This window comes from Pyrus communis, chromosome 16 (assembly GCF_963583255.1).
Source record: "Pyrus communis chromosome 16, drPyrComm1.1, whole genome shotgun sequence".
NCBI lineage: Eukaryota > Viridiplantae > Streptophyta > Magnoliopsida > Rosales > Rosaceae > Pyrus > Pyrus communis.
This window is the reverse complement of record NC_084818.1, coordinates 11,717,401-11,783,415: the sequence shown is the minus strand read 5'-3', so window position 1 is coordinate 11,783,415 and position 66,015 is coordinate 11,717,401. Positions and strand designations below refer to the sequence as shown.

The 66,015-nt window shown below is 37.1% G+C and overlaps 5 protein-coding genes across 5 annotated transcripts; all 5 read left to right on the top strand.

The window, feature by feature from the left end:
* The first annotated feature begins 10,256 nt into the window (after positions 1-10,256).
* On the top strand, positions 10,257-13,328 carry LOC137719808 (uncharacterized). The gene is made up of 5 exons (XM_068458823.1): positions 10,257-12,411; positions 12,515-12,612; positions 12,693-12,889; positions 12,998-13,083; positions 13,260-13,328. The coding sequence occupies exons 1-5, from the start codon at positions 12,409-12,411 to the stop codon at positions 13,326-13,328; spliced, it is 453 nt and encodes a 150-aa protein (XP_068314924.1). The 5' UTR covers positions 10,257-12,408.
* Positions 13,329-13,445: 117 nt separating this feature from the next.
* LOC137719528 (uncharacterized) lies at positions 13,446-14,009 on the top strand. Its single transcript, XM_068458571.1, has 2 exons — positions 13,446-13,754; positions 13,840-14,009. Exons 1-2 carry the CDS (start codon positions 13,578-13,580, stop codon positions 13,981-13,983), a joined length of 321 nt encoding a protein of 106 aa, XP_068314672.1. The 5' UTR covers positions 13,446-13,577; the 3' UTR covers positions 13,984-14,009.
* Positions 14,010-22,434: 8,425 nt separating this feature from the next.
* Positions 22,435-29,258, top strand: LOC137720174 (U-box domain-containing protein 33-like). Its single transcript, XM_068459190.1, has 9 exons — positions 22,435-23,367; positions 23,694-23,815; positions 24,101-24,222; positions 24,692-24,796; positions 25,042-25,492; positions 25,636-25,773; positions 26,161-26,688; positions 28,004-28,768; positions 28,951-29,258. The coding sequence occupies exons 1-9, from the start codon at positions 23,085-23,087 to the stop codon at positions 29,131-29,133; spliced, it is 2,697 nt and encodes an 898-aa protein (XP_068315291.1). The 5' UTR covers positions 22,435-23,084; the 3' UTR covers positions 29,134-29,258.
* A 4,001-nt stretch (positions 29,259-33,259) lies between these two features.
* Positions 33,260-40,483, top strand: LOC137720270 (signal peptide peptidase-like 4). Its single transcript, XM_068459318.1, has 14 exons — positions 33,260-33,569; positions 35,600-35,758; positions 35,904-36,015; positions 36,244-36,363; positions 36,531-36,682; positions 36,805-36,987; positions 37,122-37,156; positions 37,440-37,602; positions 38,630-38,683; positions 39,030-39,122; positions 39,244-39,386; positions 39,688-39,758; positions 39,983-40,066; positions 40,208-40,483. Exons 1-14 carry the CDS (start codon positions 33,435-33,437, stop codon positions 40,321-40,323), a joined length of 1,620 nt encoding a protein of 539 aa, XP_068315419.1. The 5' UTR covers positions 33,260-33,434; the 3' UTR covers positions 40,324-40,483.
* Positions 40,484-60,715: 20,232 nt separating this feature from the next.
* On the top strand, positions 60,716-63,873 carry LOC137721333 (receptor-like protein EIX2). The gene is made up of 2 exons (XM_068460433.1): positions 60,716-63,538; positions 63,738-63,873. Exon 1 carries the CDS (start codon positions 60,746-60,748, stop codon positions 63,533-63,535), a length of 2,790 nt encoding a protein of 929 aa, XP_068316534.1. The 5' UTR covers positions 60,716-60,745; the 3' UTR covers positions 63,536-63,538; positions 63,738-63,873.
* Positions 63,874-66,015: the final 2,142 nt, after the last annotated feature.

The following is a 66,015-nucleotide window of genomic DNA, read 5'->3' as shown; positions in this document are numbered from 1 at the left end:
TGCATCTGTTGGTGTCTTGAAATTGTGTTTTTGTTTCATGAATATCAAAAATACTCGATGCTCTGTTTAGGAAATAATGATAGTAGCCATGTTTAGTTCTAGAAATAGTCAGTGTTCAGTTTAAGAAATAGTGATAGTATCAATGTTTAGTTTAATAAATAGTGATCGTACTCGTGTTGAGCTTAGGAAATAGTTAGTATTCAATTTAAGAAATAGATATACCAATGTTCATTTTAAGAAATAATGATAGTACTTGTATTTAGTTTAGAAATAATTAGTGTTCAATTTAACAAATAGTTAAAGTAGTAGTGTTCATTTTAAGAAATAATAAAAGTACTAGTGTTCATTTTAATGTATATAAATATTTTTGAGTTTAACGGCTTAATTAATGTTATCCTATTTTATGTTCATATTTGTGCTTGTTCTTATTTTGTATTATCTGAATTTTATTATAAAACTAATAAATATAAAAGAGAGATTTTCCTAGCTTATCAAGCTAAGATGGCCGCCTCCTCCTTTACATTTGTTTTTTTTTTTTTTTTTTTTTTGGGTTTGGTAGATAATATCGTTTGTTCAAATAAAAATTAAGATGAAAAACAGGAAGTGGCCATTTAGTGGCCGACTCTACCCCATTATATATGGCACTCTTCCCAGGTTATGAAAAAAAAAGGAAAGAGGGAGAGTGAAGCATGGAAGGATAGAGGGATGACAAAATTAATAAGAAGATAAAAAGAACAAAAATGAAGACAAGGACTCGCGGGTATTTGAGAGAGATGGAAGCAAGTGCAGAAGGAAGGGATTGACAAACTAGATACTTTGTTTCTGTCAACCAATAGTAGTGTTATAAAAGATGCGCTACTGGAAAAGAAGAAACAAGACCGGATATAATTTGATCATTATGAGCAGATCCAAAATCTTTATAGACATAGCCAATTATTAATTTCCAACCGTGGGGCGAATGGAATCCTATACATAAATAAATCAGTTAATAAAAGAATAGAAAAAACTTTTATTGTGTCGCTTAAGTTGTATAGGAATTCTTGAAACCAAGTGTTAAGAATAACAAGTTGTTCAATCAATGACTTCTTCGATGGGTATAATAAAATAATTTTTTTGTTAACATTCCGACGAAGAAGTCATTGATTCTTTCAATCGGGATTCATATTGAAAATAATCAGAAATCTAGGAATTCTAATCATAAAAATTGCTTTCGATTATTTCAAATTAATTTAATTGAAAATAACACAAATTAAATCAAAATAGATAAAGCAAAGAAATAGAATTGGGATACTATATAATATACATTATCAATATATATATATATATACATACATATATATATATTATATACATAATTAAATCTATTTATATATGACACACCCTGACCGGAGTCGAGACGTGCTGGTCGTCACGTGAGAGTGACGTAACCAAGTGCGCAGCAGAAATGATACTAATAAGAGAAATGTGAATAAATAAAAAGCAAACTAAACTTATTTAACTAAAGATAATATGTAAGTGTGTGAAAGTGATCAAGTATAAGATACACGCATATCAGAGTATAGGTAAAACGAAAGTATAGTCAAACTAACTGAGTACTAATTATACAAACAGAGAAAAGATCCCTACTTTTATTTATGGAAATGTCAGAACCGCCGCGTAGTCCTCGTAAGCCACCAAAGATGAACAGCTACCTAGAACCTGGAGGGGCGCAAAACAGAAGGGTGAGTGGGCAAAAACAAACCGTTTGAAAATGTATTTATCTTTATGAACATAATAACCTCTATCTGTAAAACCCGTATAGTTTCCAGAAAATACTACTACGTAGGTATGAAAACCAATGCCCAAAAGCAGCGAAAACTGAAGTATGTCATGTCATAATATCTCAGCAATATTAAGTGTAAGCCAGGTGTGAAACCAATATAAAATAGTATGCCAGTCAGAGTCACCTAATGTGACATGTGCGACTGGACCTGTAGCTCATCAATCTAGGCTAGCACACGAGTTAGAGTCACCTAGTCTGACTTGTGCGACATGCTGGGTACAAATATGTATGCTCAAGTGCTACGGTTACGTGAAGGCTGTGCGATAAATCATGGATCACCTACGAATCGAAACTACTTATTGTGGTATGTACGACAGGCTGGCACTAGACTTGGATCCAAGGTGAACGTGCGGTGTGGGAGGTGAACAATCATGTGAAGGCTGGCCTAGCCTCGGGCGGGAGCACTAATACCGGGGTGTAGCCATGATGAGCTCTAAATAAATGTATGCATAACAATGCAATACAACTCATTCAATCACATAATACTCACCTGAAGCTTACCCGAGTCTCCGCAGCATCACACAATACAATTCACAAGTGTAACAATGCCATATTTAAAATGTAACTTATTTACGACATGGCGAGCAAGGCATAATTCCATATAAAAACATTTCTGAAAACTGTATATATATAACAAATGCCCACTCATTGATAAGTAGTAGGATCGTAGCCCCCTAGCCTCACTTGTCCACGCTCGTCCTTGAGGTACGTCTCACCTATATGCAATACAACTATTTTTATGTTAATTAATTAGCACATATACAAAACCTGGGAATAACTCCTTATAGTTTGCTCAAAAGTAAGGTTTGAATATACAAATGTGATCTACTCGATGATACGAACCCACACAAATTTTTGAAAAAAATTTTGGACACCGGACGTGCCCTCACGCGTCAGCCACGCGCAGGCACGTGTATAACACACTGACGGAAACCCTAACGGCGTTAGGAATATTTCGTCAAAATAGGCGGAATATTTCGTCAAAATAGGCGGAATATTCCGTTAAATGGTAACGGTGTTACCTAACGCTGTTAGAATATTCCATTAAAGTTAACGGAATACACCTTTTTCTTCTCCAGTCACCCGCGGGTCTCCGCGCCGCCCCCCTCCGTCGTCGTCTGCACTCGCCGGTTTTTGCAAAATTTTCAAAGCTTTATATTTACTTCATTTCTTAACCAAAATCCATGAAATTTATATGGATTTGAAGGTCTCGAAGAGTAAAACACGTTTGTACCTATTAGAAGTCCAAATCAAATGAAAAACGATTGGAAAATTCCTTGGAAAATCCAGTCAACTCTGCAACTCTTTGAACTCACCTATTCCGACATCCACTCCACTCCAAATCTACTCTAAAGTGCTAGGGAAGTTGCATAGAGACCATCCTGAGCTAAATCTACTCTTCAAACTCACCTATTCTCGTCGGAGCTTCTGGTTTCTGAGCTAAAACTCACCAAAACGGAAAACTAAAGGTATGGTGGTGATTGTGTGGTCAAGAGGAGGATGGTGGTAGTTTCCAAAAGTTCGATCCATGTAAGTTTGATGATGGTTGTGTATGTGGGGTGTCTCGGGTGTACAGAGGGAGAATAGTTGAGAATGAGAGAGAGAAGGAAGAGTGAGTGTGTGTGTGCGTGTGCGTGTGCGTGTGCGTTCGCTGATTGGCTAAGAGAGAGAGAAAGAGCTAATTTTAATTGGCCTAAAAAGACGAAAAACAAATTATCTGATTCTGCTAAAAGAAATAGGAGCCCATATAATTGGTCCACAATTTACCCATTTACGCACCTAAATAATCGAAACTTTTTCGTTACGGCTCCAATTTGGTTTTAACCCGCCTCAACGCACTCGTGATGTTGAGTACGATTTAATTACGACAGCGAAAATAATGAATTAAAACTACATATACACATCCACGTCACTTAGCCAACGAGGGCATATTCGTCACTTTACACTCTCGGGAGAAAATTATACAATAAATTGGAACGGGTAGTCACAAAAAAAAAAAAAAAAAAAAAAAAAAAAAATATATATATATATATATATATATATATAGAAAAGAATTATGATGATACTATTGTAGATTGATCTATATTAATCTATATTAAATTAACCCGCATTATAATACAAAAGGTGGCCTTCGAGGCGAGACTTCAGCAGTTTCGTCTTTTTTTTTTTGCGAGTAGGCAGAAACTCGCCTAGGCTCTTTCGAGGTGCAAGCCAAGGTGCACCTAAGGCGTTGACTGGGCATTCCTGTTATCCAAAATCTTGCTTGAAATCTAATATTTTATGGAAACTTCTGTGCTTTGTAAATGTGTTGCAGTGGCATCTTCATGTAGAAGACGACCGCGCGAGGAAGAAGGGTTTTTTTATTTTTCATAAAGACTTGGCCTAAAACGACGTTTGTTTTGGCCAAGTCTAATTTTTTATTTTTATAATCACCGCACTCCATTCTTCTTCCCTACCAATATTCTCTGCTATATTCATCACCCAATACCCCATTTTCTCTATATACTTCACCACCCAATACCCGGTTCTCTTGAAAATTCTATGTGTTGCATCTGTCGGTTTCTTGAAATTGTGTTTTTGTTTCATGACTATCAAAAATACTCGATGCTCTGTTCAGGAAATAGTGATAGTAGCCATGTTTACTTCTAGAAATAGTTAGTGCTCAGTTTAAGAAATAGTTATAGTACCAATGTTTAGTTTAATAAATAATGATCATACTTGTGTTGAGCTTAAGAAATAGTTAGTATTCAATTTAAGAAATAGTGATACCAATGTTCGCTTTCAGAAATAGTAATAGTACTCGTATTTAGTTTAGAAATAATTAGTGTTCAATTTAACAAATAGTTAAAGCAGTAGTGTTTATTTTAAGAAATAATAAAAGTACTAGTGTTCAGTTTAATGTATATAAATATTTTTGAGTTTAACGGCTTAATTAATGTTATCCTATTTTATGTTCATATTTGTACTTGTTCTTATTTTGTATTATCTGAATTTTATTATAAAACTAATAAATATAAAAGAGAGATTTTCCTAGCTTATCAAGCTAAGATGGTCACCTCCTCCCTTACTTTTTTTTTTCTTTTAGGTTTGGTGGATAATAGCGTTTGTTCAAATAAAAATCAAGATGGAAAACAAGAGGTGGCCATTTAGTGGCCGACTCTACCCCATTATGTGACATCCCACATCGCCCAGGGGAGTGATCCTTAAATGTATATTCCCATCCCTACCTAACACGAGGCCTTTTGGGAGCTCACTGGCTTCGGGTTCCGTTGGAACTCCGAAGTTAAGCGAGAAGGGGGCTAGAGCAATCCTATGATGGGTGACCCACTGGGAAGTTGCTCGTGAGTTCCCAAAAACAAAACCGTGAGGGAATGGTAAGCCCAAAGCGGACAATATCATGCTACGGTGGTGGAGCGAGCCCGGGAAGTGGTCCCACCCGGGCCGGGATGTGACAATTTGGTATCAGAGCCTAACCCTGGTCGTGGTGTGCCGACGAGGACGTCGGGCCCCTAAGGGGGGTGGATTGTGACATCCCACATCGCCCAGGGGAGTGATCCTTAAATGTATATTCCCATCCCTACCTAGCACGAGGCCTTTTGGGAACTCACGAGCAACTTCCCAGTGGGTCACCCATCATGGGATTGCTCTAGCCCCCTTCTCGCTTAACTTCGGAGTTCCAACAGAACCTGAAGCCAGTGAGCTCCCAAAAGGCCTCGTGCTAGGTAGGGATGGGAATATACATTTAAGGATCACTCCCCTGGGCGATGTGGGATGTCACAATCCACCCTCCTTAGGGGCCCGACGTCCTCGTCGGCACACCACGACCAGGGTTAGGCTCTGATACCAAATTGTCACATCCCGGCCCGGGGCAGACCACTTTCCGGGCCCGCTCCACCACCGTAGCACGATATTGTCCGTTTTGGGCTTACCATTCCCTCACGGTTTTGTTTTTGGGAACTCACGAGCAACTTCCCAGTGGGTCACCCATCATGGGATTGCTCTAGCCCCCTTCTCGCTTAACTTCGGAGTTCCAACGGAACCCGAAGCCAGTGAGCTCCCAAAAGGCCTCATGCTAGGTAGGGATGGGAATATACATTTAAGGATCACTCCCCTGGGCGATGTGGGATGTCACACATTACATATGGCACTCTTCCCAAGTTATGAAAGAAAAAAAAAAGGAAAGAGGGAGCGTGAAGCATGTAAGGATAGAGGGATGACAAAATTAATAAGAAGATAAAAAGAATAAAAATGAAGACAAGAACTCACAGGTATTTGAGAGAGATGGAAGCAAGTGCACAAGGATGGGATTGACAAACATGATACTTTGTTTCTGTCAACCAATAGTAGTGTTATAAAAGACGTGCTACTGGAAAAGAAGAAACAAGATAGGATATAATTTGATCATTATGAGCAGATCCAAAATCTTTATAGACAGAGCCAATTATTAATTTCCAACTGTGGGGCGAATGGAATCCTATACATAAATTAGTTAATAAAAGAATAAAAAAAACTTTTATTGTGTCGCTTAAGTTGTATAGGAATTCTTGAAAGCAAGTGTTAAGAATAACAAGTTCCTTCAATCAATGACTTCTTCGATGGGTATAATAAAATAATTTTTTTATTAACATTCCGAAGAAGAAGTCATTGATTCTTTTGATCGGGATTCATATTGAAAATAATCAGAAATCTAGGAATTCTAATCGTAAAAAACGCTTTCGATTATTTCAAATTAATTTAATTGAAATCAACACAAATTAAATAAAAATAGATAAAGCAAATAAATAAAATTAGGATACTATATAGAGTTAATTACAAAAAACTACCTCAAGTATGGGTCAAATGACACTTTCATACCTCATCTTTTAAAATTGACAATGTCATACCTTATCTTACGAATTTGTGTCAATGTTATACCTTCCGTTAGCTTGGCCGTTTATTTCTCAGTTAAATGCTGACGTGGCTTGATCCGGGACCCATTTTTATTAAAAAATTAATAAAAACAAAAAAAATCATTTAATATTATTTAAATATTAAAATAATAAAGAAAAATTATTTAAAAAAAAAAAAACCAACGTCAATTTGTCCCTTCCCCCCCTCTCTCCCTTCTCCCCATCTTATCTTCTTCCCCTTTCTGCAACTACAACCCAGAAAAACAGAAGAGAAAAAAAAAAAAAAAAAAACCAATTTGTTTTCCTTGCTCCTTACCCCCTCTTCTCCCCACACCCATGCACCCAACCTCCCCACCTTCGCACCCCACCCTCTGCACCCAACCTCGCACCCACTACCTACAACCCCAAAAAAAAAAAAAAAAAAAAAACCCATTCTCTTGGGCGAGGAGAAAATGGGCGGCGGGGCCGGCCGGGGGGGGGGGGGGGGGGGTGGGGGAATGGGTGTGGAGGGGAGAGGGTGGGTGTGAGGGGGGCGAACTGGGTTGCTGCTGTTTGTTTTGTTTTTTTTTTTCCTTCTCTCTTCTTCTTCTTCCCTCTTCTTCTTCTTCTTCTTCTTCTTCTTCTTCTTCTTCTTCTTCTTCTTCTTCTTCTTCTTCTTCTTCTTCTTCTTCTTCTTCTGCAGGGGGACGAACTGGGTTTCCAATTGGTTTTTTTTTTTTTTTTTTTCCTTCTCTCTTTTTCTGCTTCCCTCTTCTTCTTCTTCTTCTTCGGGTTAGGTTGGGGGGGGGGGGGTGGGGTTAGGTGGGAGGGGACGGGTTTGCTGCTGTTTTATTTTTATTTTTATTTTTTTTCCTTCTCTCTTCTTCTTCTTCCCTCTTCTTCTTCTTCTTCTTCTTCTTCTTCTTCTTCTTCTGCAGGTTAGGTTGGGGGGGGGGGGGGTGGGGTTGGGTGGGAGGGGACGGGTTTGCTGCTGTTTTTTTTTTTTTTCCTTCTCTCTTCTTCTTCTTCCCTCTTCTTCTTCTTCTTCTTCTTCTTCTTCTTCTTCTTCAGGGGACGAACTGGGTTTCCCATTGTTTTTTTTATTTTATTTTTTTATTTTTTTTGTGTTTCCTTCTTCTTCCTCCTCCTTTCTAGGTTGCAGGGGGTTGAGTTTGTGGTGGGGGGGGGGGGGAAGGGGGATGAACTGGATTTGGTTTGATTTGGGTTTTTTTTTTTTCCCTCTTCTTCTTCTTCTTCTTCTTTCTCCTTCTTCTTTTATGGGTTGCTGGGTTACAGGAAGATGATGGGGAAGAGAGAGGGGGGAGATGCACGAAAGGAGAGGGAAGATGATGGCTAATGTTTTTTATTTTTTTATGTACTTTTTTATTATTATTTTAATATTTAAATAATATTAAATGATTTTTTTTGTTTTTAATAATTTTTTTAATAATTTTTTAATAAAAATGGGTCCCGGATCAAGCCACGTTAACTGAGAAATAAACGGCCAAGCTAACGGAAGGTATAACATTGACACAAATTCGTAAGATGAGGTATGACATTGTCAATTTTAAAAGATGAGGTATGAAAGTGTCATTTGACCCATACTTGAGGTAGTTTTTTGTAATTAACTCTACTATATAATATACATTATCTGTAAGATCCCACATCGCCCAGGGGAGTGATCCTTATATGTATATTCCCATCTCTACCTAGCACGAGGCCTTTTGGGAGCTCACTGGCTTCAGGTTTCATGGGAACTCCGAAGTTAAGCGAGTAGAGCGCGAGAGCACTCCCATGATGGGTGACCCACTGGGAAGTTCTCGTATAAGTTCCCAGAAACAAAACCGTGAGGGTGTGGTCGGGGCCCAAAGCGGACAATATCGTGCTACGGTGGTGAACCTCGGGCCGAGATGTGACATTATCACTATATATATTATATATACATAATTCAATCTATATATATATATATATATATATATATATATATATATATATAGAAAAGAAATACGATGATACTATTGTAGATTGATCTATATTAATCTATATTAAATTAACCCGCATTACAATACAAAAGGCGGCCTTCGAGGCAAGGCTTCAGCAGTTTTGTCTTTTGGGAGTAGGCAGATGCTCGCCTATCTTTCGGGTTGCAGGCAAGGTGCATCTAAGGCATTGACTGGGAGTTCCCGTGATAAAAAATCTTGCTTGAAATCTAATATTTTATGGAAACCTTTGTGCTCTGTAACTGTGTTGCAACGGCGTCTTGAAGAAGACGACCGTGCAGGGAAGAAGGGTTTTTTTTTTTTTTCAAAAAGACTTGGCCGAAAACGACGTCCGTTTTGGCCAAGTCTAATTTTGTATTTTTATAATCACCACACTTCATTCTTCTTCCCTACCGATATTCTCTGCTATATTCACCACCCAATACCCCATTTTCTCTATATTCTTCACCCCCCAATACCCGGTTCTCTTTGGTATATTTCATCACCCAATACCCGATTCTCTCTGCTATATTCCACCCCATCTCCAGTTCCACAATTCTCCAGTTCCTTAAACCCTAAATTCTCAATCCCAATCCTATATTTCAATTTTCCTCCAATCGCATACCTCAATTTGTGTCAAAATTCTCTAGACCACCACAATTTGTTTCAAAATTCAAGTTTTTTAGTATTCTAGTCTCAATTTGATCTTAATTGCTTGTTTGATTGTTGATTAATTGTTTTGCAAAGTATTATACTATATATAATTATATATACAATATATATTAAATTATTTAGGTTCCATGAGGTGAAGGCGGGATTATCCATGGAACACCTCGCCTATACCTCCGCCTTTAATACATTGACCAATACGCAAAACCTAGGTAAAGATTTTGATATCTTGTATAGCTTTATATTCTATATTTAACTTTCAAAATACTTTTATAGGCAAACTAATAAAAATGACTTCAAATCTTGCATTTTAATAAAAAAAAAAAAAAACCATCTACTAACTTTTATTTAATGATAAAGACAAAATAATTATTAAAAAAACATAAAAAACCACATGAGCTGGCGCGCACCCCATCCCACCCCACCCCACACCCCTTTAAGTTTCGTAAACAGTGTAGTAAGTTTTATATACAGTGTTGTACATTTTCATAAATAGTGTAGTAAGTTTCATAAACAATATCGTAAAGTTTCATAACAGTATCGTAAGTTTCATAAATAGTGTAGTACCGTTAAGTTTTATAAACAATGTAAAAAGTTTCATATACAGTTTGTGTGTGGACATGAGGGTCCGCGCATTAGATTTTTTTTTTTTAAATTTTTTTAATATTAAAATTATGTTTTTTTTTCATTAAAATTTAACTTCTTTTGTCATTTTTATTAAAATTTAAGAATTTTTCATTAAAATTTAAGTTTTTTTTCATTAAATAAAATTATACCATGATGTTTTATTAAAATAAACTTAGCCAAAACTCTTTTCGCGAATTAGCGCTGCAGTTGCTAATATGCAAATTAGTTGGCTGTGCAAAAATTTTGTATGTATGTGGATACAAAGGGGTAGGAAAAAGAGTACAAAGACCGTGGATTTAATGTGAATTTATCAAGCTTTGTAGCCAATTTTATAGCAATATTGATTCACACGTTTAATTTCCTATGAACTTGTACGAATTTCCTTTTTTGATTATTAATTTGCTGATCCTGTGAATAATTTTGGCTTTTAGATTTGTCTGAACATTTTTCTGATTCAACATGCAGGTCTAGTATCATTTTACAGCCTTCTACAACTCTTTGTTCTGTCTTTCTCTCTTCCTCTATGTAGTTTTAGTCAAATTAAACTGCTCTTTTTAATTTAACTAAAGTGTTTAGAACTCAATTAAGTGGAAATTTACTATCGTTTAATGACATTTAGGTGTTGGGTGTTTAGCGCTTGACTATTAGGTGTACAATCATTGTGCACATGATCTTTTATATGTTTTATGTTGGGTTTTTTCAGCCCATGATTAGTTGTCCCAAGTCTATTAGGAATTATAGACTTGGAAGATTTAGTAGTTTTCCCAATTGGAGTGGTTTTCCCAATTGGAGTTGTTTCTTAATTGGAGAATGATTCATAACTAGATCTCAATTAGGATTAGTAATCCTTATTGAAGAAGACCTTTATTATGTCTACATAAGGGGGCTATTGTACTAGTTTTGAATTGGAGCAAAACAATAAATTGTATACCACTCAAGGAGTCAGAGTGAGAGAATATTGTAAGGGCAAAGTGCGCGCGAGAGAAAAGAAAAGAGATAAAAAGTGTATTTCTTGTTCTTGTTCTTTTAGGTTTATCGTCAAGTTCTTAATTCTAGAGACTTGGCAAGATTATTGGTTGTGCTCATTATTGATATAATGAAAGACTGTTGTTGCTGTCCCGTGGATGTGGGCACATATAGCCGAACCGCGTTAATTCTTGGTGTTGATTTGTCTTGGTTATTTGTTTTCAATTTCCGGAGCTTGTCCTGTTTTTACCATTCTTAAACGCGATATTCTCAACAAGTGGTACCAGAGCCTGGTTTGGCTGATATCCATTTAGAATGGAGGGTGTGACACGCTTTAACTGGGTTACGTGGAAATCAAGAATGGAGGACATGCTTTACTGAAGGTGTTAAGAGCAAGCCAGCAAGTATGTTTGATGCTGATTGGACCAAGATGAAGATGAGCGGTGTTTTTTGGCAAAGAAGTCTATAATTGCCTTTGCCAATGACGATGGTAATTCTGATCTGGGGGAGCCTAATCAAGAGAAGTCTGATCAAGAGGAGTTTGATCATGAGATGTTCGATTAGACAAAGTCTGGTCATGGATACTGCGATCAGGGAGATTTTGGTCATGGATAGTTCAATCAGGAGGAGCCTGGTTATGAGTAGTTCAATAAGGGGGAATCTCGTCATGAGTAGTTCAATCAGGGGGAGCTTGGTTATGAGAAGTTCAATCAATAGGAGTTTGATTGTCCTAAATCTATTAAGAATTATAGACTTGGAAGATTTAGTGGTTTTCCCAATTGGAATGGTTTTCCCATTGGAGTCGTTTCTCAATTGGAGAATGATTCATAACTAGATCCCAATCAGGATCAGTAATCCTTATTGAAGAAGACCTTTATTATATTGATTCAAAGGGGCTATTGTACTAGTATTGAATTGGAGCAAAACAATAAATTGCATACCACTCAAGGAGTCAGAGTGAAAGAATATCGTAAGGGCGAAGTGTGTGCGAAAGAAAAGAAAAGAGACAAAGAGTATATTTCTTATTCTTATTCTTTCAGGTTTATCGTCAAGTTCTTAATTTTAGAGACTTGGCAAGATTATTGGTTGTCCTCATTATTGATATAGTGAAAGACGGTTGTTGCTGTCCTGTGGATGTAGGCACATATAGCCGAACCATGTTAATTCTTGGTGTTGATTTGTCTTGGTTATTTGTTTTCGATTTCCAGAGCTTGTTCTGTTTTTGGATTCTTAAATGCAGTATTCTCAACATTTTAAACATAATATGTCGTAAAATTTTCAATCCTGCAGCAATGCGTGGTTCGCGATTTCTAGTAAAATACTATAGTGGAAGTCGAGCACCCATGGTCTACACACACATTTGACAAAACTTTTCTAGAGACTTGAGCAAAGGAATTATAATATTAAAAGTGTAAGGATGTAAGAATCAAGCTTCAGTCGATGATCAAGATGGTGCCTAGTTGCTGCGCAATTGAGGATGGTATGCTTAATCATTTGCTTTGTTGGCCACTTTTGGTTTTCATTTTTTTAGTAAGGTTGTGCTGAAAAGAATAATATATATATATGTATATGTTTCACAATAGAATTCTGCTGAGCCGCATCAAAGGCAGAGAATTGATGATGCTATAAAGATACTCCCGCAACTTGCAGCACAGATTGATGCCAAACTAAACTACAGAAGGTTGTATTTGTCCTTTAACTTCAGTCTTGACCAACTGTACTCTTTGATTTTCAATTGTCATAATAAAAATATGGCTGCAGAATACAAGACTTGGGAGATTTCAAGGGACAAGATGTATTCAAGCTCTTAGGGGTCCCTCTATACCATACAGATGGGTCAAATTCAAGCTTCTCTAAGACGGGAAAGGAAAAAAAAGGGGACCTTGAGGAACTTTCTGAGTTAGAGAAGGCTATACAACTGTCTTTGGCAGAGGTCACTAGTGTTTCTGCAGAAAAAGGTGAGTATTAATACCATATGATAGTGGGTGAATGATAACTTATGGTTTCTTTGTCTTGTAAACTGGTTATGTTCTAATTTGCTAACTGGTTATCTTCTAATTTGCTAGCTGGTTATGTTCTTGAAGCTCTTTCTAAAGAGGAGAATGGGTTGTGTGTCTTTTATTGGAACGGTTCTTTGGACACCATTTACAAGGTTAGTAAAGAAATTTTTCAGTTTTGACTACCGTTAAGCAGTGTCACTAATTTATGTGCTAGTTGCTGGCATAGTTGATATGCTAAGAATACAAATATATGATACGCCGCTAATAAATGGATTCCAGAAAATTTTAGGCAACACTTGCATATCTCATTATATTTGTCCCATTGCAGATAAAAAATGAGCTGTTTTTTCTGGCAGCAAGTGAGGATGTCGTTGAGTGGAGACATTTGGATCGGTAGTCTTTGTTGATTTGTCAAGAATACATCAATAATTGTTTGAGGGATGCTAGAACACCCACTGATACATTTGCTCCTTGAGTATTTAATGAGTGGCTGTCCCTTTGCCATCCACTAATTTCTGAGCCTAAACTTTTTTGTGCCTTCATCTTTTCATTTTACTTTCAGAGACGGGAATCAAAGTTTAACCCTATTATTGGAGAGTTTAGTGTTAAAATTCCAGAGGTTAGTGTCAAAATTGCAGTTGTTGCTATGGAAGCGGAGTCAGAGGTTTGCTTTTGTGAAGCTATGAACTGCTACAAGGGGATATGGGAGAAGGTGGTTGAAGCGAATCTAAGTAATGTCATTGACTCACTCAGGAAGGGGTTACGTTATGATCTATTGGTCATGAATTATAGCTTCATCAAGGACGAAATGGCTAGAGACAAGGTAAGGAAATGATGAAGGGATTTGGTGAAAGTTTAATTGTTATATGAATTCGATGTATAATTGTATCTATTATGGTATATGACAGGCATGCATAGAGAAGTTGAGGAAAGAAGGATTCACTGGAGAGATTGCAGCATTGGGCTATGGGCACGATCTGCCGGAAGATGACTTACAGTTCTTGATTGACATGGAAATTATGTTGCAGTTGAAGAAGATCTTGAAGGAGTGACATTGATCAGAGAGTGTTTGAATGGTCCACACTGTTGGATAGTGGCCAAATTAGGCTAGGAAACAAAACAATATTGATGAGGGAACATCATGATGAGAATTATGTTTCCTTGTTTTGTGGCTTGTTTTGTGGCTTGTTTTGTGGCTTACTTTGCTCCTTGTTTTGTGGCTTTTTCAAAGCCATAATTATTTGGCTAGGTATTAAAAGGAATGGATGGAGGAAGGGAAATCATCCAAGGAAGAGATGTAAAACATCCAAAGAGATGGTGAGAGCATTTGGTTCTACCATGGATAAGGGTGAGAGAAATCAAGAGAGCTAGAGTGAAAGATCTCTTGTGAAAGAACTCTTGGGGTAGAGTGAGGCTCTTGAGAAAATTCTGTGAGTGGGTGTACAAGGGATATGGGATTGGGTTATGTCGATTTAACTCATGTGTAACTTGTACTGTTTTTTTCTCATAGTGAAGAGCAATATCTCTCCGAGGACGTAGGCAGGTTTTTATCGAACCTCGTAAATTTCTCGGTGTCTTTATTTCTTGTATTTTATTTTGTTCAACTGTGTGTGATTTTGGTGAGGTTATAATCTGAATCTCGGTTCCGCACTAACGAACGGGCCAAGGCACAACACACACATGTTTCAAGTCGTGCTTGATGATTTGATCGAAAAAGCAATGCAGAATCAGGAATGTATTTGAGCAGACAACATTAGATGAAGTCATTAAGTCATATGTTGCAGTCCTTTTGTGCTTATCTGAGATTGAAATGTTAAACCAATATGCTTAGTTCTCATACAATAGAAATCTGAGTTGGGTTTTAATCCTAGTGTGCTTTATTTGAATTGGATTCCCATTGTTCTCATCCCATTGCCGCTTCGTTAACAAGATCTCTCTCTCAATGTTGTAGCGTTTTTCAAGTGCTTTAATCTCAAGTTTTTACCTAAATTATATAGGATTGGTGCTTTTGTCTGTTATATAATGTTCATTAGGCCCGAATGCTTAAGCTAGTATTAGGGCTAGTGTCATGAGTTTTTCTAAACAATCATTGTTGTTGAGCGGCATTTCCATGAGTATGCCATTGTGATTGCTTGCACATTTCATGTTCCCCCTTACCACAAGGGAGAAGGCTCTTTAACTAGTTGGTGAATCCATACATAGTCTAGTCTAATATAATATAAGATGATTAGATCACCATCAAGTTAATCTAATAGAGGTTCTAGAAGAAAAAGAGCCTTTCAAAAATTGCAAGATTTCAAAAAATAAATAAGTCACGAACAAGAAGCGAAAACTGCTCGAGTGAAATGATGTGTTTACTCGTCCTTGGGCCCTTCTGCCTATAGAGGTTCTATTGTTCCAGTCATCCGTCTTTGCCGGGCATGGGGTTGCTTAGGCAACAAAGTAAGAATCCATTGTAAAAAATGTAGCAGAAGCACATATATATCCAATAGATGGTCCTGAACCAGGTGAAAGGCCCAAGCATACATCCACAGCATGTCTATAAGAAAACTAGCGCTCGACATTACATTTAAACACGTGATGCCGAGCGGTGTCAAACCCAGATACTCTCAGCTAAAGTTGTCGTCCGAAGCAGCAGGCTTCGCAGGCACTTGCTCAGCAGCCTCCTTCTTCCCCTTGGGAGAGGACAAAAATGATTGTTTAAGGGATGCTACAACACCCACTGATACGGTTTTCGTGGAACATCATGATCAGGTACAGTTTTTGTTGATTTGTCATGTATCCATGATTGTTTAGGGGATGCTACAACACCCACTGATACAGTTGCTCGTTGAGTAATTAACGCGTGACTGTCCCTTTGCCATCCACTAATTTCTGATCCTAAACTCTTTTGTCCCTTCATCTTCTCATTCTATTTTCAGAGATGGAAATCAAAGTTTAAACCGATTATTGGAGACCCACCTCAAGTATCATTTGGGTCCTCTTGAGGTTCCGAGGTCCCCCCACTCCCTCTCGAGGGGTTAATGTAAAGAAATGGGTTAACAGTCTTCAACATGTGCAAATGTGGATATTTTTTCCAATTCACGGTTTAATACCCAAGTATTTCTCACAATAAAATAGTTACCAAATTTGACATTTTCGTGATGTACGTATGAGTGGGTTACTAGTCTTCAACATGTGCAAATGTGTGTTAATTTTTTTTTTTTTTCAAAATTTTCAAATTCACGGTTTAATAAGGTAAGTATTTGTCTCACAATAAAATATTTATCAAATTTGATAGTTTCGTTATGTATGTGTGAGATTTTCATTTCGTTTGGCCATCGAATATTTTCGTTACAACCTTTGTATGGAATCATAGATTCATAAGCAAGGGAGACATCGTCAAGGTCCATTTCATAGTACATTTCCCACTCCTTTGTATCCTAAGAAAATTTTCAATTGTTTTTTTGGATAATATTTCTCTTAATTCATTGGCGCACGGCAAACAATTTGGTACAATAAATTCTTAGTTGGGGCTCGTTCAAAGTTCCGGTCAGTGCCTTGCTGTCTAATTAAATATAGTTTAATTAATTGATCAATTGAATTAAACCTTAAAACGACATAGTTTGGACATAAACAATATTGTATTATGATTATATCTTCACATCTTAGAATTTCATCGTTTCATAAAGCACGGCTTGTTTATGTTTAATTTATCTTTGATCAATTATTATTTTTTGAACAAAATATATTATCTATTCTAAGAGTGTTGGGAGCGGGCTAATCCTCATAATGAGCTAACAATAATGTGATTCAAATTCGCCTTTGATGAAAATGGAACCCAAGACCTCTTACTTATAAGTTATAAGTGAATATAAATAATACTAGACGGTAGTACTAATTGACAATATATATTACCTTGATCAACCTTTTCTCCAAGCTTAATGATAATGACAAATTAAGGTCATTAATTAAGTTGAATTGGCCCACAAATGGAAATGCTCAACGTCCCTTTCTTTCCCTATTCATCTCTTTCTTAAATTCTGTCCTTTTACCTTGTCTCTCCTTTTCTCTTTACTTTTGCTTACATGAGTCCGTTTATCACCAATTAGTCAACTTGTACAGGAATCCATACCATTATTGGAAGATAATTTAGCCGCTTAATTAGGATTAAAGAGTAATTATACGTCTAAGATTCTTCTTAACAGAGAATTAAGTATTATCAGGTTTGCAAGTGGTGGATTACGTTGGTGAATGAGGTCTTACTCTTCAACTCACTACATTACATTGTTTATAATAAAAATAATTATGTTACATTTTAATCATGTAATAGGGTTAATGACTTTAGAAATATCATACGATTTTTTTTTATTTACAAGCGATATTCTACATTAATTTATATTACCGAGAGATGGTTTGAACCTGTTCATAATAGATTAAAAAGAAATACCCTAACTACGAGAAACATTTGCCACTTAAATATACGACTTAATTGGATTAATAGTCCGCGTGGTGATAGGTTAGTTGGAAGATAGCCCATGTGGTAAAAAAAACAAGGATTTAAGCCCATGTGGTGAAGTCTGTTAGGATTTATGATCAAAATTAAAAATTTCGTCCACTTTCTATTAATTATTAGCACGTGAAGCAGCCCCGCGTGCTAGCAATTAACGGAGAGTTCCATTTTAGCCTAATATGTGGGGCTGACGTGCTAATAATTAACAAAAAGTTTACGAAAATTTCAACTTTAGACATAAATCCTAACAAACTTCACCACAGAGGTTTAAATCATAATTTTTTTACCATAGGGGCTATCTTCCAACTGCTCTATTATCACAGGGACTAATAATCCAATTAGGCCTAAATATACCAATGAAATTTAAGTGGTCTACTTTTCCTAGCATCCTATGCAATTGAAGTGGTCTATTTTATATTGAAGTGTTTTTTTTTTCCATGCACAGTAAATCCACGATAAATGGCAAGATATAAAGGAAAACAGGATTTTATTTTGTTTTCTTTCGTATGAAGGTGGGTGTGGGTTGTGATTTGTATTAGAAAAAAAATGTAAATTTCTTTTTGACCTAATATTCTAGCTCCATGGAGCATGTAAAAAAAAAAAAAAAAGTCTACGTTGGAATGGTACACGTTAAGGAGGGAATACAAACATGTAGACTATTCTAGTACAAGAAAAAATAATCTACGTTGGAATGGTACACGTTAAGGAGGGAATACAAACACGCTAAGGAGTGAATTTTTTGGACATTCTAGTCTACATGTTTGTATTCCCTCCCTAGCTCCATGGACCATGTAGAAAAAGAAAAAATAGTCTACGCTGGAATACAAACATGTAGACTACAATGTCCAAAAAATTCGAAAGTAGAAAAGGAAGAGCCTCTAAAGATGGAGCCGTATACCAAACACGTGAAGGCGAAAGTAGCCTCAAATTGATTAGCAACGATTAGTAATAAGAAGATGAATCAAATTTAAAATTTTAGGTGTGAAAGTAAATGACTGGAACTACGTACAAGTTCATTGCATTTGGTCTTTTAACACTGCAGATAGGGTGATTGGTACATAATAATATCCACACACCAATTAGGCCCGGCCCTGGTCCAGTGCCATCAAGGGGACCGCTCGGGACCCAAAAAAACAAGGGGCACAAAAAAAAACTATTTTAATTCATATATGGATAAGATTTTGTTATTCTTGATATATAATAAACGTTCATAATAGATAAAAATATATTTTAGATGATAAAGTGGTTATGTATAGTTTTTGTTTCCGTGCTCACCCAAGTTCAATTCCCTCTCTCAACATAAAGGGTAGTTTCGTTTTTTTTTTTTTTTTTTTTTCATGTCTACTTTAAATAACAAAAAAAAAAAACATTAATTTTATTATTATGCAAAGTGATTCTCTACTGCAATTGTGGAAATGAGTGTTGTCCTTGCACCACGGTGTGGATTCGAATCCCATCGGCTTCTTAATTTAACATCTAATCTAAAAAATCTATTGTTTGACCAAAAATTTATTTATTTTATTAGGTTATTAAATGTGGCATTTCCAGTAGTGATTTTTTGTTTTCAGTTTGAATTGGCTTGCAAAATCAGGTTCAAGTTTGTCTAAATATAAATTAGGGTTTTTTTTTTATATATTTTTTTATAAATTTGTTTTTATTTTTATTTTTATCTATTGATAATCTTTTCATGTTTAAGTAATATTTTTATTGTTAATCTTTTCATGCTTAGGAATCAAACTTCTAAAAACTTTATTATTTCTACCACATTTGCCAACAATTCAGTAGAGCTTTACTACGATCACTCAAGTCATGGCACTCAACAGTGTCAATTAATTCCATTCAATCTAACACATTATTAACTGAGTCAAATTATTCTTTCGAGGAGTTACTGGAGAAATGTTCCACATTTCTTTAGCATGCACTCAATTAATTTGTCAATATTCTGAATGAATTTACTCAATCTCATTCTAGTATGAAGTTTTTCATGAGTAAGAAGCCAAGCGAAATTTTTTACCTTGGGAGGTATCGTTAACTTCCATATCTTCTTAAGGAGCTTCTGCCTTTTAACTTCATGGTTATTATCACTCTAAATCCAAGCTGCCAATTTAATTAAGAATTCACTGGTAGAGGAATGTTCTTGCACGAAATTATCACTTTTATTTGAAGAGAAATAGGCACAATACAAATTTTTCTCACAACATCCAAGTCTAACACTTGGGGAGAGATGAACTCTATCCCACCTCTTATTCTCAATAAATTCACTCATTTTAGTCTCCTAATTTATGTTCAATTGTTGATTTTCAGAAATTCGCTGGAGCAGTGGATAAGGAAAAAATCAACGATGAGTCCATAAAAAGATATCCTCTCCATTAACCACAACCCATCTAATTCCCCTATGAATAACAAGTCTAGTATTCAAAATCATTTTCCAAGCCAAAGAGTAATTTTACTTGACTTTGCAACTCAAAAAATCATCCTTCTTTATATACCTTATTTTTAACAATTTGCACCCACCAGTAGTTTTCATCCTTTAAAACTTTTTATCCTAACGTAGCCATATATGCATTATTGAAATGATTAACTCTTCTGATGCCAGCCCCTTGAAACCTTAGAAGTACACTTTTTTTTTTTTTTCCCAAGTCACAATTTTTACTTCCCATCTCTACCCCAGAAAAAGTCTCTACACTCATTGTTTAAATTCTTAGTTACTTAAGCATGATATTTAAAGTAAGACATTATATGATTCGGTATACCAGTTAAGTTTAATATTTGATGTACAATGTATGAATACTAAGATATATTATTTTATGTGAAATTATATTAGGGCATATCTTTCAATGTCGCCTAGAGTGTAAAAAAATAAGGACCGGCCCATGAAATCGATTGGTGAACAACATGTGTTTATAGTTATGAAATTAGGAGGTTTTAACTGGGGAGGATTTCGAGTGCATGAACTTCAAACTCATTGAATGAGATGAGAGAAAACGACATGAAATGAATAATCCAATTTCGGACTCGGTCAAAGCATGATCAGTATTCATGAAATTTCCTGGCTATTTCACCAAATTAATTGATTCATTTGTTTTTGATCAAATGGTTTTTGACATCTGACTTCCAAATCAATAAAACTATTTCTACCTCATTTTAAACAACAATGCACCCTTATACTTGAACTTTCTAAATTTATTGTCTCTTTGAAAAAGTTCAACTTTCCTCAAGTACAAGGATAGGAGGAATTGCCTCAACACACTTTGTGGTCGATTTACATAAGTTTTTTGCTTATAATTAGAACCGTTTATATTATAAACTGAAGAAAAGAACTAATATCATAATAGATAATACAATGTGCTCTTACACTGCACCCAAGTGTCAAATTTCTAGTCATGTAATTTAGGGCTAGTTTAAGATTGCCGTTGAAAAAAAAAAAAAAAAAACTACTTCTACTATACTATAAAAATAAACAGTTGTGAAAAAAGTAGGCACGTGTTTGTTAAACTATACTGTTAAAAGTGCTTTTGGTAAAAAAAAAATGACGCATTAGGTTCGGGAGAAAGACAGGGTAAGGTTGTTAATATGAAAGTTTTATTAATTGATACTGTTTACCTGCCTTTTATGAAGAAAAAAAAAGTTTTTTTTATTTATTTACCAAACACAAGTTTAGCCCCAACTTTTTTAAAAAGCTGCTTTTAAAAAAACTTCAAACAACACCGAACCCACCTTAGATTAAGTTAGATTATAGATTGAATTTAAAACATAGTAACATAGATAGACTGTATGGAATGTGGTTATGAAAGCTCCCTTTTGAGTGAGGATCCTCACCGGATCCTCAAATCACATCCATTCATAGTACATCGTGCGTTTAGAAATCATTGTAAATTTTTTTTATTTGAAATTGAATATAAATAGTATCTAACAAAAATTAATCGTACGATGTACGATGAACGGATGTGATTGGAGGATTCTTGAAATCCTCTCTTCTCCTTTTTAAGCAATCCAAATGTCATGTACTATGTCAGTGTCAAGGTATCAAATATTCTTGGTTGCGTAATCAAGTAACGCGCAAACTAATTAAACATTTTCGTACTATTTTGTCCTCAATACTTTGTATTTGTTTTCAACATAATTAATAAACGCGCAAACTAGCTGGACTTGTACTGTCTTATTCTAGTTAACCAAGATGTTAACGCAGCAGTAGAAAACAAGTGCAAAAAGACGATTCATGATCCAAATTTTAACCATGTAGCGTCGAATAATTGGTTTTTTAATTATTAATTTAATCCCAATATATTAAGTTGGTTGATGCAGGTGCGAAAATGTGTGAGAATATTAAGAAGAGATGGAGGAGGAAGGTGCTGAATGAGTACAGTTACTGCAGTTGGCGGTGGAACCGATGGAGTGGCTCCAAATGGCGCGGATAAAGGCCGTACGCGACGGTTTCAAGGGAAAATATGCGACAGCATGTTCCATATTTATTCCGCTGCATCACGGCCAACAGTTCCTCGTACGTGTTGACTCTGCATATTATATTGAGAACAAAAATACTAGTTTTATCACCTATGTGTAGTATTATTTGTACCATCTCTCTATTAGGAATGAGAATTATATACGTTAATGAGCCTGAGATGAAACAAATAGGTGGTCGTATACCATTACTCTATTGAGAATGGAAATGTTAAGAAGATCATCTCAAAAATGGAACAATCTATAAATTCTTTGTCATCTCATTTTTTTCTATATTTCCGTACCAATATTACAAAACTTTATGATAAAAATATGAAGTTACGAAGACTCTAGAAAGTCCGACTTTTAAAAATTCTCTTAGCATTTCTCTACTAAGAAATGTCAAGGGGAATCTTTGAAAAATGGGCTGCTTGTTACGTTTTCATGAAGCCTGCTTGTCATTCCAAAGTTGTTTACCTGAGTTGAGTGTTTGATTGTTGAATTATTATTTAACAATTGCGTCTAAAATTTCTTACAACTTTAAATATCTCGTCCAGACGCAGCAGCACTATTAAACTACTGCACCCGATGATATCCGTAATAGTGTAATTTACCCTTTTATTTAGTGGGAGTCGGTATCAAACTGTACAACCATCAAGCTTAAGACAATCAATCCCTTTTAGACGATTTAATCAAATCGATTGAGAGAGAATTTCAATATTCAAGAACTATCATCCCTTCGTGTTTTCCCAATCATCCTTTTCGCTTTCGAGTCCTTTTGGTTCACTTTAGGAAGTAGAAGTCGTGGAAAGTAGAATTCCGCTTTCTGGGCGGGGGTGTTTTGTGCTGTAGAGCTTTCTGAGTTGGGGAACAAGTTCTGTTTTGTAGATTGGAGGGGCGATTTCTTGGTTGAATTGGTTAGATTTGAGGTCTGGAAGGGAAAATATGAATCGGGTTGTCTGAGATTTTGGTTCATTTCTTGATTTGGAGAAGATGTAGGTGAACCGGGTGGAGTGTGATTTTGATAAATGGTTTTTCCAATTGAAGAGGAGCAATTGTAGAGAGAGAAAGTTGAGTGGGTAGAGTGAGAAAATGATGATCAAGTTCTAAAAGTTGAGGAAAGGGAGGGGTTTCAGAGGGAGAATGCAAAGTATTGGAGAAAAATAGAGAGAGAAATTCATAGATTGGTTACTGGTATGAGGTTTTGAATAGCTTTTGGCCATGGCTGTAGTGAGTTCTGTGCCTGCAATTGCTCAACTGGCAGGGCGGATAAGCTACACTCATATATCAGAATACATGGCTCGCGGAGAGATTGTGGAGGAGCCGGTGGCAGTGCCGGTGGCGGTGCCAGCGGTGCCACGGATGATCGAAGATATGATCTATGTTGCAGTGGGAAAAGACGTTAAAGAAAGCAAATCAACTCTGGTGTGGGCGGTGCTTAATTCTGGAGGGAAGAAAATCTGCTTAGTTCATATTCACCAGCCCGCTCAGATGATTCCTTTCAGTAAGTGGATCGTTTCACACATGTTTTGTTTGATGAATGTTGTGACTTGTTTAACTCACAATTAGTAGCGTGATAATGCTTTATCTGCCGAGGACCATGGTTTTCGGTTTGATGGGCAGCACAGCAATTCGGTGGTAAATTAGCCAAAAAGATTGAAGAAGTGTAGAGAAGTATATATATAAACTCCGGAGACTAGTTACAATCAAATGCTTCATTGTCTGGCTGGGGTTTGGATCAGATAGTTCGTATAACAAAGTTTCTATTTTGTCATTCTGTCTTAGGATTTCCGACTGGATTTAATTTTCTGCTGTTTTCTTCATTTGCAGTGGGGGCGAAGTTCCCAGCGAGCTCACCGACGAAACAGCAACTCAGACTGCACAGAGAAACTGAAAGGCAACACATGAATAAGATCCTTGATGATTACATTCGTATTTGTCTCCAAAGGGGGGTATTTCCTCCGTCTCTACCTTTGTTTTCCTTTTCCTTTTTCTTTCTTGTACAAAATAGAGTAATTTCTATAATATAAAAGAAAATTGAGAAATATATGACAGGATACGAAGTTAAACGATAGTTCTTACGAAGTTGGTATATCTTAGAAGAAAAGAATGCATTCTTGTATTATCTTAAAGCGAAATGAAAACTTAGATTTTTGTTACTTGAGTAGTTCCCTTTCAGATGCTTTGTAAAATTGCCAAACTTTCTGACATATTTTGCTGTTGACTGTTTGATTTAGGTTCGGGTAGAAAAGCTACATATTGAAAGGGACTGTATTGAGAAGGGAATTGTGGAACTCATCTCTCAGCATGGGATCAGGAAGCTTGTTATGGGAGCAGCAGCAGACAAGCACCATTCAAAGTATCACATAACAACTATTCTCATATGCCTGTTTGTCCTTTTTAGTTCTACGAACATGTCCAAATATTTAATTACCCCGGATGTGTTTGAATGAAGCATTTGTGTTCATCCAACATAGATATGTGGGTTCTGACTCTACATGCTCTAGGATGAATTGTTAGTTCAGTCACGAACGAGACTAATGCATTATAAAGCCGCGTGCTGAAAATTAAATGACCGTAAATGTTAACAGAAGGCATGATAAAATATGTGAATGTTAACTAGACATGCCTGTTTGTCATTGTAGCATCTTACACTACTGCCTCTGCCCCATATAATTGTTTGGTTAATTAGATTCCAATTCCCTTCTGAGTAGATGAGTTTTTTTCTTTCCCCTTATGATGGAGTTCCCAATAGAAGAGTTATTTTGTTTACCAACGCAGTTTTTGTGTGTGTAAAAATATTATTCACTCACAATTTAAAGTTGCAGGAAAATGATGGACCTCAAGTCCAAGAAAGCCATATTTGTCCGCCAACAAGCCCCTGTTTCCTGTCACATACAATTTATTTGCAAGGGGTACCTTATACACACCAGGTTTACTTGAACTTCTTAGAAAATCAAATTGAAATATTGAAGAAAAAGGTTTTCTTGAAACTTCTGTTATTTATCTTTCTATTCAGAAAATCCGTGCTTCAAAACAACCATATGGTTTTTAATTGTTTGCATGATGGTGATTGTAATTATAAATTTCTTCTCAACATCTCATTTTCTCTTAAATCATGAACTGTTGCTTGATTTTGATGATCATGACTACTAATGCATATACCATGATAAAATAGGGAAGGAAATTCAGATGGAGTTGATACAGAGGTTCCATTGCTGCGACGAAGTCCAATGGAACAGCCACCACACCCCTTTAGATCACAATCTGATACAATGGAGCGGACTAATCGAGCGAAACTCACCAATCCAGCTCAAGATTTGTTCCGCAGGGCAAGCTCGGTAAATATGGAGAAATATGGAGGCAGGACAACAGATGCTACTTCCACAGATGGTACTGAAGCGTTTTCAACTCCAAGAAATAGGTACGAACCAGGAGCAAGTCCTGAGGAATTGGATCAGGTAATAAGGAGGAGTGTTTCAGGATATTCAACAGGCTCTTCTGCTGGATTGGGTGATTTCACTTTGATTCATTGGGATAGAGTTGAGGGAAGTGAAAATGGGTCAAGTAACTCATGCAGACTTCCTCATTCTAAAGATCTTAATCATTCATCCCCTCCCAGTGTATTGGTAAGCGCAAACTATCCCTTTTGGGTGAACAATCTACATGGTTCACATGCTGAATTTGAATTTTGAAACTGTCGATTAGTACATCAACTGCCACCTTAGAAGGAATTAACCGAGTTAATTTTAAAACCTTGATGGTCTAACAGGATGGAATGGTAGATGATACTCTGTATCATCATCTTGAACAAGTGATGATAGATGCTGAAAATGCAAAGAGAGATGCATTTCAGGAGGGAATCAGGCGTGGGAAAGCTGAAAAAGATGCCATTGACGCTATACGGAGGGTAAAGATTTTCTTCTCTAGTAGGCACTTCTTTTTACCATTTCCATTTCCCCCCAAACATGAATTACAAAAGTTTATCTTTTCATGTCTTCTTTATTCCAATACTTACACTACCTCACATAGATGGTAAATTGTTCATCAAAGAAGGTTATATCTAGAATTGGCTACATGCAATTGACCATCACAGAACTTGATTATCTAAGATGAGAATATGAGCATGATTCTCTGCATGAAATTATTCCTAGTGGCTTGGCACCACATTAAACTGCATAACATTATTGGTAACATGTAATTTGGAAAAGGAAACATAATAAGTTCCATGATCTCTGTTCTGTTTTCATAGCCGAAAACTCCGTAAACAGAAAATTGTGAATTGTTCCATTCACAGGCTAAAGCATCAGAGGTCTTATATAATGAGGAGTTGAGACAAAGGAAAGAAATGGAAGAAGAACTGGCAAAAGAGAGACAAGAACTTGAAAAGATGAAGAAGATACGAGATGAAGTCATGGAAGAATTAAGGGCTGCCCTAGATCAGAAATCACTACTTGAGAGTCAAATTGCGGAGTCTGATCAGATGGTCATGAGCTTGGAGCAGAAGATTATCTCGGCTGTGGAACTTTTAAAAAATTACAAAAGAGAACGCGATGAGTTGCATGTGGAACGTGACAATGCACTTAGAGAAGCTGAGGAGCTGAGGGAAAAACAAGGAGAAGCCTCAAGTTCACACATACCTCAGTTCTTCTCTGAGTTCTCATTTGCAGAGATTGAAGAAGCAACTCAAAACTTTAACCCATCACTGAAGATTGGAGAAGGGGGTTATGGGAGCATTTTTAAAGGTTCCCTACGTCACACTCAGGTGGCTATAAAAATTTTAGATGCTCATAGTAAGCAAGGCCCCTCTGAGTTTCAGCAAGAGGTATGATAATCTGAATATTTTCTACACCTCATAAAGCTGAATTGATTTATAAAAGCATTGAGCTACTGCAGTAATTTACTATTAAGGTTTGAGTGAAATTTAATAATCAGGAGTCCAATTGTTGCTTACTATATGTACCCACAATTCCACCTGCTAAGAACATATTGGGGTAGTTGTTGGGTTTTTTCCAACCCATGATAAGTTGTCCTACGTCTATAAGGAATTATGGTCTTAGAGGATTAAATTGTTTTCCCAATTGGAGTTAGTTTCTCAATTGGAGAAGGATTCATAACTAGTTTCCAATTAGGATTAGTAATCCTTATTGAAGAAGACCTTTATTTTGCCTATATAAAGGGACTATTGTACTAGTTTTGAGAGGAGAGCAAAACAATAAATTGTATACTACTCAAGGGATTAGATTGAGAAAATATTGTAAAGTGTGTGGGAGAGAAGAAAAGAGATAAGTGTATTTCTTGTTCTTGTTCTTTCTTGTTTTTCGTCAAGTCCTAGTTCTAGAGATTTGGCAAGATTATTGGTTGTACTCATTATTGATACAGTGAAAGATTGTTGTTGCTGTCCCGTGGACGTAGGCACATATTGCCGAACCACGTAAATTCTTAGTGTTATTTATCTTGGTTATTTGTTTTTCGATTTCCGGAGTTTGTTCTTGTTTTTCCCATTCTTAAACGCGATATTCTCAACAGTAGTTTCTGGGTTGATGCCTTCAATAGGTTAACTTACTGATTTATAGATTATCCAGTGGACTAGCCAAAAAAAACTAAACCTTAATCAGGGTGTATTCGTATTTCTTTGATACAACATTTTAGAGCCCGTGGGATTATGGCTTATACATTTTTAGTTTTTAAAGGGCAAGGTATGTGGATGAATGAGGGGGAGATGATGAAGTTGAGAAAGCAACGAGTGAGATTCAAAGAACTGAAAACTACACTAATTATTAATGGTTTTAATAAGTTTTCAGTCTTTTCTTGATAACCCATTATATGAATTTTCTTTCCTTTCCTATACTATCACCTGTCCTCTCCTCCTCTCTTTTGTTTCTTTTCTATCTTTACCATGTAACTTTAGAGTCAATAGCATGTAAAGGCATCGGGAAGTTAAAAATTGAGGTTGTGAAATCTTTTAGATTTTTCTGCTTTTTGGAGGCTGGAACGTTCAATTTTTTTTTTTGCAGTTTTTTACTTGGTCTTGTTTACAAATAATATATTTTACTACTTAAATTGGAAGAAAAAACCGCTTGGAAAGAACTTCATTTCGCATGTTTGCCAAAACATTAAATTTAGTTGATGCTTCTCAGGTGGATGTATTGAGTAAGTTACGACACCAAAATCTCATCACACTCATTGGTGCCTGCCCAGAAGCTTGGAGTCTGATCTATGAGTATCTCCCAAATGGAAGTCTTGAAGATCGACTCAGCTGCAAGGACAATACTTCCCCTTTGTCATGGCAAACTCGAATACGAATTGCCAGAGAGTTGTGCTCCGTCCTAATCTTTCTCCATTCCAGTAAACCTCACAGCATAGTGCATGGTGACTTAAAACCTGGCAATATTCTCCTTGATGCTAACTTTGTTAGCAAACTCAGTGACTTTGGAATCTGTCGGCTGTTGCCTCGTGGGGAGAGTTCAAGCAACGACACAACGATCTGTTGGAGAACTGACCCAAAGGGTACTATCCCATACATCGATCCTGAGTTCTTCTCATCAGGAGAGCTTACAACAAAGTCAGATGTTTACTCATTTGGAATTATACTACTACAGTTGCTGACTGGGAAACAGGCTGTGAGGATAATAAAGGATGTGCAGGATGCATTAGATTCTGGAAAGTTCGAAACGCTCTTAGATCCTTTGGCTGGGGATTGGCCATTTGTACAGGCTGAACAGTTGGCTCGCTTGGCATTAAGGTGTTGTGAGATGAGCCGGAAGTTGAGGGCAGACCTTGTATCGGATGTCTGGAGAGTACTTGAACCCATGAGAGCTTCATGTGGTTGCTCATCATCATTCCGGTTGGGTACTGAAGAGCATTTCCAACCTCCTCCATATTTTATTTGTCCCATTTTCCAGGTAAGTTATGTTCATTATGATCATTATATATTGGATCAACATCGTCATAATCACTATGTTATTGACTGAGAAACACATGCACACGGGTTTATCGATCTACAAGGAACATAGTTTCAGGGCAATTTTCTTAATTGTGTTAAGAATTTCGTCAATTAACTGAAAATGTCGTTAATCAACTGCAGGAAGTCATGCAAGATCCGCATGTTGCAGCAGACGGTTATACTTATGAAGCAGAAGCTTTGAAAGGATGGTTGGACAGCGGTCACGACACTTCACCGATGACAAATCTGAAGCTTGAACACAAGAATCTCGTCCCCAACCGCGCTCTCCGTTCTGCAATTCAGGAGTGGCTGCAACAGCTTTGATCTCTTTCTCCATTTGCTTGGATATTTTTGTTCAACATATATATTTGATAACAACATGCATAAATATAGTGTAAAGAAATTAATCGACTATTGTAATGTACAGAAGACCGCATGTTTTGCTTCAACACTTTTTCATACTTCTTGCTTGCTCATGTATTTTTGACATTGATTGTGATCTATTCAACATGATTATGATTACGGAAAACGCTGTTTATAACAAAAACACTTTTTTAACTTTTTTGGTTGAACGGTTTCATCTATCATTCTAAAAGCACTTGTAAACACGTTCTAAAGTCTCGCAGTACTTTACATAAAAACGATTATTGACTTCAACTTTTCCTGCTAAACGTTTCAAATAAAGTCTAGTGTTATTCAAATACCATTTTTCACTCTCACATACTCTTGTTAATTATTGTTCACTGATGTTTTTTAATTCATTCGACCCAACGTTAAAAAATTAAAAGGGAGTGTGAAAATAAAAATTAGGGTGTAGATATAACCGTCGCCACTTTAAAGCACTCGCAAACATGCTTTGGTATCTTGACAACCATATGGGTCGCTTAGAGCAAAGGCCCAGTGGGGTTAGGGCCCATCACATCTCATGCACAACAAAAATAGAGTTAACCGCACCACAAATACCCCATCTGCACGCGTGATCCCACCATTAAGTACGGCGGTATGTGTGGAGTAAGGGTGGGTTCGGTTTCATTCGGTTGGGTTTTTTTATCAAAACTAAAATTTCAGTTTGATTCAATTTTTTCTCGGTTTTTTCAGTTTGGTTTCGGTTTAGTTTGGTTTTAGTTTCAGTTCGGTTTTGGTTTTTTAATTTTTTTTTAATTTTTTTTTTATCAATGTCGCACATCTAAATATCTAATCTTAGCATTTCTCGAGTCTTGATAGTAATAAAAGCAAACCAGCTTTTATCTTATCTCGTCTGTAATTAGGAACACCAAAACAAGCAATATGACAATGACTTTGATCTTGTCTTCACTGTATACACTGAGGTGGTCCTATGTACTCTGCCAATCAAATGCAGGCTTTTAGCAGAAAGCATCAGAAGGAAGTTAGATATTTTGAAAGGTTGGCAAATGAAGATTATCATGTCCTTGTAAATCTAAAGGTTTAAAGCATGAGAAAACATCAGAAGGAAGTTATATATTTTGAAAGGTTGACAAATGAAGATTATCATGTCCTTGTAAATCTAAAGGTTCGAAGCATGAGAAAACATATTCGATTATTGCTACAGAGTTGAATTTTGAAAGATTTGCACTAAGAAGAAGAGACCAGCTGGTTTTTCAAGAAGAATGCTAAGATCAATTTTCGGTTTTTGTTTTACTTATTATTTAAGAAGAATGCTAAGATTAGTTTAGAGACTTCGGTTGGGTTTAAATACTAACATAAAACGACATCATTTTAAGTGTAAAATTATTCGGTTTGGTTCGGTATTGTTCAAATTTTGAACTTCTAAAACCGAAACCGAACCAATAAAGTTTGGTTTTCCTTTTTTCGGTTTTTGTTTTTCGATGTAGGCTCGGTGTTCAGTTACCTTTTTTTTGGTTTTCCGTTTTTCGAACCTACCCCTAGTGTGGAGAGTTGACTATGTGAAAGTGTAACCATAGTGCCAATTGAGTACATTTTTGCTCACCATCTTTAAATGGTGGTGAATATTACCATGATATTGATTGACACTAAATGAGTTTAAATCTCAAGATTTGTATAGTAGATAGATTAAATCAAAAGCTACTCTTCCAACAGTCACAACCATTTAAGAGCATTTCCAACTCATGCCAATTAGCCGGGCAAAAGCCGCCCAAGAGAAGGAAAAAAATGCTCCAACCCAAGCCCAAAAGTCAGGCAATTGAATGGGCCCAAACCCCACTTAGCGCCTGACCTTGCGCCCAAGTGATATGACACCATGCTAACGTCAGCCAAATAAAAAACCCCCCACTTTTATGGAATCTAACATGACGAGGAAGAGTGGCACGTGGTTTCACTGCTGTTGCTGTTCTCTTTAACTGAGTTGCTCTCTGTCACTATCTCCTTCCTCTTCGACAACCTCGGCCGATTTGATGATTTCTGGGATGGAGGCAATGATGGGAGAGAGAGAGAGAGAGAGAGAGAGAGAGAGAGAAAGAGAGAGAGAGAGAGAGAGTCGGAGTTTTTGAGGGGGAGATTGGGCAAAGACAAAGAGGGAGAGGATGAGGAAGAGGGTGATTGGGCGGAGATAAAGAGGGAGAGGGAGAGGGAGATTGGGTGGAAAAAAATGGAGGGGGTATAATTAATTTAAAATAATAGAAAGAGAAGATATAATTAACATAAAATAATATAATATTTTCTATTAATTTTTGATTAATTGTTTTAAAAAATAATTTTTATTACTAATTACAGACATAATTTATTTACACAGTTGAGCAATTACTATTCACTAAGACAATAATTGCCTTTGTTGAATTGCCAGGGCAATTATTGCTTTAGGATGTGGACTAGCTCTAACTTGGGTAGAAAAAAATAATAATAATAAGAATATAGTTATTTACACACTCATTTTTATCTTCACACATCCTTATTAATTTTTTACGATTGATATTTTTTAATTCATTCGATTCGCAGCTAAAAATTTGGAGAGCTATGTAAGAAATAAAAATAGATGTGAATAATATTATCCAAAAATAAGTCCTCGAATGTTTAACGAAAGAGAAATGCTAAAGAGATTATTTTAAAAATATGACTCTATAAACTCTCCTCTCAGTCATTTTATATTTTATGTTAATATTATAAAACGATGAGCAAAATAATGACGCGACGAAGAGGTGTATATAAAGGGTTTTGAAGAGAATCTTCTTCGCATTTTCTCTTTAACTAAATATCAAATGAGGTGAAGTGTGCTACTCGTGTTCAATTTCCACTGGTGGTACGACCAAAGGATAGAAGGAATATCAGTATTAGCGCTGACTATGATCACATGCCCCCTTATATACTGACACGTTGCTAAGTTTACGGTGAGCTTGCAGGTAATCTCTAGTCGGTAATAATTTATGCAGCCGTCTTATCTGTACGGTCCATACGGAAGCTTCGGACCCGTTCGGACAGTTACCGGTAACCTGTGAAGAAAAGTTCATATACCGTCCACTCGCTGTAGCATTCTCTTTCACGAGACATTGACGCTTTGTAATGTCAAATTAATAAAATAATAATTAATAAATAATGATGATAATCACTTCTTAAATAATAGTATAGAGTACAGATAAACAATGACGCTATATTTGTAAAGTTTTTATTTTTTTATTTTTTATTTAGTTAATCATCTTGTACAATATTATTGATATTAGTTTGGATTAGATATATTTTGATAGCTACTAATTAATAATTTAAACTTACCGTTTGATAACATAAGTTGTTATTTAAAATAATGTCAAAGCCATGCTACATGAGTGTAAATTATGTTTTGATCGTTTGAGTATTACCACCCATTACCCCATCTAATCAGTTTTTGTTCTTCAAATAAAACTAGAAAAAAAAACTTGAAAATTTGTGATATACAAAACTTACTCATTTGAAGTTGTGTGATGAGTATATAGAGAAATATACACGATGGTACAATAAAGTATTTTCTAAAACTAGTATGAGTGATATTCATATAATATTAATCACTTGCCAAAACTCTTTAAACACATTGGTACAACTAAAGCTGGTCACTAATGTGTAGATTAAAATTTGTAAACTAAATGACATAAAAGTTAAATAAATTATTACTTAATGTTAATTAATATAATTTTTTATTAATGACATATCATTTAATTTTTTAATTTAAATTACCTCGCATTTGCTGATTACTAACTAAAACACAAAACTAAAACTCAGTCAAAGTCCAAACCCCCAGACATATAAACTCTCATACTTTTCAACTTTCTTTCCTCCGATCTCCCCGGTCCACCGCCACAATTACCCCAGTCCACGAATGGCGCGTGCGGCACACGCCTCCACAGTGCCGGTGAGAAAATCCACTTTCCACACCGCACTCCACAAGAGAGAACCGGTTCAACGGTTGCACGTCCACACGGCCAAACACCCAAAAACGACAACGCGGGAAACACAAAACGCAGACACCCTCGGCGATATTTCTCTCCCTCCCTTTTTCCCCATTCATTCCCTCACATTTTCCCTCATCATCTTCTTCCTCCTCCTCCTCCTCCTCCTCTCCATCTCTGAAACCCTAAACCCCCTTCTGGATTTTTTCTGTGGAAAAATTAATTTTTTATTTTAACACATATTTTTTTTGTGTTTGGTTGGTGTGAATAGATATGGATTTACAGAGAGGTGTGTGGGTGGTGGTGGGAGTGCTGGTGGTTAGTCTAAGTCTCAGCTCAGCTGGGGACATTGTTCACCATGATGATATTGCTCCCAAGAGACCTGGATGCAACAACAACTTCGTTCTGGTAATTTTACTGACTTTTTTGGATTTTGATTTTCTGTTTGGTTGCTGAGAAAACTGGGGACGGAAAAGATGGAATTTTTCTTTGGGAATGATGCTTTGGGGGAACTAAGAAGCTCAATCTTGCTGTTTGGTTGCTGAGAAAATGGAGCTGGATTAGACTATTAGTGGATAGGAAATTAATTGTGAATTTTCAACTGTTTTGGAGGTCGAAATGAGAGTTTAGTTTCGGTTTGAGTGGGTGGTGGTCGAGTAGTACATAGTATAGATATTGATTATGTGACTTAAGTAATGAAAATAGAAGGAAAAAACTAGAATCTCTGTTTCTAAGTGTCAGGATTTGTGATGCTTTCGGGACCAAGAAGTTCGAGCTTGCTGTTTGGTTGCTGAGAAAATGGAGGAAGATTAGTGAAAATGAAATTAAATTCTGAATTGCCAACTGTTTTTGGAGTTGGAAATGAGAATTTAGCTTTGATTTTGTTGGCGTGGTGATCCGGTTGTTCAAGTAATGGAAGATTAGGCTGACAAATTTCATACTTTTGTGCTTGGAAATTTGTTACACATTTAAGCAGTGCAGCATTTTTTCACATATAAATCCCTAGTTAAGAAACAAAGTAAACAACAATTATAATGTCTGTTTGATTTTATTTTTACTCTTATAGCAAAATTATCTATTTTGTCTTCTGTTTTCCTTAAGAAAGGAAAGATGTAGAGGAGGGACGACGAGTGACGATAGACAGCAGATAGAATTAGAATTAAAAATTTATTAGAATTGTTCTTAGTTCAATGTTTTGGTATTCGTTTTTTTTGTCAGTTATGCTGTCTTCCTCGTCTCTTCCTCGCATCTCTCAGTTCTATTCCCTTTCCCAGCTCCCTCTTTCATCTCTCCGAATATCCTTAGTTTGGAAAAGAAAACACAACATAACAGAAACATTACCAGATGGGTGGTTAGATTTTAGGCAATACCTTTGAGTTAATAAATGTTGCCATATCTTTTCAAGTTTTCATCTGATTCTTTATCTGGTTTCTAAGGAAATAATCATGTAGGTTCCTTGAAAAGTATAATTTTTACCAAGCCAATCGTTAGAAATTTTTTGGCTTAAATGTCAAAATGGTCCCTGTGTTTTACTCTATTGGCCAATTTAGTCCCTGTGTTTTTAATTTGGCCAAATTGGTCCCTGTTTTTACATCCGTTAGCCAATTCAAGACAATTCATTAAAGGACCATTACAATTGACATCTGCCATGCACGTGAGATGACAAAACCGTAATTTTATGTACACCCACTAAACAGATATGATGCCTATCTTTAGAAATTGACACTTCGTTCAATTTACTTGAGTACTATGGGATTTAGAACATGTCAATTTTAACTTATTGTCTTGAATTGGCTAACGGATGTAAACACATGGACTAAATTGGCCGGTGGAGTAAAACACAGGGACCGTTTTGACATTTAAGCCAATTTTTTTACCAGACTCGGCCAATCTTGAAATAGAAATTTTCATTAAGCATTTGTGAAAGCTTTTAATTTTTTTTCTATTTAATGAATAAAATATCGATGCAATTATTATTATTTTAAATGCTTGGTGCAAAACTCAGTGCATCGGTGTTCTAGGATTCATACAGCGGACCCCACTTAGTGGGATAAGGCTTTGTTGTAGTATTTCAAATGCTTTCTGGACATGTCTCTACTTTCAATGAAACCATGGAAGCATTTGGAATGATTTTGTACTTCTGTTTCCAAATAAATATTAAGCAATCTTCCAAAGCATTTAATGCTAAGAACTAATCTTCTATTTCTTTGGTTGCCACAACTTCAGTGGAAAATTCAATTCAGCTAAGCATCTAAGATAGTATATTGGAATAGTTGAATTTGTTTTAGTTTTTGTTACCCTAGCTCTGTTATAGGTAGTCAAAGAAAATGTATCCTAGATTGTAAGGGAGGCATTGCATTTTGTTTTCTTCCTTTATTTATATTGTGAATACGGCTTTGCCAATTGCCGTGACATTTAAATCATGTTTTGGTCTATAGGTAAAGGTCCCAACTTGGATCAACGGCATAGAAGACGCTGAGTATGTTGGTGTTGGTGCTCGATTTGGACCTACCTTGGAATCAAAGGAAAAATATGCCACCAACACTAAAGTGGTTCTTGCGGACCCCCCTGATTGTTGTACCCCACCCAAGAATAAGGTAATACTTGATCAAAATTTTCAGTATTGCTCAACTTACACTAGAGTTTCACAGCCATGAAAATTATGCATCTTCCTAATTAAAGTTGTAAGATATGCTTCTTCATTTTGTGGGTTCATATTGTGGATTGTATGGATTTTTGTAGCTCGCAAAAGAGGTCATTTTGGTGCACCGAGGAAATTGCAGTTTCACAACCAAGGCAAATATGGCTGAAGCTGCTAACGCTTCAGCCATCCTCATTATAAACAACCGCACAGGCAATATTATTTTCTTGATATAAAAAATCTATTAATCCTAGAGTAATTTTCTTCCTGATTAAGAATATTCAGTACAACCGTATGAGTTATAAGGGGAAAAATTATAGCAAGTGCAGAAAAAGATCTTATGATTATAAGGGTTGCTCACAGTTATAGAAAAAAGGGGGTCAAAATAGATCACGTAAAATTAAGTTTCTGTTACATAAAGTACTGTTGTCTGCCCTACAGAACTTTACAAGATGGTTTGTGAAAAAGATGAACCTGATGTCAAGATAGGCATACCAGCTGTTATGCTTCCCCAAGATGTTGGTGCAATCTTCGAAACTGATTTGATGAACAACTCCACAGGTATGTTTTTCTTTCTCTGCTATAATATACACATAACTGTTTATGGTTGGCCAAGCCTTATCTTGTTAAGAAAAAAAAGTTATTGTGTTTTTTTAACGTTATCAGCTATTATTCTAAGTGGTTTTTATTTTGTCTTCTATCATTGCCTCTGAAATCCCTCTCTTCAGTTTCTGTGCAGCTGTACTCCCCATTGCGTCCACTAGTAGATATTGCAGAAGTTTTTTTGTGGCTTATGGCTGTTGGTACCATCTTATTTGCTTCTTATTGGTCTGCGTGGAGTGCAAGGGAAGCAGCTATTGAGCATGAGAAGTTATTGAAGGTTATATTGTGATTCCAGAGCAGCTTTGTAATTTTTAGCAGTTAATTTACATGGGGCTTGCTTTCTGGGCAATTCACTAATTATTCTATCAAATCATATATGGTTTGGTGCTTTTTGTGCAGGATGCTTCCGATGATTCTTTACATATGGAAGTTGATCGTTCCAATGCTTTAGTGGAGATTAGCACCACAGCAGCAATCCTCTTTGTTGTGATTGCTTCATGCTTCTTGATTATGTTTTACAAACTTATGTCATTCTGGTTTGTGGAGATTCTGGTGGTTTTGTTTTGCATTGGTGGGATAGAGGTACATTCTCTTTTATATAATACAGATTTTGTCTCTATGATTAAACTTTTATTTAAGTGTGAATGAAGTATTTAATTATTATGCACACCTCTTCTGAGGTTAATGCTGAACCTAGCAGTCCCTTCTGTTTACAGGGCCTGCAGACTTGCTTGGTGACTTTTCTGTCATGGTATACTTCTTTTTTACTTTTGTTAGAATTTTTAAGGGAATGCATCTTATTATCTGTTGGTCAAACTACTTTTGTTTGATCTTTTCCTTATAGGGATGTCTTTGCCCTCCAAGCCTAATTTACTCCGGATTGTGATCTACTATGAATATGAAGAAAATAATTTGTTAAAAGCATAAATTTCACTTTGGAGCTGTTCCTTATATATATATATATATGTGTGTGTGTGTGTGTGTGTGTGTGAATGAGTTTTGGTTGTATGAAGCTGACAGTTAACCAAATATAGTTTCAGTCGGTTCAAACGTGCTGGAGATTCATACGTTAGGCTGCCAATCTTTGGAGCTGTTTCCTATCTGACACTAGCTGTTGCTCCCTTCTGCATAGCATTTGCTGTTTTGTGGGCAGTGTATCGCCGCATTTCATTTGCTTGGATCGGTCAAGATATCCTTGTAAGAAATTAATTCTCTTTTCTCAGTTTTATTGTTGATATGATTATATATTTCCATTAGAACATCCAAACCTTGTCAAGTGCAATTTTTCTTCTGTATCTCCTAGTGTCATATTCAGCTTTTTTTCTTTCTTTTCTTCTCTTTGTTTTGATTTTGGAGCAAGAGAGTCAAGCTGGTAATACTCTGATTAAAAAATAGTAGGTGACAGGGTCTAAAATCATACTGAAGAGTTAAAAATAGTCAGGGTATCATAAGAGAACTTTGAGACGTATAACATCATGATTCATGGGAATTAGGAGTTTGCAAGTAAACACATGAACGATATTGTTGTATATTCTTATGGTATTTTACTCACACTTATGGAGGTTTCAAGGAAGCGAAACTATGTTATTAGTTCTGAAAACTGGGAAGTCCTTGTATCTGAAGAAGGGAAAAATTTCCATCACATAATTGATATAGCATTAACAAAGATCAGGACAAATCTCACCGTCTGCTTTGATGGACCTATCTTGTCCTTAGGTTGCGGTCATTATTGTATTTTGTTATGTAAGACTCTTCAAGTCCACAAACCGTAAGTAGGCAAAGTCAACTGATGACCCATAAGGATTGATAGATTCTGTGCATGTTTGTTGCAGTTTGTCTGTGCTACGCATGTAGGCAGATATCTGGAATTCTTACTTCTGTACATGGCTTGTTCGTTTTTCTGTTTTCCATCTTGCCTTTTTAACTTGTTACTTAGTTTGCTCTTCAATTTGAGATTTTATCCAAAAATTTTAGTATTTATATTTATCTAAATATGATACGTGCTGATTTCGGTGGGTCCTTTTTCTACAAATATGCTACTTGTTGATTACTACTGAAGAAAGGCATCCTATAATTGGACTGCCCATTTTGTTATACATTATCTTTTGCATATTTCTATTATCAATCCTGGACATTAATAGGTGCAATTTATCTTTCACTTTCAAAGTGATTTTGTAATCTCTAAAATGTTGGTAGACGCTAACTTGTGCTCATACAAATTCAGGGTATTGCACTGATAATCACAGTTCTTCAGATTGTTCGTGTACCAAATCTCAAGGTGATATTCAAGAACCTTTTTTTTTATTTTTTTTTATTTTTTTTATTTTTATTTTTATTTTTTTTTTCTGGTTCTTATTGAGCAGAATATGAATTTTTAGTTGTTCATCAGTTATTTTGTTGCCTTATTTTGAAGATTTTATGTAAGAAATGCAAGGAGGTACTTAACTAACCTATATTGATATATTTTTTCTGGGTTAAGTAAATACTTCGTCTTAAATCCTTATCGTATACTTATTTTGTTGAGAAAAGATTGCACCAGAAATTTTTTATTTATTCACCTGGAAATCATGTCCTAACTTTTTTAGATTATTTAATAACTTTTCTCTTTTTCTCTAATTAATCAGGTTGGAACAGTTCTTCTGTGTTGTGCATTTTTATACGACATCTTTTGGGTATTTGTTTCTAAGTGGTGGTTCCATGAGAGTGTAATGATAGTGGTGAGTAAATCATAAGAATTCCCTTCCCTTCTGCCACCCTAAATAATGGTTGCTCTCTGACCATGGAGACCTGCCCCCCAAGTGATAGAGATTTAAATATAATCTTTTCACTTTTATACAGGTGGCTCGTGGTGATAAAAGTGGAGAGGACGGTATACCAATGCTACTGAAAATCCCACGGATGTTTGATCCTTGGGGTGGCTACAGCATCATCGGATTTGGTGATATTATCTTACCAGGATTGGTTGTAGCCTTTTCACTAAGGTCTGAAAAGAGATTCCAAATATATCTTTGAACATCCCTTTTTAAGTCCCTAGAATTGATCAGATACTGTGTTTCGATTCTGTTATGTCCTTTTTAAATTGCTTATACGGAAAGTGAAAACATGCTGAGATTGATTAGGTATTTCAGTTCTCGTGTTAGTCACATAGTCTGGATCAATTAACGATGAAAACCATGGGACTCATAATTAACAACATGAGAGCGGTATTACTACAAATGAGGGTTTATAATGTTGTACATTCAAAAGTTCATTCATCTGATTATTGTGTGGGTAACATTGCAGGTACGATTGGTTGGCGAATAAAAAGCTTCGAGCTGGTTACTTTGTGTGGGCAATGACCGCTTATGGTTTAGGTATGAAATGTGCTAATATTTGGGGCATTCTGCACTTTTTGTTCTTTTTGCTAAACAAAATATTCAGAAAATGCATCTGATTAGGATTGAGCTAGATTTAGAATTTTATCGGCATGGTGTTTTCTGTTTGCATATGGAAAATAAAAGTTGATGGATTCGATGATGTTTAGCGTAGCTGAAAATTGCCTACTTACGATTGGTTGCTTGGCGATTTGCAATTGCAGGTCTCCTTATCACATATGTGGCTTTGAACTTGATGGATGGCCATGGCCAACCCGCTTTGTTGTATATAGTTCCGTTCACACTTGGTAAGACACAAGCTTGGCTAATCTGCACTAACATCTATATTGCTAGTGCTCACTAGAATGGAACTAGGTTTCGCGCTGAACGTTCATCGCGAAACAGAATCCACGAGCATCTATTGACATAAGCGAGTTGCATTTCTGCAGGTACCTTTATAACTTTGGGACACATGAGAGGGGATCTCAAAGTTCTGTGGACAAGAGGAGAACCGGAGAGGCCATGCCCGCACGTCCATCTGCAACCGCAACCCTCCTCTCAATAAAAACTATGAAAAAAAGTAATAGTGTTACAGATTAGTACAGTAGTAACTCATAAAACCTCTTTACTTGTCTTAGTTGTAGAGGATAGCAAATATTTACGAAGTTGTAACTATAAGATGATTTTTCAAGGATGAACTGATATAACAAGACACATTTATAACATCCGGAACGACTGATATATACATATTTTAAATCTTTTGAAGGTGGGCCTCACCAATCAAAGAGATGAACAATAAACGGAATTCAAATTTATCTCTTGTACCTCCGAGAAATGTAAGATGAGATGTAAATAGGATTTTTATATCTCAAATTTGCATCTCCATTAAAGATTAGAATTTCGTGATTGACTGGTTTGATACAATATTTATTCTACTTAAAGTAAATATATATATGTCACTTAGTATTACGGTCTGGTGGTATTCTTTTTTATTTGGAAGTGAGAGGTCTTAGGTTCGAATTTTGTGGATGGCGAATTCGATACCAAATTAGATTGCAAGTTAGTCTTGTTGAAAGGAGAGCAATAATAGGAAAATTTAGAAAAGCCCTAGAAGATCAAGTAGAAACGTAAATATATATATATATATGTATGTATGTATGTATGTATGTATAAAAAAGAACAAAATGAAAAAAAAATTCCCTTGGAGAATAGAAGTTAGTCTTGTTGAAAGGAGAGCAATAATAGGAAAATTTTATACCAGAAAAGCCCTAAAAGATCTAGTAAAAACGTGTGTGTGTGTAAAGAAAAAAATGAAAAACAAATTCCCTCGGAAAAAGAGAAGTTAGTCTTGTTGAAAGGAGAGCAATAATAGGAAAATTTTATACTAGAGAAACTCTCGTAGACGAAACAAATTCCTAAACAATTAATGACACAAACTAGTAAGGAATCCTTCTAGGCTTGGAAAAATACATCATCTACCTTGCCCGCCAATTTTGAGGTCGTTCATCCTAAAAAATTCTGGAAAAAATAGGAAACTAATAGCTCTGTTTCTAGCTTTCCAAACATGTAATGTGTTTAGTTAAATAATAAACTAAATCAAAATGTGTTACACTATTATTTGCATACTTGTATTTGACCCATTTTCACTGTTTTTGTTTCAGTTAATATAAATAATACTTTTCTAGTCTGTTTGGCATTCTGTTTTAATTAAGTTACAAAAAAATGTACACTTACAAGTAAATGACAAGCTGAGGCAATAGAAACAAACAAAATCAAAATTTTCACGTTGCAAATGGGAATGTGTTGACTTGATTTTATGAATCTTTCATGTGCTGCTTCCTCAAAAGTTAAAACCGCGTTTGTTGTTTTTTTTGTTTCTTTTGGTGTAAGAAATAGGAATTTCGTTGAATTGGGGAGATTACTTGTGGAAATTTGGCTGTGGAAGAATCAATGCGTGGGAGTGCATCGGGGTTAATATTATTGATTTCTTTTACATGACACTGAGTCAGGGTTAATATTATTGCTCCATTTTACATGACACTGACTGACTTCTCTTTTCGGCGAAAAATTGTTTTTATTATTATTTTATTTATATATTTACACTAGGAGCATAAATATTGCATCAAAGTTACAAATTCACAAGATTTGAATTTAACACCTTCAACTTATAAGTGAAAACAAATATCAATAGTCCATAGTATTAAGCATGGGGTGATTTGTTAGTGAAAAACCGATAATATCACACACAATCTATGACACGCTATGTTTGGGTGGGGGATTTTCTAGTCATGAGATTGAAAGCGAAATTATAAAGAAAAAGATCACAAAATGAGAAATTCTTCAATAGTATGTAGTACTGAACGAGAAGGAATGAATAACTAAGATTGAAAATAGAATATCCCGACCCATTTAAAGAACGGACACTTGACCAACTTAATAAGTAGGACGGGCCAACTCATCACATTTAGACAAGTACAGCGGCTACCCTAACACATTTAGGGTCAGGCCACTAATCGAACATACAGCCCCAAGAACGACATGAACAGTTGAACACAGTCTGTTTAAACACGGTACAATCTAATCTCATATAAATGAGGTCTAGCACAACATGAGAAAATTCTCCATATAATAAAGATACTGTTGAAGTTTGATTTGTATTGTAATATTTTTCTTCAGAATAGAGCAAGGAAGCAATTTTTATATAAATGTCGTCGATAATTATATAATATTTGTAAAGATAACTGTTACTAACACTAAAAAAATCTCATTCTACACTGCTCACAAATGTATTTTTCTTTCTAATTATAGAAAGTTTGGAGTGCAAAATGAGATTTTAGAGTTCCATTAACAATTCTCTTTGTAAAATATGTTTTTTGTTTACTCACAGCCAAAAAAAAAAAAAAAAAAAAAAAAACGTGCCAAACAGAAAATTTTTGTTGGCCCAAAGGGAGTTTCTTTGTCCAAAACTTTAGACGACAGAAGTCCATCAGGAAAGGTTGGTCGCGCAAAATCGGCTACTTGAAGCCTTACCTGACGAAAGCAGAAATTTGTCAGAAAAACTTTGATCACCCGACAAACACAAATCATCAAGTAAAGGTGCGTTGACTGCCTTGACCCGACAAAAGGTGTGTTGACTTCATTGATTGAGACCTTACTAGTTTTTAGATTTTGATCAATGTCCCTAGTATTAATGTGTTAATGAATTTATATGTAAGTTACATAATTTTCAAAAAAAAAAAAAACTAGTAGTTGGTTTAGAATTTTAATACTCCCACCTTTATTAAACTTCTAATTAATTTTCAATTCAAAAAATTTCTATAATAAAAAAATAAATATGAATAAGTTTGAACCCATTATTTTTTTATAAAAAGACTTTTAATTTTTAAATCTTAACTATACCCATTCTTATAATTTTTGTAATTTTTTAAATCTTAAATGACACACCCCGATCGGGATCAGGGCATGCTGGTCGTCACGTGGAAGTGACGTAGCCATGTGCGCAGTGCGGAAGCTAATAAAATAGTAATGGGAAAAGTAATACGAATAAATAAAAACCGATTTTACATAAAGAAAAGATAAGTGCAACGTAAGTGCGACGCTAGTTCAGAGCATAAGCCTAAAGCAGTCCAAATGAAAATGATGCGACAACAGTACACCCGAAGGTGGCCCTACGCTGGTGATCGTCTGTCAGAAATGCCGGGAAAGCCCTCTGGGAAACCACCAAACCTGCTACTCATCTAAAACCTGGAGGGGCGCAAAACAAAAGCGTGAGTGGGCAAAAACAAAGCTTTTCGAAAATCGTTTAATAAATACTTTCTAACCCCTCGCCGTAAAACTTATATACTTCCCAGAAAAATAAATATACGTATATATACCAATCATGCTCAAGAATATGCCATGCCAAAACCTCAAAATGAAATGCAAGTGCTCAGGTGTAAATCATATCGATAACATATAATCTAGCAGCCGGAGTCACCTAACGTGACCTGTACGGCTGAATCTAGAGCTCAAATCTCAATATCAATAACTAGACCTGCACACGAGTCGGTACCACCTAAAGTGGTTTGTACGACAGGCCTGGGTGTAAACATATATACGCTCTAGTGCTACGATCACGTGAAGGTTGGGCGAATAATCGCGGGTCACCTACGAGTCAGAACCACCTATAGTTGTCTGTACGACAGGACTGTGCACCTAACTTGGATCCAAGCTGAGCGTGTGGTGCGGGAGGTGAACATCACGTGAAGGACTGTGCCTTACTCTTGGCGGGAGCACTAACACCGGAGGTGCAGGTTATGAGCTCTCTATACATCTCAAAACACTACTGAATATAAACATGAATAATACTTACCTGGCACTTACCTGTGCGTCCACTGCACCAAATATGCATATAAATATGAATGCAACTAACCAAGCATAATCAACGGCAATATAAAATGCATGGCGTATAAACTAATAAATATTTCAATCAATTTCTGGGAAAATATATGTATATAGGTATATACGGAAAACCAAAAGCCCACTCACTGGTATGTGGAAGGATCGTAGCCCCCCTGCCTCGAGTGACCACGCTCATCCTCGGGATAGGTATCACCTATATGCGAAACAACTACAAAAACGTCAATTTTAAAGCACATAACCAACCTTTAGAAATAACTTCTCATACAATGCTCAAATGGGGTGTATGAATACACCAACGCGATCTACTCAACCTCAGGAACATCCCCATATTTTTAAAATAATTTTTCACTACTGCACGCGCCGGCCAAGGCACGGCCACACGCGCCGCCCACGCGCAGGCACGTGCCTGGCACGCTGACGGCGTCAGTTGACGCCGTCAGGAATATTCCGTCAGTTTTAACAGATTCCGTTAACGGCGTCAGGAATATTCCGTCAGATTTGACGGAATATTCCGTCGTCTTCTCCAGCGAGCCTCCGGCGCCGGAAAATCGGGAAAATTTCAAACTTTGATATCTTCTTCGTTTTTCATCCAAATTTCACAAAATTGGTACCAAAATGAAGCTTAGAACTAGAGGAACACAATCATACCAATTTCAAGTGCTAAAAACCACGAAATCTCACCTGAAAAAACAACCCAACTCCGGCCAACTTCGAAACTAGTGATCCCGACGTCCAAAACCTTCAAACGAACCACCCCGAGCCTCCTAGGGACCTCACCAAGCTTCCTACAAGCTTGAAATTCCCTAAAACGTGAGAAATCACGTGTGCATGAACAGTACCCGAAATCGAGCATCGTGGATTCGACGTGAAAACGAAGGTGTTCTTACCTGAAAAAGGTATGGTTGGACTCCTACAAGCCTCACGAGCTCGAATGTGTGCTTGGATTCCACGATCTGTGAAGGTTTAATGGGTTTGTGGGTGTGTCCGTACGTTTCAAAGGAAATGGGAAGGGAGAGGGGACTCGGGACAGTGTGCAGGAAACAGGAGGAAAGGTTGTGGTGTGTGGGAAAGTGTGTGTGGCCTACAACATGCCAACCAAACTCAAAAACAACCAATAAACGTAAAGAAATCGAACTAGGGGCAATTTTGTCTTTTCACACGTACGTTGTAATATTTCTGGGACGGGCTGTCACATTAAATGTACCCATTCGTAAAAATATCAATTTGTTATATATAAAATATATCATTTGTAATATAAAATGTACCCTTTTTAATATAAAATTCATTCAATTTTTTTAATTTTTTTTTTTTTTAACTTACATGGGTACATTCTATTTCGTTGATTTGAGAATGTATCCATGTCAAGTTTAATTGAAGAAATTTAATAATGTTATCAAGCTTAATAACCTTTTTTTTTTTTTTTGAAAAATGTGCCCATGTTTTTGTACAATATTTTTTTGGTTAATATTGATGAATGTACCCAAGTTTATACATACATACAATATATTGGAGAGCACAATTTATCATTTAATATTTTTAATTCCACAAATGATGGGTTTTATTTAAAATCTCATTAATATAAACAACTACAAATATCATTTTTTAATTTAAAAAATATAATAATCTACCTAGAAATACATTATTGTATTAATTCAGAGATTTTGATCAAAAACTGAGAACCATTAAGGTTTCAGTCATAGAACATAGACAGTTAGGAACTCCATTCAAAGTTTCCCTTACTTAATTCTAATTATATTAATTTAAAAAACTAAAAATTAATGACAACTATAATAAAATTATTTGTACAGTTATGTAAAAAAAAAATTAAAAAAAATAAAAAAAAAGCACTAATTAACATAAACCCTCAAGCACGTTCACCAAAACATTAAGGATTAAACCCTGAAGCACTACCACGCGTTGATTCTTCCCTCTTATACCAAATTTCCACTAGCCTTGTGGGCCATTCATCTCCTCAATTCAGCGAAAGTCCTATTTCTTACACCAAAAGAAACAAAGAAACAACAAACAAGTTTATTTTTAATTTTTTTGAAGAACGATATTATCTATATTAATGAGAATGAGATTGTGTTTAGTCTCACAATGAGCTAGTAATAATGTAATTCAAATTCGTTTATGACGAAAATCAAACCTTTGACCTCTCACTTACAGGTAAAAAAGAATATCATTAGACTATAGTACCAAGTGGCACAACAAACACATTTTTTTGAGTAGAGTAATTTGGAAGGGGATCATCTCCGGATCGCTCCCTCCTAATCCACCAAGTCCCAGGATCCAGACTATTGAAATTTGATCCAACAGTTACAAACAAGGATTCACTTTAAAAGTTATAATAATTTTAGTCGTTGGATTAAATTTCAATAATCGAGATCTCTGAACTTGGTGAATTAGGAGAAAAGGATCCTAAAATGATCAATTTCCGAGCAATTCTATCCTTGCCCGCCCTTTGCAAGTTGCATACGGTTCCAATGTTCGAAGAAAAGTTCTCTGGAGTGAAGGGTGGGGTCACCAATTACCAAATTGATCCACTAATTTTCCCAACACAATGACTCCTTATTCGGGGTAAGGACTTACCACGAGTCTTACCTAAACCCCTTCAAATGCTATCGTCGCGTCCCTCACCAATACTACAACACGTCTTAATTAAGCTTTCTATGTAGCATTGAATGATTGATTTGAATACTGCCATTTTTGCATCGGATTAGGATTCTTTCCCCTCTTATCTCCATCTCATTTCATCTTCTCATCTCACGTTCTCTATTTTGTCTTTCTCTTTTTATAAAAAAAATTAATATAAGACTTTGACGTAGTTTAACTATAACCGTTCAAATAGAAGACGAATGAATGAGAGGGATAAAAAGAAGGAAGATAGTCTTATTCCATTTTGCGTCTTCTTTTCATTTAACATATTTGCAGAGCCACTGTAGTGATCACTATCCTTTTTAGTTTTGAGCATAGATTTATGGACTAAGGGTTGTGGTACATCTGTCTTCTTTACTTGTAGTGATCACTATCCTTTTTTTTTTTTTTTTTTTTTTTTTTAATGTGCCCAAATTTTTGTACAATATTTTTTTGGTTAATTTTGATAAATGTACCCAAGTTTATACATATATACAATATATTGGAGAGCACAATTTATCATTTAATATTTTTAATTCCACAAATGATGGGTTTTATTTAAAATCTCATTAATATAAACAACTACAAATATCATTTTTTAATTAAAAAAAATATAATAATCTACCTAGAAATACATTATTGTATTAATGTTAGAGATTTTGATCAAAAACTAAAAACCATTAAGGTTTCAGTCATAGAATATAGACAGTTAGGAATTGCATCCAAAGTTTCTCTTACTTAATTCTAATTATATTAATTTAAAAAACTAAAAATTAATGACAACTATAATAAAATTATTTGTACAGTTATGTTAAAAAAAAAGCACTAATTAACATAAACCCTCAAGCACGTTCACCAAAACATTAAGGATTAAACCCTGAAGCACTACCACGCGTTGATTCTTCCCTCCTATACCAAATTTCCACTAGTCTTGTGGGCCATTCATCTCCTCAATTCAGCGAAAGTCCTATTTCTTACACCAAAAGAAACAAAGAAACAACAAACAAGTTTTTTTTTAATTTTTTTGAAGAACGATATTATCTATATTAATGGGAATGAGATTGCGTTTAGTCTCACAATGAACTAGTAATAATGTAATTCAAATTCGTTTATGACGAAAATCAAACATTTGACCTCTCACTTACAAGTAAAGAAGAATATCATTAGACCATGGTACCAAGTGGCACAACAAACACGTTTTTTTTAGTAGAGTAATTTGGAAAGGGATCATCTCTGGATCGCTTCCTCCTAATCCACCAAGTCCCGGGATTCAGACCATTGAAATTGGTCCAACAGTTACAAACAAGGGTTTACTTTAAAAGTTATAATAATTTTAATCGTTGGATTAAATTTCAATAATCGGGATCTCCGAACTTGATGAATTAGGAGAAAAGGATCCTGAAATGATCAATTTCCAAGCAATTCTATCCTTGCCTGCCCTTTGCAAGTTGCATACGGTTCCAATGTTCGAAGAAAAGTTCTCTGGAGTGAAGGGTAGGGTCACCAATTACCAAATTGATCCACTAATTTTCCCAACACAATGACTCCTTATTCGGGGTAAGGACTTACCACGAGTCTTAACTAAACCCCTTCAAATGCTATCGTCGCGTCCCTCACCAATACTACAACACGTCTTAATTAAGCTTTTTATGAAGCATTGAATGATTGATTTGAATATTGCCATTTTTGCGTCGGATTAGGATTCTTTTCCCTTCTATTTTCATCTCATTCCATCTTTTCCTCTCACGTTCTCTATTTTGTCTTTCTCTTTCTATAAAAAAAATTAATATAAAAAATTAACGTGGTTTAATTATGACCATTCAAATAGAAGAATGAATAAGAGAAAACAGAAGAAGGAAGAGAGTTTTATTCTATTTTGCGTCTCCTTTTCATTTAACAGATTTGCAGAGCCACTGTAGTGATCACTATCCTTCTTAGTTTTGAGCATAGATTTATGGACTAAGGGTTGTGGTACATCTGTATTTAATCGAATAATATGCCAAGTTTAATTGAATTAGCAAGTCAAATCAGTACACCAAGCCACTTTGGTTGTCTTATTGAATTTCTAATAGTAGCAGTAAGTCAAGTCAATGTTTGTCTTGTCTAATCTAATGTAATTTCTAGCAACAGAAGGTCATGTCACTTTTTACCTTTTTTTTCTCAATTTTTTTTTTAACAAATGATATTATTTATATTAATTTATATAACTATAATTAAAAAAAATGTATGTGAAAAACTAAATCAGGTATTTAGAAAATTACTTTTTTGGTGTGCGTGAATCTGTTTAATTTTTTCACACCATGTCAATGGTATTGAATAATATTTTTGCTTCTTGTAAAGTTGCAATGTATGGTAAGCTCAATACCATTTGACACACCCCGACCGAGATCAGGGCATGCTGGCCGTCACACGAAGGTGACGTAGCCATGTGCGCGTGCGGAAGCTATTAAGATAGTAATATAAAAGTACGAATAATTAAAAATCTACTAGCATACAAAGTACTAGTGTATGTGAGACACAATTCAGAGCAAGTTTACAGCAGTCAAAAAGGAAAAATGCGACATATATACACCCGAAGGTGACCCTACAATGGTGAGTGTCTGTCAGAAATGCCGGGACGCCCTCTGGGATAAACCACTGAACCTGCTAGACCACTAGAACCTGGAGGGGCGCAAAAACAAAAGCGTAAGTGGGCAAAAACAAAGTTCTTTGAAAACTCTTTAGCAAAATACATTCTAACCCCTCGCCGTAAAACCTGTATACTTCCCAGAAAATGAACATATATACGTATGTATAGATATGTCAATCATGCTCCATGATATGCCATTCATGCTCGAGAATATGCCACAACAGAATATCGTAATCAAATGTAAATGCTCAAGCGTAATTCACATTAATAACATATAATCTGGCAGCCGGGAGTCACCTAACGTGACATGTACCGCTGCATATAGAGCTCCAATCTCAACTCAACATCTGAATCTGCACAAGAGTCGGAACCACCTAACGTGGTCTGTACGACAGGACTGGGTGTAATATATACGCTCTAGTGCTACGATCACGTGAAGACTGTGCGAATAATCGCGGGTCACCTACGAGTCGGAACCACCTAATGTGGTCTGCACGACAAGGCTTGCACCTAACTTGGATCCAAGGCGAGCGTGTGGTGCTGGTGAACATCACGTGAAGGACTCTGCCCCTCTCTGGGCGGGAGCACTAACACCGGGGGTGCAGATTATGAGCTCTCTAAGCATCTCAAATTACTATTGCATAACAACATGAATACCGCTTACCTGGCACTTACCTGTGCGTCCACGGCACCAAATACACATTTATATATATGTATGCCACTACTAGTACATGCGATGATGCGTAAACAACATTCATATGATGCATGGCATAAACAAATAACCTTTTCTATTTAATTTCTGGGAATATAAATGTATATAGGTATATACGGAAAACAAAAGCCCACTCACTGATAATTAGAAGGGTCGTAGCCCCCCTGCCTCGAATGTGTACGCTCGTCCTCGGAAAACGAATCACCTATACGCGACAAAGTTACGAAAACGTTAATTTAAAAGCACCTAAGCAACTTTTCGTAATAACTTCTCATACATTGCTCAAAATGGACAATTGAATATACTAACGTGACCTACACAACCTCAGGATCACACCCATATTTTTAAAATAATTTTTGGACTACGCACGCGCCCCCACGCGCCGTCCTATGCACGGCCCTACGCGCCCCCACGCACGGCCACGTGCACTGCACACTGACGGCGTCAACTGACGCCGTCAGGTATATTCCTTTAACCTGACGGAATATTCCGTTATACTTAACTGACGCCGTCAACTGCCGTTAGGAATATTCCGTTAGGGTTAACAGAATATTCCCCTTTCTTCTCCGGCGAGACTCCGGCGCCGGCGACGGCGCCGGAAAACTGGGAATTTTTCAAACTTTGTTTTCTCCTTCGTTTTTCAACTATTTTTCACGATCTTTATACCAAAATGAAGCTTAGGACTAGTAGAACAACGTTAGACTAGTTTTAAGGCCTAAAAATTAAGGAATCTCACCTGTCTTCAAGGTCAAAACTCGGCCAACTTTGCACAGGACGATCCCGACGTCCAAACTCACCCAACGAACCACTCCGAGGCTCCTTGGGACCTCACAAACACATCTACAAGCTTAGAAATTCCAAAAACACACTAGTTTAGGTTTGCATGAACAGTGCATAATTCGGCCATTGTTGAAACGACGTGAAAACGTTCGAATTCTTACCTGGAATTGGTATGGTTGTGCTCCTCACAACCTCACGAGTTCAATGGTGTAATTGGTTTCTTGATTGGTGAAGGTTTGAGTATGTTTGTATGTGTGCCCGTGTGTTGAATGAAGAAGAAGAGGAAAATGGAGCTCGGGGAGAGAGAGAGAGAGAGACAGAGTGACAGAAAGTGAGGGAATGAGGGAGGGAATCCCGGGAGAGTGAGGGTGATATGTGAGTGTGTGTGGTCCTACCACACCACACTACACAAAACTACACGTAAAATAACGAACTAGGGGGTAAAATCGTAATTTCCCATGTACGTTAAAATGAAATTTGGGACGGGATGTTACAACCTACCCACCTTAATAGAATTTCGTCCCGAAATTCAAAATAACTAAATACACCCCTAATTGTCAAAGAACAATCTAGGATACAAATCCCTCATCCTATTTTCTGTCTCCCATGTCGCTTCTTCAACCGAGTGATTCCTCCACAAAACTTTCACCAAATTTACCGTTTTGTTCCTCAGAACCTTCTCTTTCCAATCTAAGATCGTTAACGGTTCCTCGTCGTATGTCAAATCTGGATTTATCTCTAACGGTTGAGGAGGTATCACATGCAACGGATCGGCAACATAATGTCGGAGCATAGACACGTGAAAAACGTTATGCACTTTAGCCAACTCTAGAGGCAACTCTAACCTGTAAGCTACCTCACCAACTCTTTCTGTGACTATGTACGGTCCGATGTACCTGGGACTTAACTTCCCTTTCTTTCCAAACCGCACAACACCTCTCCACGGTGAAAGCTTCAGAAACACCCAATCTCCGACCTCATACACTCTGTTCGTAGCATGCCGATCTGCTAAACTTTTCTGCCTGTCCTGAGCTGCTTTCAGGTTAGACCTAATTACCTGAACATTTTGAGTAGTCTCCTCGACAATCTTCGGACCTATTAAAACTCTTTCGCCAACCTCGGACCAACATAACGGAGTGCGACAAGATCTACCGTACAAGGCTTCAAATGGCGCCATGCCAATGCTCGAATGGAAACTGTTGTTGTAAGCAAATTCCATCAAATCTAACCGTTGGTGCCAAGCATCACTGAACTGTAACACCGATGCTCGCAGCATATCTTCCAAGGTCTGAATGGTTCTCTCGGACTGTCCGTCCGTCTGTGGATGATATGCCGTACTGTAAAGTAGTCTCGTACCCAAAGCTTCTTGAAAAGCTACCCAAAACTTCGATGTGAATCGTGGATCACGATTCGAGACAATACTTACAGGGACACCATGGTACTTCACAACCTTCGAAATAAACAATTCCGCTAACCGGCTCAAAGAGTACTTCTCTCTCACTGGAATGAAATGTGCTGACTTAGTGAGCCGATCAACGATCACCCAAATGCCATCAAAGCCATTATGTGTACGCGGCAACTTGTACACAAAATCCATAGGGATATTTTCCCATTTCCACTCTGGAACGGGAAGCGGCTGCAACAACCCAAACGGCTTCTTTCTTTCTGCTTTAACCTGCTGACAAACAGCACAATTGCTCACATACTCGGCTATCTCCCTTTTTATACCCGGCAAATAATAAAATGGTCGAATAATATGATACATTTTAGTTGCCCCTGGGTGCATGGCATAAGCCGAGATATGTGCTTCATCGAGAATTTCCTTCTTCAATTCCATATTACTAGGCACGAACATTCTACCCTCTAACATCAACATGCCATCAGAATCACGAACTCTGAGATCTCGCCTCCTTCCTTGATCTAGAGCTCGAATTAGTTCTTGAATCTGTTCATCAGTTACCTGAGCTTCAAGCACCCGATCAACAAAGATTGGCCTAACTTGAAAATTAGCAAGTAATGCCACTTCTCGATCTTCTGCTTCTAACCTTACTCCCGTAGCACGCAAGTCCACCAAAAGAGGAATACGACTAGCGTACAACGCATTGATACGGCCATGTGACTTCCTGCTAAGTGCATCAGCTACTACGTTCGCACGACCAGGGTGATAATCAATCGTGCAATCGTAATCGCTGAGCAACTCCAACCACCTCCGTTGACGAAGATTAAGTTCCTTCTGGGTGAAGAGATACTGAAGACTCTTGTGATCTGTGAAGATCCTACACTTCTCTCCGTAAAGATAGTGTCTCCACAACTTCAACGCAAAGATAATAGCAGCTAACTCCAAATCATGTGTAGGGTAATTCATCTCATGGGGTTTCAACTGCCACGAAGCATAAGCAATCACCCTACCATGCTGCATCAATACACATCCCAGACCATTCAAGGAAGCATCGCTATAAACCTCGAAATCACCACTATCGTCCGGGAGTGCCAAAACAGGTGCATTAGTAAGACAATGCTTCAACTGCTGGAAACTCTGCTCACACTTATCATTCCACTTAAACTTAACGTCTTTCCTTGTTAACCTCGTCAGTGGCAAGGCAATTACCGAAAAATCCTTGACGAATGTCCGATAATATCCCGCCAAACCAATGAAACTTCTCACCTCAGTGACGGTTCGTGGTTGCTCCCAACTCTCCACAGCTGCAACTTTCTGAGGATCAACCAGAATGCCTTGAGCAGAAATGATGTGCCCCAAAAACGCGACTTGATCTAACCAGAACTGACACTTGCTAAACTTAGCATACAATTGGTGTTCTCTCAACCTCTTCAACACCAAAGTAAGATGTCGAACATGCTCCGCTTTGGACTTAGAATACACCAGAATATCGTCAATGAAGACAATGACAAATCTATCCAGGTAAGGCTGAAATACCCGGTTCATTAAATCCATAAAAGCTGCTGGTGCATTCGTCAACCCAAATGGCATAACTAGAAACTCGTAATGACCGTAACGAGTCCTGAACGCCGTCTTAGGAACATCATCCCTACTAATCTTCAGCTGATAGTACTCAGACCTCAAGTCTATCTTAGAAAATACACAAGCACCTCTCAGCTGATCAAACAAATCATCGATACGAGGCAATGGATAACGGTTTTTAATCGTCACCCGATTCAATTGCCTGTAGTCGATACACAGCCTCAAAGTCCCATCTTTCTTTCTCACAAACAACACTGGAGCGCCCCAAGGTGAAGTACTAGGCTGAATAAATCCCTTATCCACTAATTCCTGTAACTGCACTTTCAATTCCCTTAACTCAGCGGGAGCCATACGATAAGGAGTTAAAGAAATAGGATTTGTACCTGGAAGCAACTCAACGGTGAACTCCACATCTCGATCTGGGGGTAAACCAGGTAAATCCTCAGGAAAAACATCAGGGAAGTGTCTAACCACTCTCACATCCTCAATTCTGCTAGGAACGGTCTCCTCTAGCACCACATGAGCTAGATATCCCTGACAACCTTTAGTCAACAGTTTCTTCGCTCGCAAAGCTGAAATAACGTCGTGTCTTACCCCACTCTGTTCACCCACAAAAGTAACCTTAGGTAATCCAGGACGGTGAAACATAACTACTTTCCCGTAACAATCAATGTTGGCACGATAGAAGTGCAACCAATCTGTGCCCAATATCACATCAAAATCGACAATATCTAACGGGATAAGATCAGCGGGCATAACAACACCCTCTACTATCACTGGACATCCTGGGTACATACAATCTACAACACATCTCTCTCCTCTAGGCATAGCGAACTCTAAATCGTACCCTAGAGGTGTGGGGCGAGGTTGCGTTACTTGAGCAAATGTATGAGAAATAACGGAATGTGTAGCTCCACAATCAATTAAGACTCTAGCAAAATAACCAAGAATGTTTAACGTACCCATAATCAAGTCCGGGTTGTTCTGAGCATCCTGCAGGGAAATATTGTGAATACGACCCTGGCCCTGCTGTCGTCCACCACGACCTCTGCTCGCTTGAACACCGCGACCTTGAGCTCCACGCCCCTGACTGGGCTGACCCATCTGTCTCGAAGACCCTGCACTACTAGTGGCATTCTCACTCTGCTGATATTGTCCTCCTTGGTACCACTGAGAACCACCTATCGGAGCTGGAGGATACGGCATGTAGTTGCTGGGATACGGGGGATAACCACCTTGTGAATACGGGTCCTGGGGGTACTGATACGGTCCCGGGGCATAGGGAACAACATCACCCTGATAGTGATAGGCACCACCTCTACCTGCTTGACCATAATTACTCGGACCCTGGATTTGCCGAATTGGTGCAGGTGGCGGCATAAAGGTCTGCTGCGGCTTCTGCTGCTGACCCTGGGGACAATTCACCGCTATATGTCCCGCCTGTCCACACGTGAAACAAACACCGCTGCCACGCCTGCATTCGCCGAAATGTCGGTTATTACATCTACGGCAAAATGGAATTCGGTTTCGACCACCATCACCTTGTCTCTGGCCTCGAGCACCTCCATAAAACCTACCTCCTCGTCCTTGTCCAAAAGCACTGAAACCACCACTAGACGAACTCGAACTAGCACCACCCCTTTTAAAGTTCTGAGTTTGGCGAGGCCCAAGCGACACTTGACTTTTCCCTTTGTCGTCTTTCTTCTGATTGCCGTTTTTCTCTTCATCACTGTCACTCGACATATTTTCTGAGTCCTCTATCCTCAACAGTATCTCGTAAAAATCCTGGTAGGACTCACAGTGAGTAGTAGTGGCCATAGAACGCCATCTCTTCCTAGTGCCCAAACGGAAACGACGAAGCATCTCCGACGGATTACCAGCGACATCAGGATAGTAACGAGACAAATCAGTGAACTTACGATAATACTCGTTAGCTGTCATCTTTCGCTGTTTCAACTCAGTGAATTCCTGTTTCTTACGATCAATATACTCAGGGGGTACAAATCTCCTCTGAAACACGTCCTTAAAAACATTCCAATCGGTCCTCTGAGCTGGAGTCAACCTACGAAGTTCTTGTTCCCACCAAGCTGCAGACTCCATCTCCAGAAACCAAGAGGTTGTCTCAACCCACCTTTCCATAGGAAGGTTCCCCTGGTTATGCAACACACGAAAAGTCTTCTCTATGTGTTCCAACCAACGTTATGCGCCTTCGTGACCCTCATTACCTTTAAACTTATCCAACTTCAGGTTATACATAGTCTCCAGAGGAGTCCTCTGGGGAGGGCGCATCACTGTTTGAAGGGCTGTAGCAATCACTTCCCCCAACTGAGTAAGATCAGGGAAACTAGACTCATCTGAGCGACGTGGTTCCCGACGAGGCGGCATGATTCTGACAGAAGACACCAACTATTAGAATACTCACAAAGACACAGGACTGCCAAACCTAGGCTCTGATACCAAGCTGACACACCCCGACCGAGATCAGGGCATGCTGGCCGTCACACGAAGGTGACGTAGCCATGTGCGCGTGCGGAAGCTATTAAGATAGTAATATAAAAGTACGAATAATTAAAAATCTACTAGCATACAAAGTACTAGTGTATGTGAGACACAATTCAGAGCAAGTTTACAGCAGTCAAAAAGGAAAAATGCGACATATATACACCCGAAGGTGACCCTACAATGGTGAGTGTCTGTCAGAAATGCCGGGACGCCCTCTGGGATAAACCACTGAACCTGCTAGACCACTAGAACCTGGAGGGGCGCAAAAACAAAAGCGTGAGTGGGCAAAAACAAAGTTCTTTGAAAACTCTTTAGCAAAATACATTCTAACCCCTCGCCGTAAAACCTGTATACTTCCCAGAAAATGAACATATATACGTATGTATAGATATGTCAATCATGCTCCATGATATGCCATTCATGCTCGAGAATATGCCACAACAGAATATCGTAATCAAATGTAAATGCTCAAGCGTAATTCACATTAATAACATATAATCTGGCAGCCGGGAGTCACCTAACGTGACATGTACCGCTGCATATAGAGCTCCAATCTCAACTCAACATCTGAATCTGCACACGAGTCGGAACCACCTAACGTGATCTGTACGACAGGACTGGGTGTAATATATACGCTCTAGTGCTACGATCACGTGAAGACTGTGCGAATAATCGCGGGTCACCTACGAGTCGGAACCACCTAATGTGGTCTGCACGACAAGGCTTGCACCTAACTTGGATCCAAGGCGAGCGTGTGGTGCTGGTGAACATCACGTGAAGGACTCTGCCCCTCTCTGGGCGGGAGCACTAACACCGGGGGTGCAGATTATGAGCTCTCTAAGCATCTCAAATTACTATTGCATAACAACATGAATACCGCTTACCTGGCACTTACCTGTGCGTCCACGGCACCAAATACACATTTATATATATGTATGCCACTACTAGTACATGCGATGATGCGTAAACAACATTCATATGATGCATGGCATAAACAAATAACCTTTTCTATTTAATTTCTGGGAATATAAATGTATATAGGTATATACGGAAAACAAAAGCCCACTCACTGATAATTAGAAGGGTCGTAGCCCCCCTGTCTCGAATGTGTACGCTCGTCCTCGGAAAACGAATCACCTATACGCGACAAAGTTACGAAAACGTTAATTTAAAAGCACCTAAGCAACTTTTCGTAATAACTTCTCATACATTGCTCAAAATGGACAATTGAATATACCAACGTGACCTACACAACCTCAGGATCACACCCATATTTTTAAAATAATTTTTGGACCACGCACGCGCCCCCACGCGCCGTCCTATGCACGGCCCTACGCGCCCCCACGCACGGCCACGTGCACTGCACACTGACGGCGTCAACTGACGCCGTCAGGAATACTCCTTTAACCTGACGGAATATTCCGTTATACTTAACTGACGGCGTCAACTGCCGTTAGGAATATTCCGTTAGGGTTAACGGAATATTCCCCTTTCTTCTCCGGCGAGACTCCGGCGCCGGCGACGGCGTCGGAAAACTGGGAATTTTTCAAACTTTGTTTTCTCCTTCGTTTTTCAACCATTTTTCACGATCTTTATACCAAAATGAAGCTTAGGACTAGTAGAACAACGTTAGACTAGTTTTAAGGCCTAAAAATTAAGGAATCTCACCTGTCTTCAAGGTCAAAACTCGGCCAACTTTGCACAGGACGATCCCGACGTCCAAACTCACCCAACGAACCACTCCGAGGCTCCTTGGGACCTCACAAACACATCTACAAGCTTAGAAATTCCAAAAACACACTAGTTTAGGTTTGCATGAACAGTGCATAATTCGGCCATTGTTGAAACGACGTGAAAACGTTCGAATTCTTACCTGGAATTGGTATGGTTGTGCTCCTCACAACCTCACGAGTTCAATGGTGTAATTGGTTTCTTGATTGGTGAAGGTTTGAGTATGTTTGTATGTGTGCCCATGTGTTGAATGAAGAAGAAGAGGAAAAGGGAGCTCGGGGAGAGAGAGAGAGAGAGAGAGAGAGACAGAGTGACAGAAAGTGAGGGAATGAGGGAGGGAATCCCGGGAGAGTGAGGGTGATATGTGAGTGTGTGTGGTCCTACCACACCACACTACACAAAACTACACGTAAAATAACGAACTAGGGGGTAAAATCGTAATTTCCCATGTACGTTAAAATGAAATTTGGGACGGGATGTTACACCATTGCAATGTAGTCTCTACCACATCAAAAGAATTTGGATAATCTGAAGTTTTAATCGTTAGATTTTAATTTTTATATTTAAGAAAAATAACGGTTAAAATATTCGATGTACTGGATACTTAGGAGCACCCAAGAAAATCCCATAATCAATATTTTTACAAATTAGTCAACTAGTAAGTCAAGTCAATACCTAACCACTCAAGTTGTCTTTGTCTAATCCAATAGCTTATTTACTCCAACGCCTCTTGAAACTCAACCATCCTCTCACTTTTTAAAAATTTCTCACTTAACTCACTAAAGGTTGGTTTGGTATTGCTGTGCTTTGAAAAAAAATTGATTCTGCTGTGCTATGAGAATAAGCAGATGTAAAATAAAGCAGCATAGTGTTTGGTATACTTTTTTGTAAAAGTGCTTTTGAAAAAAAAAAACAGTATTATAGTGTTTGATAAACTTTTATGTAAAACAAATGTGAAAAAAACTGGTTTTTCAAAGCTGGGTTTTGCAGCTTTGTGTTTTTGGCTTTTTTTTTTCATTCAAAACTGTGAAAAAAAAGCTGAAGTTGAATGTTTACCAAACATTAAAAAAGCTCCCAGCTTTTTTTGACATCCACTTTTTTTAGAATCACCTCAGTACCAAACTAGGGCTAAGTGTCTTTCACTTTGCCCTATGCCATTAACTTTGTTAAAATTTTAGGGAGTCGGATCCCCTCCGGATCATTTGGAACTGAGCCTACTCATCAAATGATCCGGACCATTGAAATTTGATCTAATGACTATAATTATTATAACTTTTAGTGGGGCCCTTGTTTGTACCCATTGAATCAAATTTCAATGGTCCGGATCATTTGATGAGTTAGCTCAGTTCCAAATGATTCGGAGGGGATCCGGTTCAAAATTTTAGTTAATGTGCTGGCATGGTATCTATGTGAGGACCACACATCCAATGAATTTAAAAGAGAAAAAAAAAAAAAAAATCCCTCGACCTCTCCCTAAAGTGTAATACTAGGAAAATTAAATTTGTAGACAAAATTTTAGAAATTAAGGACATGAAAGTTAATGATTAGTTTATTACTTAAGCGTTTATAAACATGGTCATTCTTATTGGTGACACATCATTATTAGGAGGGGTAATGCTAGGGATACTAAATTTGAAGACAAAATTTGCAAACTAAATGATGTATTACTAATAGGAATGAGCATGTTTATCTATGTTTAAGTAAATCCAATCATTGACTTCAATATCATTTAGCTTACAAAATTTTGTCTACAAATTTAGTTTCCGCATTACCCGTCCCCAAAATCCCAACACCATTCCCTTCCCCATCCTTGATTCCTCACAACATCCCCACCTCTACCCCCATGAGAGATTTTTCAATGTGACCAGAACACAGAGTGGTACACTACGTGTCACTATACAAATAATGAGATATGTGTGCTAAAAAGTTAATAACATAAAAAAATATAATTTTCCACCATTTGTATAAAAACACGTGGTGTATCATCCGTGTTCTGGTTACAATGAAAAATTTCTCCTATCCCCACCATCCCAACTAAACCCAGCCCAACCTAATCTCTCCCAAGTCCCAACTATACCCGATGGCATCCTTACCCACCTCAATTTGAAAATTTTCATTTTAGTTTGAGCGAGAGAGAGAGAGGGGGAGAATGGGGTTGGATGCAAGGAAGGATGCACTGGTTAAGCGTTAGTTGTGGCGTCTGTGTGTTTGCTATAGCTATTCCTTCTTCTTTTTTTCTTAATTTCCTTTTAGCTTCTTGTGGCAGTATGTCTTTGATTATCTCACATAGATGCCATTTCCATTCTAAATTATTTTCTAGCAACAACAGTAAGTGAAATCAATATTGTGGAACCTTTTAGTAATTTTAATGTGATATGTTCAATTTTAATTGTTTTTTTCAAATACGTCAGTGCAAATAATGGAATGATATTGACTAAGAAAGTTTGGGCCCAGTTTACGTGGAAAAGCAGACATTTTGCTTTTTACTTCGCAGTTTTTTGTACGTCGATCCAATCGTGTATGTGTATATATACTTTGCAGTGTTGCTCTTCCAAATTACTTTCCAATTTCCTACAACGGAGCCTGTATACTTTTTCTTCTCCATTGTTGTTAAGATGCAGGGCGAGGGAATTAGGTGCTTGAAACTATTTCATGCTTCAATAGTTGTGGTGCTAATTTTGCTACAATATTGCAACCTTTCCCTGTCCCATGAATTCAATAATATTTCTTCAGGAGTAGCAGGCCACAAGCATATTGCTAAGGTGCTGAAGGTGATCAGGTGCATAGAGAGGGAAAGGGAAGCTCTCCTTGCAATCAAACAAGACCTCGTGGATGACTACAATAGCCTCTCTTCGTGGGGCAGTGAAGCCCAAAAACAAGATTGTTGTGCATCATGGATAGGAGTCTACTGTGACGAATACACGGGCCACGTTGTCAAACTTGATCTTAGTGGAGGATACTTTCTTGGTGGTCGAATATCAAGTCAGGTTGGAAACCTTACCCACTTGCAATATTTTGATTTCAATGGGAATGACTTTAACAATGTAGAAAATCTGAATTCCTGGCTCCCTCGTCTTTCTTCTTTAACATATTTAGACTTGAGTTACAACAATCTCAGTAATGTTCCTGACTGGCTGGAAATGGTTAGTAAGCTTCCTAAACTTACAAACTTGACATTAATAGGGTGTGGTCTTTCTTCTCCTGCAATTCATTCCAGTACTCTTTTTAACATAAATTCTTCTAAATCTCTTGCTCATGTTGATCTCAGTTTCAACCAACTCACATCTTCTTCAATATTTTTATGGTTGTCCAACTTCAGTACCAGCCTTGTTCAACTTGGCCTCTCTCGCAATAACTTCACGGGTTCACTTCCTGATGTTTTTGGAAACATGAGCTCTCTTGCCTATCTTGATCTCTCCCATAACCAAATTGAAGGAGGGATTCCGCAATCTTTTTCCGAGTTATGTAGTTTGCAGGCATTGCTCTTTCGCAACAACATTTTGAGTATACAACTTTCCAAGCTGGTTCAAACATTAATGTCTACATGCCCTGATAAGAACTCATTAGAGACTCTAAGCCTCTCAAACAATTCTCTTTCTGAATCAATTCCTAATCTCAAAAACTTTTCGTCATTGAAAAAATTAGACCTCTATGACAATCAATTGAGTGGAACAATGCCTGAAAACATTGGCCATATGTCTACGCTTGAGACTATCCGCCTTGGTATGAATGCTTTGGAAGGTGTGGTTTCAGAAAGCCACTTCTCCAATCTCTCTAGATTAATAATTTTGGATTTGTCCTCTACCTCACTAGCTTTAGACTTCAATTCTAATTGGGTTCCTCCTTTCCAATTGGTTTCCATATATTTGGGGTTTTGCAAGATAGGTCCACATTTTCCAAAATGGCTTAAGACTCAGAAAAGTTATTTGGATCTTGATATTTCTAATGCAGGCATTTCTGATATCCTTCCAAGTTGGTTTTGGGGCACACTGCATCATGATCATGAAATTAATTCTATAGATATCTCCAACAACCGAATTAGAGGAATAATTCCAAATTCAAGATTTGAGTTTACCTCATCTTCCCCTCCTGATGTGAATTTGAGTTGGAACCAATTGGAAGGTTCAATCCCTTCATTCCTTTCCAAAGCGTCATCTCTTGATCTCTCCAACAATAAGCTTTCAGGGCCAATTTCTTTCTTGTGTCCAAAGACTCCAAATGAGGTTAGCACATTATACTTTCTTGATCTATCAAGCAACAATTTATATGAAAAACTTCCTAATTGTTGGACACATTTTGAAAATCTAGTCATTCTAGACTTGAGTGACAATTCCATTTTAGGGAAAATTCCTACCACAATGGGCTTTTTATCTTCTATTCAAACACTGAAACTAAATAACAATAGGTTTGTTGGGGAATTGCCTTCATCCTTGAACAACTGTACAAGTCTCATAGTTTTTGATGTTGGGGAAAATAAATTATCAGGTTTTATACCTGAATGGTTAGGGGTTGGACTTCCAAATTTGGCTATCCTTATCCTCCGTTCTAATCACTTCTATGGAAGCATTCCATCACAATTGTGTAATATGAGAGGCATTCAAATTCTGGATTTGTCGATGAATAACATCTCTGGAAGTATACCCAAATGCCTTGACAATTTGACTAATTTGGCTCAAAAAGGAAGTTCAAGTCTAACTCAAAATCATACCTATAATGTAACCTTGATTGGCAAGTGGGAGTATTATGAAGATGAATCATCCTTGATATGGAAAGGCATAATGTCCAAATACAAAAGTACTCTGGGGCTTGTAAAGAGTATTCATCTGTCGAGCAACCGATTAACAGGGGAGATTCCTAGTGAAATCACTAATCTTGTGGGGTTGGTTTCCTTAAACTTGTCAAGAAACAACTTAACAGGTCAAATAACTCCAAAGATCGGGAAGTTGCAATCTTTAGATTTGCTTGATTTGTCAAACAACCAAATACATGGTACAATTCCAACAAATCTCTTTGGAATATCTGGCCTTGGTAAGTTGGACTTGTCCAACAACAACTTGTCTGGAAAAATTCCCATGGGGTCTCAGCTTCAAACCTATGAGCCTTCTGTTTTTGCCGGAAATCCTCTCCTTTGTGGAATTCCACTTGAACAAATGTGCTCTCCTGAGGAAACAACTCCAGAGGAGCAACCGGTTGAGAATCAAGATGAAGATAATGACAAGTTTATAACACTGGGATTTTACGTGAGTTTGGGGCTTGGATTTGTCATTGGATTTTGGGGAGTTTGTGGGAGTTTGATATTCATCAGGTCATGGAGATACACATACTACAAGTTCTTGAACAATGTATACGATTGGCTTTATGTAAGAGTGGCTTTGATCAGGCGAAGAAGAATGATTGATGGTTAAATTGTAAGTACTCTTCCACGCAACAAATATTATTACTGCAGTTTTTAGTCTTTTAATTCGGGAAGCTAAGTGCAATTTTATACATATAACTATAGTGTAATGATATGGCATATTTGCCGTCATGATTAATATCATTTTGGTCCCTCTAATTGTCTTTACATTTACGACTAACATATGCTGTGGTTTTTCTGAATCTTTTTAGCTCGTGCATCTACCGTTCGTAACCATGATCCCTTTCAGCTGGAGAAGAAGGAGATTGAAGAGTGCAATTTGAAGTTATTGTTTAGTGAAAGTGTTTAGATTATCTTTAAGGGGTTAATTAGGTGTTTTTAATCCCTTTTACTAAGTGTATCATTATATCCTTTTCAATAAATTTCCTTAAAAAACTTGTAAGAACTTATTAATCAAGTTACAGACAGAAAAAGCAAATTGATAATTCAATCAAAATTTGATAGATTAACATTGAGAACATCGTACATTACATTACCAGATAATTCAATCAATATATCTAACATCATCAATTGCTGGTTCTTTAGGGTTGAGATCAGATCAGACTGCATTATCTTGACCAGGGGCGGATCTATATAGGGATCGGGGTGGTCCCGGGACCCTTTGAACATCGAAGAAATGCTTGTGAAGAACCTCGGAGGACCACCCTAAACCCTAGGCGGAGCTCTACGAAGGACTCGATAGGATAAATTATAGTGAATTAATAGGGTAATATAGTAGATATAAGAGTCACAATTCTCTGGGTTGTATTTGCCGGAAAGCTTGTGTTGCAGAACCGGCAAAATGAAGAAGGGTTGTGCTTTTGCACCTTGCTTTTTTACTTTTAAGAAACGTTGTCATTTTGCATTCTTTCTATCCCTTTCTAATTTTGACCCACCATCTTCTATTTAAATATTTTTTTTATCCCAATTTTGTCGTTCGCCCTTTTTTCTATCCCCTGCAGAAGTATTATATGCTAAATATGTTTTTTAATCTTTTAAATTACTAGTATGACTTCACCTCTTAATTATTAATATCTCAAAAGAAAGAACCCTTTTCAAGTTAAGAGTATCTTAATAATAAAAAAATTAAAAAAAAAAAAAACCCTTTAATTTACTTGTTCTCAAGAAAGACTTTTCAAGTTATTAGATGTCAAGAAAAATTGACACTGAAAATTTTACAAGACTTTTAATCTTCAAAGAACAAAAAAAGACCGCCCATATATACAGAAAGTACTCGACAAAATGTTTCATTTAGAAAATAGAGAAAAATCTTTTGCGCGTTGTGCACTATTTCCGTCTACAAAATCCTTGAATATTTTATACTAGGACCACCCAAGGTTGAAATTATGGATCCGCCACTGTAAGTGAGTATAGCATGTTCAAGATGTTCCATATGAACATTTAATTATTAAAAGCAGCAATTCAACGAGAAAACATCATCGCAGTTTAGCACTGAAATTAGAAGTTCTAGGAATTATGAGAACAAAAATGGGACAAATTCTGAATTTCAAGCTGTGCGGAAATCATTCTCAGTTTTTATTTTGTTACTCTTCCATATACATTTTTTTAAAAATTCCTCCCCAATATTTCCCCTCCATATCTTACCCAAAGAAAAAAAAATTGAAACTAAAATATAAAAACTATCGAATTGGTTAAAATGGAATATCCTTCTTGATTAAGTCAACTGTTTTATCCTTTTTTTCTTTCGTATAACTTGATCGATGACTTGTTGCAAGTTTGATATGATTCAATACTAGAAGAGAAGTCTGTTGGTAGTTGAGGGCCACTACCAAAGGGTTTTGGTCCGTTAATTTCCCCATTACAATGACACTTACTATTCGTCCACAAAGAAAAATTCGATTTTACTGTGTAGTTACCACTATCTATATGAATTATTCAATTAGTAAGTCAAGTCAATGCCTGATCATTCGAGTTGTCTTTGTCTAATTTATGAAGTGAGATTTCCCCACATCCATTATTCAATTGTTATTGAATGACATTGACAGAATTTGCAGTGTTTTGTATATCAATCCAGTCATGTATGAACAAGTGACTCTGCTTTACCCTTTAACTACTACAACTGTAAGGCATACTTTGCTCCTGTAAAAGCTTTTTTTATATTTGTCAAGAAACCAGAAACTGGGCAGAATTCCAGCAAGCCTTGCTCGGATAGATCGTTTTAGTTTCTTGGACTTGTCATACAACAACTTTTATGAAAAAATTCCAATAGGCACTCAGCTCCAAAGTTTTGATCCCTCTTTTTAGGCTGGAAATCCACAACAATGTGAACCTCCACTTCAAAAGATGTGTGCTGATCAACAGGAAACTGTGTGATGAGCTTATTGTTGGAATTCCACTAAATATGATTAGCCTACTCTAACTAATATCAAGACTGTTTGTGGTAAAACCCCACACTTGACAGATTGGGCAAGTGAGGTGGTAAAGTTCGGGACATTATCGGTGTAATTAGAGTAGGGCCCCTCGAGCCGG

Coding starts and splice junctions, on each gene's coding strand:
- LOC137719808 (XM_068458823.1), top strand. Junction 12,613..12,692: donor GCCAAACTAAACTACAGAAG/GTTGTATTTGTC, acceptor ATATGGCTGCAG/AATACAAGACTTGGGAGATT. Junction 13,084..13,259: donor CTTTGGACACCATTTACAAG/GTTAGTAAAGAA, acceptor GTCCCATTGCAG/ATAAAAAATGAGCTGTTTTT.
- LOC137719528 (XM_068458571.1), top strand. CDS start 13,578: ATGGAAGCGGAGTCAGAGGTTTGCTTTTGTGAAGCTATGAACTGCTAC. Junction 13,755..13,839: donor ACGAAATGGCTAGAGACAAG/GTAAGGAAATGA, acceptor GGTATATGACAG/GCATGCATAGAGAAGTTGAG.
- LOC137720174 (XM_068459190.1), top strand. CDS start 23,085: ATGGCTGTAGTGAGTTCTGTGCCTGCAATTGCTCAACTGGCAGGGCGG. Junction 24,223..24,691: donor GCAGACAAGCACCATTCAAA/GTATCACATAAC, acceptor TTAAAGTTGCAG/GAAAATGATGGACCTCAAGT. Junction 28,769..28,950: donor TTATTTGTCCCATTTTCCAG/GTAAGTTATGTT, acceptor AATCAACTGCAG/GAAGTCATGCAAGATCCGCA.
- LOC137720270 (XM_068459318.1), top strand. CDS start 33,435: ATGGATTTACAGAGAGGTGTGTGGGTGGTGGTGGGAGTGCTGGTGGTT. Junction 39,123..39,243: donor ATGAGAGTGTAATGATAGTG/GTGAGTAAATCA, acceptor ACTTTTATACAG/GTGGCTCGTGGTGATAAAAG. Junction 40,067..40,207: donor TATAGTTCCGTTCACACTTG/GTAAGACACAAG, acceptor GCATTTCTGCAG/GTACCTTTATAACTTTGGGA.
- LOC137721333 (XM_068460433.1), top strand. CDS start 60,746: ATGCAGGGCGAGGGAATTAGGTGCTTGAAACTATTTCATGCTTCAATA.